Source organism: Ziziphus jujuba, chromosome 12, assembly GCF_031755915.1.
Source record: "Ziziphus jujuba cultivar Dongzao chromosome 12, ASM3175591v1".
NCBI lineage: Eukaryota > Viridiplantae > Streptophyta > Magnoliopsida > Rosales > Rhamnaceae > Ziziphus > Ziziphus jujuba.
In genome coordinates this window covers 16,120,974-16,192,817 of record NC_083390.1, presented here as the reverse complement: position 1 = coordinate 16,192,817, position 71,844 = coordinate 16,120,974, and the positions used below count along the sequence as shown (strand labels likewise).

Below are 71,844 nucleotides of genomic sequence, written 5' to 3'. Positions count from 1 at the left end.
ATTCATGGTTAAAAAGTTATTAAATTATGTTTAGGATCCCTAAATTTGGCCAATGTAAAACTTTGCGCGCACATATACTCTAACATGTGCCATCCGCAAAATCGAAACAAACATCTAAATGAAATATAATACCAAGCCTAAAAGTATAATTCAAAAAGATATTAATATGAAGCCTAACTAAGCTCCACCAAAGAGGAAAGGAGGCAACAAGAATTTAATGGGCCATAGTTAATTGAAGAGTGAAAGATTACTTAATGAACAAATTAGCTTTGATTTCTAGTAAAGAGTAAGCTCCAAGCTTAGGTGGAGATCTAAAAATTAGGCGTAACCATATATCCATAATGATCATATATGCAACATGTGCCACATAAAAGGTCAGCTAGTACTACATGTGCCGCATAGCCCATAGCCAACAACCACTTGAGAGCCAATTCCCACCAAAAAAAAAAAAACTAGAAGCCTAGAATCCAAGGAAACACAGCTATTTGCCCCCCACCATCCCCAACAAAAGCCTCTGGTTTTCACAGCATGAAGGAGGGATAGAATTAGCTTTGGGATTTCCTTTACTATACCCCACATACTCTCTTCTATTTAACTAAAGCACAAATTTACATCATGTGGGTCTCTTCTTAAAAAATAAACCCCCCCCTCAAAGACTCCTCCATCATATAATATTATAGACAGAGAAATTGATTATTATAAAGTGAATTTCCCACTACTCTCAATCATTTCAAAAACCCATTGATCTCTCTAACAATCTCAAAAACTCCTCCTTTTTTTTCTACTTCTCTATCCCCATTCCTCTCACCCCACCCCCCATAAATACCTTCACACCCTGTGACATAACTTTCAAAACAAGTGACAAAAACCCCCCAACTAGTACAGAGCATTCAAAGTCCCAAACTGTTTTATTTTTTATTTTTTTATTTTTATTTTTTTCCTTTTCAATCATGTCCATCACAGGACTTGCAGACCCAGATACTAAAATTTACAAGAAATCCTTCCACCGCAGGAATGATTCCGGTGAGCTCGATGTGTTTGAAGCTGCAAGGTACTTCTCCGGCTACAATGAAGCTGCAGGCTACAATGGTTCAACATTCACGCAGAAGATGATGATGAAAGAAGATCATAGAACTTGGAGAGGAGCAAGAATTAGCTTAGACGTGCCGGCGATGAGAAGTGTTCTTCCTCATCATCAACAATCTCATCAAATGGTTGAAAAGCAAATCAAAGACAAGAAGTACAAGCAACCAAGTTCCCCTGGAGGAAGGTTGGCAAGCTTCTTGAACTCTCTTTTCAGTCAATCAGCTTCGAAGAAGAAGAAATCGAAATCCTCGACGCAGTCCATGAAAGATCATGAAGAGGAAAGCCCTGGTGGGAGAAGAAAAAGGAGGAGCAGCATTAGCCATTTTAGAAGCTCAAGCACCACAGATTCGAAATCCATATATTCTTCTTCTAGTTCAGGTTTTAGAACACCTCCTCCTTATGCACAAACACCAACAAAGAGCTATAAAGAATTTAGAAGCTATTCAGATCATAAGCAAGCAGTTTCTTTGTCAAAGTGCAATAACAATAATATTGGACAAGTAAGATCCATAGGTTTGCAAAACCATGAGGTTTTGGATGATAAGAGAGAAAGAGAGTTGTCCTGGTTGGATGAGAAATTCAAATTCAGCAATGGGTTAGCAGAGAAGTATAAGAATCTGGGAAGTGGGATATTGTCAGAGAAAGATAGGATTTGGATGGAAAAATTTCCGCCAGAAGAGAATGGAGGATTCAGAAAGTTCAATGACATCGATGATGGAGCTGATAGTGATTCAAGCTCTGATCTGTTTGAGTTGCAGAACTATGATTTGGGTTTGTATTCAAATGGTTTACCAGTTTATGAAACTACAAACATGGATAGCATCAAAAGAGGAACACCAATTTCCAATGCCCAGATGTGATACTGTGTATATCTCTACCTAGTTGATTGTTTTTTTATTTGTTTTGTCTAAATTTTTGCATCTTATTGGATGTTTTAGAAGTTTGTGAGAAGGAAAATTCCCTAGATTTTGCTTCTTTATTTCTTCTTTTTTTCTTTATTTTTTTGTTCTTCTCATCTATTTCTCTTTTTCTATCTGCTTTTCTCTATATGTACAGTTTGGAATGTTTGTTTGTCCATATTTCATTTTTTTTTTTTTTTTTTTTGGGGAGGGGGTTGGGGGGGAGGACTTTTAGAGCTATATGTTATTGAGTACTGCTGGAAAATCCATCAAAGAGTCCACCATTTTAGTGGCCTTCACTAGATTGCGCTAGATGAGAGATTTTTCCACTAGTTTATGGACAAACAAAGCATCATCACACCCCCATGTGAGATGTAGCTCTTTAATGTTGACCTTGGCCAACGGGCAATCATATGTGCATGACACATTAGTTCAATTTAATATATGTAATTAAATATATGTTACACATTTATAAATATTCCTGCTATAAAAAGTGTTATTTTGTATGCTTTAATATTCTGCAACATGTTATAGAATATATAAAATAAATTTCAATATGTTGCAAGACGTTAGATATGTACAATTTTCTTTAACAAAATTATCTTATATATATATATATATATATATATATATATGTATAACATGTTGAGTGTTTGTCTGCATATGTTTATATATAGAGATAGGTGGGGAAAATGCTAAAATTTGAGAGGTAGTGAATAAAAAAGTCAAATTGGATTATCTATACAAAAATATCCCTATTTAGGGTGAACAGAAAAGCATAAATTAGTTTAGTTATATGATATATATATATATATATATACTGATCGAACTTCCTACTCAATTATATATTAGGAAGTTTGTACTTCATTTAAACTAAAACATTGGAGGAAAAAAAATGTCATAATCATGTGCATATTCATTTTATATAGACAGGCATCGTTTTAGTGAAGCCATTAACTAAGATGGATAAAGAGTGGGTACATATAAATTTGTATGTATAAGTACACTGTCAACGTTTTCAAAAAGTGAGTCAAGTTAACATGTATCATGGACAAGCATGGGCTCCATATTGCTTGAATGCAGGTCTCTAGATAAGATTTTATAGCATAAGGATATATATGCAAATATTTAACGAATATTGCATTGTACAATGTTAACTATTTAAATTTTTGATATTTTGGAAACGTACTTTCCATTTGGATTAATTGCAACTTAGTAACTTATATTTTGGAAAATTACACATTGAATTTTTAAATTTAAAACGTTTTATATTAGACACTCAATTTAAAATTTGTTTTATATAATCCAATTCTTAATTTCATTCCTAAGTTGGCTAACGAAAAATTTAAAATTTGAAAAAATACATTAGTTTTCTTATTAATCAATCTTTTTCCTCTTCTTGCTTGCAAATTGAAAATACTAGTCAATTTTCTTAATTTTTGAATTTTTTTATTAGTCAATTTAGAAATTCAACTAATATAAATAAATTATAAATTGAGTATCTAATATGAAATGTTTGTGCACTATGACAAAAAATATAGGATATTAAAATGCAATTAAGGCTTCCCATTTTATATTTAGGATTTATCAATATGCTTTGACATGAGATTGACTGTATATATATATATATAGCTGGGTTCAAATAAAGTCTTTAATATAAGGATTAGCATGAAATCTTTCTTTTTTAATTTTTGAATCGCATCAAAACTGCAATTTAAATTTATTAATCATTAGATTTCGACTGGTTTTTTTTTTTTTAAATAGAATTTTAGTATGCCATTAAATTCATACTTAAATATTTTTTAAATTTTAAATCCTAACATTAAATGTGATCTAATAATCATTAAAGATAGACTTTAATTTAATAAAATAAAATGTACCTTACTTCAAAATAAACATACATACATATATATATATATATATATATAATTTATGCATCCTTAAGGAAAATCTTTGCATGACTTCAGGTGTTTCATCAGCAATTTCTGCATAAGTTTAAAAATCTTGATTTTCTCAGTTTCCCTTCTGCAAACTAAGTTCTGGTCTGTTGACTCCCCGTGAAGGATATATATATATATATATATATATATGTTAGCTTGTAATGAATATTCCATGTCAATTCAAATTCAGAAGGTTAAAATTCAGGTCTTGTGTTGGTTAAAAGAAAAAAATTAGGATCTTGTAATAAAAAGTGATAGAGCTAGTTGCATTTTAATAATTTTTAGTTTTGAAAGTTGGATTTTTAGCTATCACATTTGAAACATCCTAATTTACATTTTAAATTTTAATTTATTACATTTTGATCCAATTGAATTTTTTACTAACGGTAGTTAACAATTTGGAGGCATTAAAATGATTTTTTTTCCAAAATTAAAGGGCCTAAATTGAAACAAATTAAAATTAATTGGCCAAACCACAACAAATTGTATTTTAATATTGATTAAATATTACGGACCATTAATCCTCGTTAGCAAAACAAATCTAATTAAATTAAAATGCAATAAATTGAAATTTAAAATATCTAAATTAGAACGTTTTAAGATTGAAGGTTAAAAATATAACTTGCACAAAATAAAAGGTGCTAAAGTGTAATTAATCCTAATTTATATACAGTAGCAAATAGAATTCTTTTTTATTTTTTTCTTTTTTTGGTAAATTATTAGCTAATTGAGTTTGATAAGCATGTGGAAAACCCTACCTAATTAAGCACATAAATAGAGTTTTTATGTTCCGTACAGAAACATAACCTTCCGTGTAGGCACCTTTTTTTCTGGTTAGAGAGATAAGATCCAATAATTAGGAGAGGTTCATCATTATATATAATCAAATACATTCGGGTCTAATCACAAAGACCTGCATATGTTAAAAGGCAAATCACGCATTCTCACTGTTTGATCGAGTATGTACCATATAAATCTATATTTATATTTTATTATATGTCCATACAACACATTCTATATATATATATATATATATACAGAATATACTAATACCCACCTTTATGAAGATATATTATATAGATACCGCATATTATATGATAACAGCCCGGAAAGAATACTAGCTAGTATGGGTAAAATTAGGTACAATTTAACCATATCTCTCTGTATCTAATTTTTCTTCTTATCTTTAACATGATTATGTTTTATTACATTATTGGAAACTCTAGTAGTTGATAATAAATTTTCTGATCAATTTAAAATTTTACTGAAATTATCATTGGTGTAGGGAAAAAAATATATATATTTTTGTCTCGAATTAAATTTTTTTGTAAATATTATCTGAAAAATTGTTTTATAAATACCATCTGGACCTTTGAATAGATATATTATATATAAACAATCAATAATATCGCCCACATCATTATGGATATATGGCTATAGACCATCGCATATAGTATTTGTTAGATAATGAGGGAGGCAAATAAAATCACATGGTTTGAAGACCCAACTGAATAACAGAGAATACTAAATGACAATCCATGCATGGTCCAGGTTAAATCAAACAACAGTTTTTTTCTTTTCTTTTTTTTTTTTTCCTTTTCTCTCGATGAAGTTGAATATGGTTCCTGTCGGTTTGGCGAAGGTTTAGTCTCCATCTAAACCCGTCCAGAAGTGCTGAAATTGGCCTTGAACAGTCTCAGTATTGCATCCATAAGGAACTGATTTGACCCATGAATTCCCAAATTTGGAGGAAGCAATAGAACATGCACTCTATGGATAGCCTTTAATGAAAAATATAATATATTAATAAAGTTCACATCAAATTGACTCAATTGTTTTAAAATCATAACCTAACATAACATTTTTATTAGTATTTAAATTGCTTTAAATTACTATAAGATTTAAAAATATATTAATGATTTAATATGGATCTACATATAGTAAACTTCATATAGTAAACTTCTAATAAAGTAAAACAGATTTAGAATTAGAAAACTACTGTTGCTTTTTTAATTTTTACCTTTAAAGCAATTCAAATAAAAAAGATTCTATTTCAAAACTATTATATGGCTTTGATATAGGCCTGTCACATATACATATATATATATATATATATATAGAATGTTTAATATGTTGAAAAACTATTAACAAATTTTAAGAATTAGTTCAATTAGGATTTTTGTTTTAAACCATCGATTAAAAATTATCACCTTCACTACCTAACATGCTTACCACGTTAATACGTGCTTTCATCTTATTTCGGGAATATTTTTATTGTTTATGTAATTGAGAAAATTAAATGATGCATGGAAAGGGAAAGGAAAGGAACAACGAGCATGAAGCAGAGGAATGATGGCATGGGGCACAGAAAGGGGTCCATCCAAAGCATGCAAGTAACCGAGTGGGTGGAGGGCCCTGTGAAACATGGTATGAAGCCCAAGATAGAGGATCATCACACTAACAGACGTGCTGAGCTTTTCTTCGACAATCAAATCCTCCTTTTTTTTTTCTTCTTTTTTTTTTTTTCCTGTCCTTGAAAAGAGATAAAATCTGTGCACTAAAAAGTTAAAAAAGAAAATTGAAAAATCCAATCTATCAGAATCCATATATCATATAATTTATTCATCCACAATCATTTTCTCTTCAAAATCCATTCCTTTGTTTTTTAGGCATATTACAAACAGCCACTCATCTCAATCCTGTTCTTAACTTTGTTCTTAAACAGAACATTATTATGATTATGATCAGTCAAAACCTCGGATTTTACTAACCCCAGATTCATTTCTGTATACTTTCTTATGTTTCTCCCTCCACTGTTTGTGGAAGACATAGTTTGGTGGGCATTTTGAGGATGAGATTCCAGTTTGCTTTGGTCTAAGGGTCAAATTTGAGATGATTACACTGGATTGAACTATTTTAAGGTCGATTCAATAAAAATTTTAAATAGTTAGTATCTCAAACAGTTAAATATTATATTACGATGTGGTGTATGGATAAAATTTAATGTTTTGTCATAAAAGTCAGTGTTGCACAAAAATCGACAAATATATCAAATATTTTCTATATACACCTCATGAACATACAACATACAATGTCAGTATAAATATATTCCAACAATTTTTCACTAACCCACATATCATGTACCTATGATAGCAACTAGGTTTGGGATTTGGAAAATAACCTTGGTTCAACATTCAAAATGAAAGGACGAAAAAAAAAAAACGAAAGAGAAAAGACAGCAACTATACTCAGATAGTAAAATTATTTGGGTTATATTTATATATATATATATATATATATATATATTATTACTTTTTCTTCTATTTTCAGTTTGTCATTGTTTAATAAAAAGAGACACAGTAGAAATCAGCGCAGCAAGTCATGCAATATTAGTACAAAACGTCTAAGTGGTGCATCTTTGTCGTTGGTTTTTCTTGGGAACCAAATCAAACCCCACTTAACCTTGATCTACTAGCTGAAAATAAAAAGAGGCTGGTACAAGATTCCAGTTTTCTGCTGTATTCAACTGAGTATGAAACTTGATCCTCCGCGGCATCGAATTGTGGATGAATTTGTAAAGTACAAGAAAATTTGGAAAACATGAAATCCAACAATTGAAGTTTACCAAATCAAGTTTACGAAAAAATTTAGTAACTAAACATCTGTCTTGGTTAAATCTTTGCTTAAGCCTTTGGCCAAGTCCAAAGTTCCATAGTGTCTAAACAGTAACAGTTTACTTACAGAGGAAGTATTTTTTTAGGTTCATTACCTTTTTTAATCTAATTCATAGGACTACAAGTGTGAACTAAATTACTGACTTTGTCTTTTAACTTGCTTTACTGAAACATCACAACCCTACATTTGAACTTTGTATAAATTTGCATTGAATTTATCAGAGGAAAAAAAAAACTTATTTCTCTGAGGATTGTTTTCAATATACTGGACATGTTAATCCTCTTTGCACCATATCTTTTGCTTTTTCCATTCCTCCCTTTTGCTTTTGTTCCATTATAGTAGATTTTTTAGTTATAAAAAAAAGTTAAAAAAGTCGTAGTAGTAGTAACTGAATATTTGGTATCATAAAGAAAGAAAAAATAATGGTCAAAAAATTTAGCATTGTGGGTTCATCCATCAGAAACAATTACAATAAAAAAAATAAAAAATAAAAAGAAAAGGTGGCAAATCCTATACTTGGTAAAATTACAAAAATAGGTTAGGAAGGAAAATATTGACCAAACTTTTTGTTGTCAACAGAGAGACTTCAAGCATTTGGTGACCGTAAGGACCTGTGTTTTAGCAAGTTTAACCTCCCTGCCCTGAATATGCATAAATTCTGATAATTGCTATGTAACATAACAGCAAGGAAAAGGACAATGGAATTACTTGGCATATAAAGAGTATTCTAACTTGACTTGCACTAATGATTAGAAAAGCTAAACATAGATTGGGGAAAAAAAAAAAAAAAGCATTGAATGGTTGGATAAAGAAAAGCCTTAACATAGCATTCAAATTTGGAACCCTATGAAGAATTGTGGCTAGCATTTAGCTTTGGTATTTTGAACTTTCAACTCAAGTTTGCGTTGATATTTATTGTCTTAGTCACTTTCACATCCTCTCAAATTTGATTATAATGTAGATCATATTAAGGCATAAATACTCGTAGTGTGTGAAACGGATTGGCATTAACAAGCTTAATGAGATTTAGCTCAGACTAACTAATAAAAATTTGAGAATATAGGAATATAATGCAGGGTTGTAGCTGATCTTTCTGCATTAAGCAGAGGTTGTGCACCAAGAATAGAATGCAATGAATGAGAAGCACTATAAAACATTCGGATTGGTTGAACACCAATTAATTTGGAGCCTAGTAAAAAGTCACAAACCCCAACAAAATCCCTCCACCTGAAAGGAAAAAGTAGAAATTAACGACAAAAACAGTATATACAAATAAATAAAAGTTAATGTTTCCATGGAATTTGCAGGTTTCAGCGTGATGGTAAAATTTATTAAAAAAATTAAAAAATAAATAAATAAATAAAGCACTTCTCTACAGCCGCTTCAAAGCACATACGAGGTTGTTTGTGGCTTTTATCTATAAACAATTATATAGTTTTGCGCTGCTTTTTTTTTTCTTTTAACGCAGTTGAAGTAAAATCACAATTCACAATGTAGCACTTAAAAGATAAAACAGAACAATTAAAGACAAAACAGAACAATGACTTTCAAATGAAATAAAGCCGAAAAAGTTTTGATAATTATTGTCATATATAGTTGCAAATGGCAAAGCACAAGTATATTTGGCATCTTGAAAATCCAAATTTGACGTACTTAAACTTATTTTTATATTTTTTTTTTAGTTTGTGTTTACTAGTATTTGGCACTTTAACTGTTTTAACCAACCTAAAAGAATATTGTTTTTCAACCACTAATAGATGCATAGCAACTTAAAATAACTAAAATTAAAACACAGAGTCATGGACAACATTGCTAGCTACAATTAGGGTTGTAAAAAATAAAATAAAATAAAAATAAATTAGATGTTTCGTTAAAATAATATTTTACAAAATTTTATTGTTACGAATTATAATACAGCACAGAATAAGCATTATTGTAGATTGGTAGGTACATTCAATATTAAATATCCTATAAAAATGTAAAATTAGATATTTCTTTAAACAATATTTTCTAGCGTTTAATGGCTTATAATTAGTAATTTAGTATTGGTTATATAAATGAATATTTCGCCTATTTGTATGCCTACAACAAATTAAATGACTTTGATAGATACAATTTCAATTGATCTACGGTTAAAAGACTATTGAAAACCTTCAAACCTCCCATGCGTAAAAAATTCTGTAATATTCTACGCGAATTCATATTGATGTGAATATTATGTGCTCGTAGGATGTTCATGGAGTACATTAAAATAATATTTATTTTTTAACATTGAAATAATTATAAATAATAAAATATATTAAAATGTCAAATTAAAAATCTGTTAAAGTTTCTTACTAAAAAATTCATTGGTGATAATTCTAAACATAATAATGAATTGAATATAATTTAAAATTTTAAAGAACTTAATTCAATTTTGTGTTATTGTTTCAACAAAACTATCGTTTAGTTTCCTAAAATAAAAGACTATCTTTTAATTTTACATAATAAATAAGACCTTTTGAACAAACATATATATATATATATACAAAGAATACTATAATTGAAAAAAAATATATATATTTTGCCAGGCTTCTTTTTGTAAGGCCCTGGACAAAAACCTGACATTTTTTATGGTAATGAATGATGCTAAGGTCCCTTAATCATATTCCACAACAAATGCAATCATTTAACAAAATATTTGTTTGTAGCCAAAAATAATAATAATAATAATAAAACCTCAACGTTCTTTGCTTTCTTAAGGGTTATGAAAAATATGGAAGAATCAACTGCCTACTCAGGCCCATTCATCCACTAGACTGTTGGATTGTGGACTGCAAGACCCAAAGCTTTAAACAGTTGGGTTCATTCTTTCTACCTTGGATCATTCTATTGATAGAACCAAAATGTTTTGGGTCATTTATTTGTACAATGCACCCTCAAGTACGCGCAATGACTAGTGTCGCATAATATTTTCCCCCCCAATAAATAAATAAAATAAAATAAAAACCTAAAGTCACATATTATTCTTTGAATTATGAAATTGAAGTAGGTCCTTTGAACTTTCAAAACAGTGCTTTACAAGGATAATTGTTTGACACCGTTTATTTTGTATCATTAAAATGTCATGTGGAACACAGATAGGGTAATATGAGAGGAACAATGTTAGCATTTTAAATGATACATATAAATTTTTTCATGCATTTATTTGTTGCATAGACAAATAAATAAATAAATTGTCAACATTGTCCCTCTCCCAATAAATAAATAAATTGTCGACATTGTCCCTCTCCCATTACTCCATATGCATTTAACACGACACTTGAGAATACCAGAAAAAAAAAAAAAAAAAAAAAAACTGTGTCAAACAATTGTCCTTATAGAACACCATTTTGAAAGCTATGTTAATCGTAGATATCAATTTCATTGTTCATTGAGCATTAGTGCAAAAAACTCAAATCCTTTTTCTTGCAACTAACATTTTTTTCCCCTTAATTTGATACTTTACAACTGAATATTTTAGAAATAGTCGGTAGTTTACAACCCAACATGCACACATGTTCACCATTATATAACTGAATAACTCAAAATTGTTCAAAAATATAAAAGCCCAAATAATCTGAAAAATGTTCACCCAACAAAGATGGAATATATTTCTTACCCCATGTAATGAGAAATTTCAATGGTTTAAAAAGAATTGACTCAAAGTCAATTCCACAAAAAAATAAATAAATAAAATAAAATAAAATAAATACTAGACACAAAATTTGATGAGAGTGCAATGAAGAAAGGTGGGGTGGCAACCAAAGCTGTAAATGCTGGATTTCGTGTTGGGTGGTGCCCCCATTTTAATGTGGCCTTCTTTTCCATTTTGGTTTTGAAATTTTGTGCTTAAGATAGCGACGGATGCAACTTCTTGGAAGCGTTAAAAAAATTTATGATTTATAAAAAAAAAAATAAAAAAAAATCTATGTCAATTCTATTACTTTGTTACCCCATTTAGTCACCCTACTTTTATTATCTCTCTCTTTGTCAATTTCCACCATCGGTTGCTTTCTTTATTTTCTTTTTTTAATCCTCTTTTGCCCCATCGATTCCGACAGATTTCTTTCACCATTGATAATAATCATAGTTGCAATTGATTCGCTTATATCTTATCATCTTACAATTTATTTTCATTTGGAAAATCATAACATTGATATTACGATTATCAAAAATTGCTTTGCACAATTCCATATTGGAGTAGTCTATCTTAGCCTACAAGTCATGCTAGTTGGGTATTGTTACAAAAAAAGAAAAAAAAGAAAAACGCATATTATTTGGGTTTTTAAAGTTAAAACATCCCAAGGAGAAAAAAAGATGTACTTATGTTATAATTATAAAACATCATTTTCATCTCTACTTTTTGCTTTGATATAAAACATGATTGTTGTCTTAACTATAATTGTTTTTATTTTCATTTTTATGGGTTTTATGATGAAATGAGGAACAAAATGAATGTCATAAAGAGTAAAGTAAAATAGTAATTGCTAGGTGAAAAATAGTGCCAAGGAATGTCGGTGGAAGGAAGAAGGAAGAGAATTACAATGTCGGTTTTTTCTTTTTTTGGTTGAAAAATTAAAATGTCGGTTCTGAGCTAAATAGGGAAATTAAATTAAAAAAGGAGATTAAATGATAAACACAAAACAAAAACCCTTCTTTTTGTCTTTTTTTTTTTTTTTTTTTTTTGATAAGACAACTTGAAAGATAGAGGATTGTTGGAGTGACTGGCAAAATTGCCTCACATCATGGTTAAAGATTACTTTGACCCCACTACTATCAAAACGAAAGCCCTTTATTAATAAAAATATCATAAAATTACACGTATGTATGCGGTGTGAATTAATTCTCATGGATATAAGACAATATAATTAATTCCCATGGAAGATTATATTTTTATTATTCTTGTTCATAAATTTTTAAATGATCTGATTTTGCTTCAAAAAAAGTTTAGAAAACAAAAAAAAAATGCATGACATAAATCATTGACAATCTTCATCAACTATACATATATAATTAAAAATCTTCATCCACTAGAAAACCAATGATTGTAAATCGTAAAGGAATTATTAATGGATTTATATTCTTATGCACTCGTAAACATCTACAAGAAAATTTATTTCAATTTGGTTGGATAATACTCGATCATAAAATCTTTTTCTTTTTTTAATATCGAAATCATATAATTTTTTCCACTAAATAACTATATTTTAATTATCACTCAAAATAACCACCACCTATGTAATAATTTACATGGTAATTAATGATTGACTTAAGGTCCCGTCAGATCCACCTGAGATTTTTTTGGGAAAATTAAATTTTCTAGCATTTTTGGATTATTTTTTGGGAATGATAGTGTAGGCTTATAAGGAATCTGCTTTTCAATATGGAAATTTTTTTTGTATTTATAGGTTAAAACCAAGTAAGAATTCACATTCCCCGTTCCGATTCAACCAGATTTGGATGAAATCTACCTTTTCTTTTATATTAAAATATTATTGTAATTCCTATCCATAATATATATCTATATATATCGAAAAAAATTCGATGGAAAATAGGTGGTCTCTAGAAAAAAAAATAATATTCCCAAATTCGATTATAAAAAAAAAAAAAAAACTGTTTTCCATATTAAAAAATAATAATAATAATTTATCCTTAATTTTAATACAAACCATTTTTTAATCACTTTGAATTTTGAGTTTCTCCTTACTAACCAAGCACAAAAATATAAAAATATAAATATTTTTTTAGAAATTAACTGCCTCAAAAAAAATTGATTTTTACAAAACCAATTTCCCTCTAATTTTATCCTTAACCAAACAAAGCTAAATAATTATTTGGCAGCTTATATAACATTAGAATATCATTTATATTATCAATAATGGCTTTTATCAAGGATGACAACTAACATCTTTATGTTTATTCTAAAAGCTAGCTGGTTTGTATTGGGCATGGTTTGAAAACAAAGATTAGAACTTGGTTTAAGTCAAAATCTTTGATTCAATAAAATAATCAAAATTTCTTAATAGAAAATTAGGTCCTTATGGGGCTCGAAGCAAAGCAAGATGCTTTTTTCAAAGATATATTTCTGTGTTCACTTTTTTTTTTTTTTTTTTTTTCTCTTTTACTTTTAGCTTTTGGGAGATAACAGTCGGAGTTAAGAAAATAGGAAACTTTTTTTTCCAAAGAGGGAGAGTGGCTGGCTTGCTGGCTGGCTTTTAGTTGGCACTCATGGACGAGTCAGTTGGAAAATGAAAAGCAAAAACAGAAAAGGAAAAGATGTGGTAAGTGAGTGAGGGGTTTCAGTGTCAGCAAGCAGCAGAGTCATTGGTCAGTCATTCACAGACCCAACTCAATTTGAATGGGAACACGTGTGTGATCTCTGTAGCTTACAAGTGTCTAGCAGGGGTCTTGTCATCCTCCAACATCATATCTTATCTGATCATTCACTTGCCAATAATGCCATTGAAAAGTCTCACCACCATGCCTCTGAAAACCCTAACATGACAGACAAAATGAAACTGGTGTGAGAGCCCAAATGCTATTCTACATTATTTTTTAAAACTTTTGATATTGATTTTAGATTTTTAAATCTTACCATAAATTTTTTTTAATATCAAATATTAAAAATTAATAATATTATATTTAATTAAGTTTTTTTTTTAATAGAGCAATTTTACATACTTTTACAATATTTTAACAAATGAACCCCTTGCTGTAAAATTTGAAATTGCAAATTTGGTATTAAATTTGACAACAAAATTGATATTAGTAAAATTTTTCAGCATTTCTACGTCATTGAAGAAGCCAAATTTTTATGCCATTTCTACATCAAATTTGGCTACAAAAATAATATTGATAAAATTTATCATCTATATAATATATAAAAGAAAAAAAATTTGTAGTGTACCACGTATTATCATATTATTATTTCAAATTTCTTTTAAAATTATCTAAACAATTATTTTTTTTATTATTTATCATCCTATCAAAATATTAATTAGTACTAAATGGAACAACCATATAAAAGTATATTGTTTTTTTTACTTTTATTAGTTTATTCAAAAATATATATTATTGATTAAAAAAGTATTGAGTTTTTTTACATTTTATGATTGTACCCAATATATATATAAAATGAAATTTTTTTTTTGAAATAAATTTTAAATAAATATATTCATTTTAAAATAATGATAACCATAAACTGATAATTACATCATCCGTTATAGAAGACTATACGTATATATATATATATAATTTTACTATAATGAATATTGACATGCATATTATATATAGGTCATAACCAAATTATATATAATATTGAAATAAAATATATATAATATACCATAAATTATATATAATAGATTTGATATTCATCTGTATTATAATGTACAAGTCCATACATATAGTGTGTTAACTGTATATATATATATATATATATATATATATATACCTCTATTTAAATTCAAATTATTGTTAATTAGGTTATAATAATAACAATAATAATAAATATAATTAAATTATATTATAATGATTTAATATAAATAAATTAATTATTTGCAAAGAATAAAAAAATACATTTAAATTTGAATTTAAATTCTATCGATGGAAAATATTATATAAATATATCCGAATTTGAATGCTCTAGATAGGAAAAATTAAATAGGTAAATATTTTTAATTTAAATTCCATAAATTATTTACTTTGCAATGTAAAAATGTGTTTATAGGATGAAAAATAATAATAATAATAATAAATAACTAAATTATGTTATGAGTATTTAATATATAGAAATTAATTATTTGCAACGATCAAAATATATATTTGAATTTGAATTCTCTAAATAAAAAATATTACATTAATACATTTGAATTTAAATTAAATTATATAAATACACTTAAATTTAAATTTCATAAATAGAAAAAATTAAATAGATAAATATTTTTTAATTTGAATTTCATATAAATTTACCTTATAAGGTAAAAATATGTTGGTAGGATAAACAACAAGAATAATCATAATAATAATAAATAAATAAATAAATTATGTTATGAATCTTTATTATAAGGAAATTAATTATTTGCATGGAATCAAAAAATACTTTAAATATGAATTTGAATTCTATAGATGGAAAATATTATTTAAATACATTTGAATTTGAATTAAATTATATAAATACATTTGAATTTGAATTTAAATTCCATAAATAAATAAAAATTAGGTAGATAAACTTTTTTGAATTTGAATTATTGAATAATATTATATATAGATGTCAAATTTTTAGTTTTTAACAATTTTTTATAATATAAATTGAAAAAAAGATTTAAATATGTTTATTAAAAATAAAAATTTTAAATAAATTTTCAAATGTGATTAGATAGATCAATGCTAACAAAATACAGTAGACTTTCAAAGTTGAATTTCTAAAACTTTGAAAGGTCCTAAAGCTATGATAATAAATAAAAAATTAATAGTGTTAAAATGATTTTAATGGATAAACATATTTTTTTTCTTTTAATTTTCACTGTATATTGAGGATATTATTATTATTATTTGTTTAGGGTTTAGGAATGCACGGCATATGTGTGTGTGTGTGTAATATATTATATGTTATATAATATATATTTATTTAGAATTTGGGAATGCGCAACATGTGTTTATAATATATTATATAATATATATATATATATATATATATATTTAAATTATCTATTACGGTTATATTCCCCTGTGCATTGCATGGGTTTAACACTAATTTATCATTGAAGCGATTAAAAAGGCATTTCTACGTCATATTTTGACAATGCAATAGCATTGTATATGCTATAATGGTGAATTCTTAACATTTACATTTTTGAAATAGTGGGTTCAAGTGATATCCTTATATTTTAATATATAAAATATTTATATTCTTGACCCAAAAAAAAAAAAAAAAAAAAAAACTAACATGATAAGAATCTACACATGTAAATATTTTTTATTTTGAAAAAAAAAATGTATTTTGGTTTTAAATTTAAAATATTGTAATTTAGGTTTTTAAATTTCAATTTATAATATTCTGACTAACAGTGGAAACAACTTCATTCCATTTTCCTTTCACATAACCATATTAAAATAAAATTTATTACAATTTGGATCTAGTTTTAAATATTGTCATTTAAGCCTTTCAATTTCAAATATTTTTGGTATATTTTAAGAGAAATGCTAATCGTACTACATAAATTTTTTTTTGTAGTCCCATAGTTTTTGAATTTCCAAAATGCCCATAGTTAATGTTTTTGCAATATTATGAACAACAAACAAGTTATCTTGTTAGAGAGCTTTTGAGTAAGCTTAATTGGTAACTATGTTGTAATGCATGAGTTTCAAATAGATTAGCTAACTGTGTTGCAAAAGAAAACTTATTTGAGAATTGTAATTTTTTTTTTAAGGAAACTATTTTAGATTCCATTCCTTCAATTTTTTTATAACATTGCTTCCTCTAATTTTTCAGGAATTTGTTAGCCTATGTGCATCTTTTGAAACTTTTGGTCCCTTCGATGTAACATCCTATCTTTATTAATAAACATGTCATTCTTTGTCAATATTGGTCCCAATTTAGCCACTATACTTGTTATGGAATTTTTTGAGCTTTTAGGAGGTCATCCATCCTCTATCGCTTAAGAAGCTCATCCACCATAGGATGGCTATATCCTAAGCATCCTTAGTTTTAAGTTCTTTCGAATTCTAAAGCTAATCATTCTGAAAAAGCTTTGTTATTGTGAGAGTGACTATTATTATATTTGATTATCCCTTGATCTATACAGGATAATATGGGACTGGACACCAAATAACTTGCTAGTGTCGTACACTCACTCACACTGGTTGTCACATTTAAATAGCATTCTTATTCCCAAAAAAAAAAAAAAAAGAAAAAGAAAAAAGAATACTATTTCCATACCATGATCACTTACCCTTGTGAAAAAAAGGATCTGCTTTGCCAATTTTATATAAATACTCCTCTAAATCTAATACCACGTGAAATATTTGTTAAATCAAGTATTAGAATTTAGAACAACCAAACCATATTTTTTCAAATAAAAATTCCATTCATATTTTCCCATCAAAATTTGAGTTTGCTCATTTTCTTGCTATATATAATATAACATTTCGTAACCAATATTATCCGATGGATTGCTTTTGTCTGAGCACATTTAACTTTAAAGTCATTGTAAAATTACTCTTATATGAGCATACTTAAATTTAGAATTCTTTCAAACTCCTAAGTCAACAATTCTGAAAAGGTCTTAACATTATGAGAGTGACTATTATTACATTTGAATCATCTCTTAATCTACACCTAAATGATATAGGATTAGACACTAAGTAGCTTGCCAATGCTCCGTACTTGCCCACATTAACCATCATAATCAATCCCCTTTGGGCATCGCTAACACACTTTCGATCCGATACAGCCTTTGATACTATTTGTAACATCTTGCCTCTACTAGCGGATCTATCACTTCCTGCTGATATTGTTTACAATTTAGCCACAATATTCGGTATGTGGTTTTTTCTTTAGAGCTTCCCAAGAGGTCATCCATCCCATAATTGCTCTTGTCTAAACACGCTTAATTTTAAAGTTCTTTCGAACTCTTAAACCAACTACTTTAAAAAGGCCTTGGAGTTTTGAGAGTAATTATTATTATATTTGAATATCTACACCCATACAATAAAGAATTGGATATCAAATAGTCTATCAGTGCCTCGTACTCGCCCATACTGATCATCACACATATGATTTCTGTAATAATCAAGAGGAAAAGCCCATTTTTGCTGTTACAAGGAGATAAAATGGATTAAACCAAGGTTGGAGAGAAGATTTTGACGTTTTATTTTTGGGTCCTTTTTTTGCTATTTCAAGGAGAAGGAATGGATTTATCCAAGGTTGGGAGAAGATTTTAAGCTATGTTTGGTCTTCTTCGTTCACTTCTTTTCGCCTTGAGGTAATTTACCTTCATACTTGAAATCCTCTACCGACTTTTGAAATGTCCCAACACGAGGGCAAAACAGAGACATGAATTGTTGCAGAGAAAATCCATATGGTGGAAGAAGGGTAGAAGCAAGAGAGTCTTTTTTTTTTTTTTTTTTTTTTGGGATTTTAAAAGGAACTACTTATCTTAATTGTCGACTATTATTGGCCAAAAAAAATTGATGGAAATAAAATGTAATAAAATTGGAACTTCAAGGGTTTAAGTTATGATATTATAAATTTAAAGGTTTAAAATGCAAATTTTCCAAATTATAGGTACAAAGGTGCATTTAACCTTATATTTTAAGGTTGCACAATGCTATAATGTCTTTTAGGTTAGATTATAGCAACTTTAATGTTGAATTTTAATTATTATATATGTAGTAAAAAAAAATCGACAATATTTATATTTAAGTGATATAAAAAGCATATCCAATTACCTTGCAAATTGTTATGTTTTTGTTGCCATATCAAAAAAATAAACAAAGATTAAAAAAAAAAAAAAACTCTATCTATCAAATCTATCAAGGCAAAAAAATAAAATATACATTTTGAGAATGTATTAGATATTATGGTTTACCAAAACAATCCTTATCAAAATGTTTTTAAAAGGAAAACTAGATAATAAAGCATTATCAATTGTTTTTATTTTTTCAAAGAAAAATACATATACGCATTATTATTTATTTGAGATTTAAACACAACACAACTATTGAAAAATGATTTTGGATTAAATGTTTATCAAGTAAATATTTATGTACATAAATTAAAAGCTTCTTTAACCTTTATAACATACAAATAACAATCCAAAAATCTATTGAAGATGCTCTAAATATATAGTTAAATTAAAAACTATTCACCAAAAATACTATTGAGAACTATTAATTAATTATATAATTCTATTTTCTTTCTTTTTTAAAAATAGTTGACGTAAAAAATGGTTTTTATAGAAAATAAAGAGTGTTTAATACAACCTCTGCCTTTTTTATCTGTCACATTAAATTCACATGGTGTTTACAAAAAATTTACCAAATTTTTTTATCTAGTGATTATTCATTTTTCTGATATGTAAAAAAATTTTAATAATAAACAACATTATTGAAAATGTTCTTATATTTCATATTTATTTGTACAATCTACATCTCCATTCAAAGTGTTCTTACATTTGATTGTTGATCGTTATACTAATCAAGTGACATACGTGTTATGAGTAGGCTCACTTTTCTCCTGTACTTTTTTTTTTTTTTTTCTTTTGGTAAATACACTTTTCTCCTATAGTTGATTTACTTTCCGTTTGCAAAAAAATATTCTATTTGTAAATACCAACATACTTTTATAATAAAATAGATAGGCGTACTATAAGATTATATGTTAAAAAAATTAAAATTTGATTTACATTCCATATGCTTTGTCTAGATAAAGTTATAATTTTGAGTTCCACTCTTTGGTGAACAAACCAAGCCTTGAAATGAAATTGGAGCTTATTGCTTCATTATGATTATTGTCTCTTTCGGCTGTAATGCGGTTTGATCTAATAAAAAAAAATTATCTTATCTTGATTAAATGACATTAGCATTATTATTTGTCTTATCTATTTAAAGAAAATGCAAGAGGCTTTTAACTTCATATTAGATAAATTAAAAAATAAGGTCATGTCAATTGTCAAGAGGGCCCACTCAGTGTGTTAAAAAGGAATCTCTGCTGCCAAATTAAAGTGTTCCTAAGGTACCAAACAAAATTTATTTTAAAAACTCTTATATAAGTTTTGGTAAGAAAATGATTAACAAAAACTAGACAAAAAAGATATGAAACATTTCATTTCATTTCATTTTGAAATTGAAATGAATAACTATGAAAATCACTTTTGTTTGCTACAATAACAGTACTTGGGTTTAGCTATTCCTTGATAATGCATATTCTAGTTCATTATGTTTTAATACACATTTCGACTATTTTTTATAAGACAAATATAGTTGTCAAATCCATCTTGTTTATATATACATAAAAGTTTTCAACTCTTTGATTACACAACCATAGACCAAAAATCACTCGCCAAGAAAAAAAAAAACAAAAATTATAAATTAAAACTTAAAAGTGTTTTTTTTTTTTTCCTCCTTAAGATATGAAGTTTAAAGTAGTGGACAGGTTGAAGCTAGGCATGTGGCATTTACATGGCTTTGGATTTTCATAAGCAGGCTGTTTACCTGCCAACTACCAACCTAATAATTTCACTCAACTAGAATCTACTGTATTTGACAAGTCACATTGATAAACAATTCTATAAATATATAAACATAAATTTTTGAGTATGATGGACAATGTTGTTAATTTTACACTAGGCAATATTAATATTGTTGCAGGATATTAAAAGTAGGGATAAAAGAAGCAAATGCAGAAAATTTACAGTTATTTTATTTCATAATTTTATTGGGTTCATCTATAATTGGCCAATTCTATCCTACATATGTTACCTACTATATTAACAATGTAGTCCATAAGACTCACACTGTATAAGTATGTAGACAAGTAAAATATACAAGCCAGGTTTATTATTTATTTATATCTAAAAGATTACAAAGTTGAGAAAACTATATTAGTATTTTCAACAACTTATGTCTAATCGTATAGGTGGCCCTTTAATGTGTTCGGTGATGTCCCCCAACCCAATTATGATCACAATTACATAAAATGGAAAAAAAAAGGAAAAAAAAAAAAAAGGCAAAGCATGCTTCCTAGCAGCAGAAAGTTAATGGAGCGAAAGGGCTCACAAATTCATGGATATTGAAATGGGCCACATACCCACATGCCAACATGCCATAACTTTTTATTAGGTGGAAGGTTTTGATCAAGAAATCAAAAATAAATTAATTAGTGCGAGGAAAGTTAAAGAAAAAAAGAAAAGTAATTTTGGGGGTTAATCCAAATGTGCCATTTGTTTATGGAATTGAGAACAATGTATGAGCTTGTTGGTGGTAATTCAGCACAAAAGTTGTGTACCAAAATGGGATTTCGCAGACCCTCTTAAAAGCTACAAAAGACCTCGACATGCTTTTGGACAGTGTAGTGGAAATCATGTTGACTCACAGTGTATCTGCTTCGACCACACCATAAACCTGAAAAAAAATAATAATAATAATAACCAAAAAAAAAAAAAAGACGAAAAAGAAAACCCCTCTCTCTCTGTCTCTGTCTCTCTCTCTCTCTCTCTGTCTCTCTTTCCTCTGTCTCTGTCTCTGTCTCTCACTCTCTTTCTCTATCTCTCTCTCTGCCTTTCACTTTTCACTCTTGTACGCAAAAACCATCCCTACCCATCTCTCATTCAGTCCCTGTTCTGCTATCTTTTTCCGTTGTATATTCAGTTTGGTTCCCGAGAAACAGCAGGAAACAAAAACGATTATTGACAGCCATTTTTCTTTTACCTGTAATTTTCTCAGCAGCCAAAACCCAAGTACGTTTTTTAATGAATGATTTTTTTTTTCTTTTTTGGGTTCATTTCTCAAATGGGTTTTCGTTTTTTTTTTTTATTTTTTTCTTTTTTCTTTATCATTGTTTTAAGTGGGTGATCCTTTATCTGTATTTTTTTTTTCTTTTCTTTTCTTTTCTTCGTGTTCTTCCTCTTCTTCTTTGACTTTGAACGTTCAAGAAAATGTGAAAGTCTCTGAGATGTGTGATTTTGTATTGTGGATGTTTTTCAGCTCGAGGTTTGAAGCTTGTTATGTTTGTATATTAGTATAGTGATGGTGGTTTTGAATGTTATAAAAATTTGAAAAAGCTTTGTTTGGTCGACGGGAAAACTAAGGGAAAAGCAGAACGGGGCGCGTTTTTATTTTTTTAAAGTTCCTGCATTTTGAGTCTGTGCAGTTTTTCCTTTTCCATCTCTTTGGGAATAAAAAGAAGCTGAAAAGTTAAGCCTTCAATTGTCCTTTTTCTTCTCTCTTTTCTTCTGGTTTATCTGCAGCCAAACGGAGCATAATATTTCCATCATTGTTTCCTGGAAAGTGCTAAATGTTGGTAGCTAAACATATGGAATATATATAATCAAATTCAAAACGGCATCTGTTATTTAAGATTTTGGTCGTTTACAGCTTTTGATTTTTTATTGTTAACGGTATCGCTTTCATTCTGTTTCCACTGTGGTTTCCATTTCTGTAAGCTCATGTGCAAAGTTTGTATTTTTTATTTTTTATTTTTTACCATTTTGGTATATGCAGTCATGTATATACATATGCGTTTCTTATTCATGTTTTGTTTGAAAATGAACCGTGTTTTTTCTTTTGGGTTTGAATTTTTTATTTGTTTGTTATTTGTTTTAGGCATTAATCATTCATCGCATAGTCTCTGCAACTTGAAATTCTGTTTTTCCACCAATGGAATCTTGGAATCTTGCTTCAGAAGGGAAGAGCCTTTTGTTTTCTGATGAATTAGATTGGTCGGATGCATTTCCAAGAAGTCGAAAAGCTTTAATCCAATGTGACAATGGGCTTGTTTCAAGTAGAGAATCAGTTGAGAGCATGGAATTAATGGAATTGGGTTTTTCTGATATGATAAGAAGACCTTTTCATGGTAGTCAAGGTTTGGAGATATTGTGTGGTGATCAGGTTGGTAATTGTTCTAGTAGTAGAGTTTCTTCTCCTACTTGTTTGATTACTTCAAATTCATCTTTTGGTGAAGAAGAATCTGGATCAAAGCTTTCAAGTCCGTTCATGGAATCTATCAGTCAGGATTCATCACTAATTGATTTGAAGTTGGGGAGATTTGTTGATTGCAAAAGTTCACAGAATCATGAACATTCCAAAGAAAAACCCAATTTATCTTCTGTAAGGCCTTCCTTGCTGGCTAAGAGATCCAGGACAAGGGGTTCATACCCACAGACTCCCTTTTGCCAAGTTCATGGTTGCAACATGGATCTTAGCTCCTCAAAGGACTACCACAAAAGGCATAAAGTTTGTGATGTTCACTCCAAGACTGCCAAAGTCATTGTTAATGGCATTGAGCAGAGGTTTTGCCAGCAGTGTAGCAGGTATTTTCTCCCCCCCCCCCCCCCCCCCCCCCCTTCCTTCCTTTCTTCTTTTTTGCTGTACTTTTACATTTATCGTGGCATATAATTATTTGAGTCTTGATTTCTATCCTCATATTTTTTTTCTCTAAGATGAGTCTAAGGATTCTTGTTTTATTACTTTTAAAGTTATGTTCGGAATAACTTCTACTGGAATTTTCAAGTGGTAAGAAATGGAATGATGTAGAGACGACAAAAAAGAGGCATTGTCTACAAAGGATTTAGAATAGTAGAAAAGTGATTAATCCTAATGTTTGTGTATATAAGGAGCCTTAATTTCTGTTGTTGAACACCAACCTTCAACAGAGCCAAAGAAAGTTCATCTTTACCTGAAAATCTTCTATTTGTCTTGCCTTGGCTCGCCTCATGTTAGTGTCTGCATTTACATGGTTGTATGGGTTTTCCTTTCCCATTTGGAGGCTACAATGTTGGGGAGTTCATATATTCTGTAAAAATGGAGATACATCTTTTGAAGATTCCATGCTTATATTTATTTTTTTGTGCATTAATGACACCTAAATAAGCTGTGAAATGATGGGGGACAGTAATATAGGGCTCTTTATGTTATATACAGTTTGTCTTGCTGACTAGTCATATGCACTTAATGGGCTTTTTGGTTGGTTGTAATTTACTAGTTTTGTTGCTATGATGTCTTCATGTTTGCAAGATATTTTTATACATGGCGCATAATGAACAATAAGTACGAATCCATCTGTTTTGTTTTAAGATACTCTTTCTAATAGCAGGATGTTGAATAATGGGATGACTAGTTTAACTTGTGGTTTGTTTTCCATAATTAGGTTTCATCTACTAGCTGAATTTGATGATGGTAAGCGCAGTTGTCGTAGACGCCTAGCTGGTCATAATGAACGCCGAAGGAAGCCTCAATTAGATAGCCTGTCTGACAAATCACACAAGTTGTTTCAGTCATATCAAGGTATACGTTGTTTCAGTCATATCAAGGTATACCTTATCCAATTGTGAAATGCAAATTCACCCCATCTCAAGTGAAAAAATAAGAAGGGAACCTCTCAAAATGCCATAATGCAGTGCTAAATGTTTAAATTTTTATCTGCATTTTGCATCATTTAGAAATGAATTTGCTAAGAAAATTCATTTTTCATTTGTAGTTTCATTTTTCTTCTCTAAAGTTTTTGAAAATTCGTTTTGCTTTTATTAATAATAATGCCTTTTTTTTTTATTTAGCCTTTTTTTTCCCTATAATTATTATTAGAGTAAAGCAGTCTCAGATTTGAGATTTCTTAAAAATTTTGAATTTCTTTCATTTCCATAGAAATAAATGACAAATTACACTTCAAGCTTGATTGTTTATTTCTTATCACACTGACACTGATTTTATTAAGAGATCATCTTCTCTTCATGCAAAGTTCTTTTGTGGAAGACTGTCGTGTATAAAATGTAAGATTGAGGTTTGGTTTGTCAATTGTTATTTAGGTAACATTGAGCTTGCTGCTTGTGTAAAATGTTAATTGTTATAATTAATATCCCTAAAAGTTAAAAGTTTTTGTTTCTTCTCCTTTTTGTGCCTATGGTAATTTAGAAACCTGCAAGGTGTAAGCAGTCTAAAGCAATTTTCTGTTATGAGCATGTACTAGAAACTATTCTTGTCTTACTTGATTTTGTCAACAAGTTAGGCAATGGTGCTGGTGTCGTCTTTGTCAAGTAGCATGTTAATTAGAAGTTAGCAATTGTTCTTTAATATTTCTCAAGAAATGAGAGTGATTTTTTTTTTTTTTTAAAAGAAAAAGGGAAGTGGGATGAGATTTTCTAAGATTGCAATATTCTAGAACCAATTCTATTAAATATATTTTGATTATTTATATTTCTTACACATACCTTGCAGCATGACCCTTTTCTTTGTTGGAAATTTTTTTCTCTTAAGTGCAAGATAAAGTTTATGTTCTTCTTTCAAATGCCATTGTTATTGGACCTTTTGACCATGCCAAGACCCAAATATATTAAATTTTATTTTTATTCTAGGAAGAAGACCTTTCCATCATTTAAAGCTAAAAAGAAAGTGGCCATATCAGCCACTTAGGAGAACCTTATCATGTTCCCTAGCCAATGATTTATGATAAAGATTATTTAGTAGTTTCCTAAAGAAGTCAATAAGTGTTCTAAAGTCCATTTCATCACACTTATTTGCAGGCTATATGATTTTCCAATATTTCCATATAGAAAACCATTTTTCAAAAAAATATAAATCATCTATTTACTTCTTTACAATTATGGTCCTGGTGGATTCAGTAAGCCCACAATAACCCATTACCGATCATAAAGTAGATCAACAAACGTGTTAAAGTGGATAAAATATGTTAAAACCATGATAAGTTTCTTTTTTTCCCCCTTTACAAAAGCTATTTTTTCTGGTCAATATTGTTGGCTAAAAGTGTTGTATTGCTTATGAGGCCTTGATACATTCTCAGCTGACATTGAGTGAGCATAAGCACAAAAGCAGTTTAAGGGTAGGATGGCCCTTGAGAGGACATCACTACAATGAGAACTGCTGCTCTTATGACTCTAGTTCTGGTATTAATCTGAGTCTGGTCTTATCAGTGAGCGGAAAAGTTTCGTAGATGGAATAGGATGAACTTCTTCAAGAACCATGCCTTTCACTATAGCTTTCATGCAAATATACTAGTTACAATACTTACTACTGGTATAATTCTTAATAGTAGATATCTCATTTGAAAAGGGGTCAACAACAAGCATTTATAGTACAGAGAGGCCATTTGCTTGAAACTTATTGAAAATTGAGTTATGTTTTTGTGACTTTAACATCCTTTATTATGATTAAAAAAGAAAAAAAAAAGAAAAATGCAATTCAACATCCTTTATTCTGTCTATGGGACCTATACAAAATCAGAAGATTAAACTGCATAGAATTACTTCTATCTTTCTGTAACTAGTATTTCAAAAAGGAACAATTTACCTCTCTCTAACATCATATGAGTGTTGCAGGCACCAGATATCTGGGTACTTTACCAAAGCGAACACCCTATGTTTTTCCAGATATACTTCCAGGTGCCATTCGATATCCGGGAAAATATGGACAAGCTAACCAGTATGGAAATGTCAGATTAGAAGATGAGCCACTTTACAGTCCTCAATTCGCATTGCCTACTACAAGTAGACAATTGCATTCTAAATCCTTTATCCATCTGCATGACATTGGGAAGCATCATGCTTCTGGAATTTCTACATCACGAACTGAGGACTATGATTTTGATACAGCATCAACCGTTCAGAAATCATCTGTATCTGGAACCTCAAACTCGACTTGTGCTCTCTCTCTTCTGTCAGCTCAATCACAGAATTTGTCCTGCCATTCTGCAGAAATTCCTACTGCTAGTCCCCTGATTCAAGGTGCCCATCATGGCATTTCTCAACTTACTGATAAACCTTTGAGGCTGAGATCTACGGAAAGATATGGAGCAAATGGATTCTATTCATGTGGAATGAATTCAATGGGAGTAAATCAGTTGGAGTCCATAGTGCTTCCTGAAGCCAGTCAGGCTGTTGACTTTCAAGTTCATGTGGATAGGGCTTTTCAAGAGTCGGATTGTTTGGATGCCAAGTATTGTCTGTCTCCTGAGCATGGATCGACAGTTGATTTGCTTCAACTTTCATCACATCTTCAAAGAGTGGAGAGACAGAGAAACTTTGCACAAATAAAGCAGGAAAATGAGGAATTCTGCTGTTTCCCAACCGCTTAAAGAAACATTTAAGTGACAAGAGGTTTGTAGCTATATCCACTTCGTTGCTATTTTTCTTGTGTGTGTAGTTCTCAGTGAAATATTTACAAGTTAAAAGACTTTATAATATAGTAGGCTGTTGTATGTATGGTAAGTTGGGGAATGCTGTGGTGGAGGTTAAAATTGATGCAAAAATATAACTAGAAATTATACTAGCAACAGATATGCAGCATATAAATATCATTATAGGAAAACTGAATATTATACCTATTAAAGGAACCAAGTGTAAATGCAGATTGTTTACCTTAGAAAGTTTTTTATCAACTAAACTGAATTAGTTACAATTAAAGTGTGACAAAAGAAAGAGGCACTGGCTGAATTTGTGGGGAATGGAAAAACAATGGAAACTCCTTGCTCTCTGTCACTGCATCATATGTGAACAAGTTTAGTCGTACGTAACTGTATGGATTAAATGAGGATATCAATGTTGGTGCAGGTTAAGACAAGGCAGACTGTGGATTTGCTTCATCAGGTTTCTAACTAACGTTCATTGTTGGAACTTGCAATTGATGAAGTTCTGATAGAAACTTTTAGGTACCATTTGTGGTTTAACTAGTTAAATTACTTTTTTACAATGGGTAAATTAGAAAGGGCCATTGGGAAATTGCTTATGTACACGGATGTGTTAGTTTATTAATTGAAAGAGTTGTTTGAAAGTATCTCCACTCCAATCTCCATGTAAAAGTGTTTTTAATGCTAATCCAGGATATTCCAGTTCTTTGAATCATAAAACTCACTCTTACCATTTGTGCACTTTTGTCTGTCCAAGATTCAACGTAGCTCTGCTTTCTATCGCTTCATTCATGATTAATGGGTAAGATTAAAAGCAAGGAGCATAAAGAAACGGGGGCCACCAATACCAGCTTAGCATGATAACAAAATCATAATTTTTATTTTATATCCAAAGTTATCAGTAGGGTGATCTATTTTTGTTATAAAATATATATAGCATGCCTGATCAACAACAAAGTAACTTTTCCTTGTACTTTAATTGTTAAAGATTAAGTTTTTTTAGTGGGCTTTCCTTAGTCTCGGGGGCTTGATTGCTTGTATGGATTTTTTTAATACCCACCATGTCATTTGTTTAAATTATCCCAAAGCCTGTTCAAGTTTTGTTTTTTGACCAAGGCTATGTCTCATTGGAATGTACATTACATTTGTAGGTAAAGGAAGAGTTTCCTTCTTAGGCAAACTATGAAACCCTCTATTCACTTCTCAAGTGAACCATAAGTGGAGTGGCCACCTCATCCACCCATCATTCACTCTCTTTCTCTCTCTAGTTTTGCTTAAAGCTGTATATGAATAGGAATATGGGAAGCGAAAACCATCTCAAAAAGCTACAAGAATGGATGGTCGTCAGTTGTCATGCGAATCTTGCTTTTATAGATAATATTTATTTAGTTAAGTTCACATTGAATTGATGTGATAGTTTTACCTTCTTTTTTTTTTTTTTTTTTTTTTTTTCTTCCTCTTACCACTCGTTCGTTTGCTTTTTGAATTTTGGATTTAAAAATACATTAATTATTTATACTGGTCGAGTAAGCTATCAAAAGCCTATATGAACATAAAAAATCCCATATAAACTTCTATTATGTTTTTAAATAATTATGGTCTTTGAAATATTTAGAGATTGATAAAGAAAGCCATGATAAAACTAAAACTCGTGACATGATGTGAATCTAATTTTATACGGTAAAGATATATTGCAAAGGAATGACAAGATGGTGATAAAGTATGGAAAACCATGGATCATCCAACACATCTTTTGCTGCTGCAAAATACAGTATTAGATTAAGGTGATTGAAAAAAAAAAAAAAATCTAATTTTGCTCTACATCAAAGGTGTGGCAATCATTTAATTTAAAAAAAAAAAAAAAAAAGTGCAGCAATCATGTGAAGTCACTAATGACGCATTTTAGTTAGAAACAAAGGAACTTTGTTGTATTTGTCTTAGCATGAGAGTGGGGAACATGTTTTTGAAGGTGGTTAGGCAAAATTATAATTTTTATTAGAGCAAAGCATGCTTAAGTGGATTGAATTGGATTATACCATCTCAAGAGTATTATTATTATTATTATTATTATCATTGAGTTTTTCTTTAAGTGAACACATTGCTTCATTTTTTCTTTAAAAAAAAGAAAAAAGCAGTCTTTAAAAATATGGTTATAATAAGGGCTTCTATATAGTCTCTTTTGCTTTTTTGTGTGGTTCTGGGGAAGGTGGGGACTGGTGTAGGTTCAATAGTTTTGTCATGCTTGATTTTTATACCAAAAGAAAAAGGGGTCAGATTTTTGTTAAGACTTAAAAAAAAGAATAGGAAGCAGCCAAGTTTCAGCCCAGAAAAATTCAAGTAAAAAATAGACTAAGAGGAAAATTATTATACAAAATTCATGATGGAAAATTATTATACAAAATTCATCATACTTTTTATTTGAGCACCCATGTGGAAAATGAAAAATCAAAATTTATGACAATTAGGTTTTTATATTAACAAAATTGTAATAGGATTTAATAAAATTTGTTACTTGTAATTTTATAGATGAAGTGTTCCAATGATAAATTAGAAAATTTCAAAGAAATATTTTAAAGAAATTATCATATTAATATATCAAATAATCATTTCAGATTTTAAAATTAATTTATAATTATATATTTTTTATCCATAAATACAGTCGCAAGACAAATCAAAATATCGACAATCTGCTACTAATATCTGCATTCTTTTAATTTTATAAAAATATTTACTTTATAAACAAGGGATTTAATTGTAATTTTACTATTCTACTAACCCGAGATTTAATCGAACACTTTTTTTTTTTAATATATAAATATAGTCCTTTGAGGGTGCATATATTATTAATACATTAAAAAAAAAAAAAACTATATTATTATCATCTCTTGTTTTTTGGACTGGACAAAAGAGAGAATCCCTACCGGCTCATGGTTTTAGAAGCCCAAATTCCATAAACCTTTAATATAGGCCCAAATTCTTTAGAGACATCTCAAATTTGCTTTTCTTTTATTTATTTTTTAAATCGAATATTTCCATGAGAAATAATAACAATACTTAAATTCAATAACATATGTTCCAATTTTAAAAGTTTCACCTCATTTTATATTTTTCTCATATTACATATATATATATATATGTATATATCATAAAATTAAGTCGTAAAACACTTATTTAAAAAATAGAAAATTAAATAAGTTTTCTTTTTCAAAAACAAGAATAAAAGTTGGTAGCAAACAGTCTTTTTTCAGTATATACGTATAAAGTAAAGCCTAGTATCAAAAGCGATATCTGAAGATTATTTCAAAAGGTATTTGAAAACTAATTTTAATTGCGAGGCCACTAATTTGAAACATTTATAATGAATGTATTATGTATGTGTATATTAATTTGAAGTGATTGCTTAAGTTGGTGAAAAAAATTTAAAAATAACAACTTAATTAATAAAAGATATTACTCAGAGCAACCCAAATTAGGTACAAAATTAGCAAATACTGAAACTTACATATAAATACCAAATCTTAGTTTTGCATGCCTAAGTGAGGAATATATATATATATATATATATATAGAAGAGAGAGATAAGAGATAAGAGAAAGTTTCATAATTAGCGTAGGTAGACCTAATTTACTTGCCCATTTGCTCATCATGTATCTGATTTATCGTCAAACCACATAACATTTTATTCTTTGATTACTTCATTCCTGCAAAATCTGATCAAGCACACTTGAAAAGTATCAGTTTTGGAGCCAAAACCAAACTCCAATTATGCATAAATGATCTCCTACATAACATTACCAAGTTTATTTTGGACGCAATCGATGTATCACCAGATTATTTTCTTGTTTATATACATGTATATATATATATATATATATATATGTGTGTGTGTATTTTCAACCATTGCTCATGAAAATTGAATTTTATATATAGCAATGTGAAAAAGAAGAAGAAGAAGAAGAAGAAGAAAGTAATAAGGTGCGCATTAGTGTCTGCTAGTGTAAACAAGATATGCAATGGAATAAAATAAAAGGAAAAGAGAGGAGAGATGTGTTCCATACATTGTTGTTGCTCCCGGAAACAGACCCAGCTGATGAATTTGGAATGTACCTAGCCCACTATTACTAGCTAGTTAGATTTTTTTACTACTATATCAACAAGAGATCATTTGCATACATACATATGATATATATTACATATACCATGGCATTCAGGATCGATTATTCAAGATATATATATATATATATATATCTAATTATATATAAACAAAAATTATTTATTTGGCTTTATCAGACAATTTATATATATCAAGTGTTTATTGTCCTATGTTCTATTACCGTTAATAGAAGTAATATGCTCATAACCTACTCGATATAATTTCTTTTCTACATATTTATATATAGGTATGCATATAAACCCTATGGAGAAGATTAAAGCAAACTTACATTTTTTGCTGCAGCGCTAAATGCATCTCTGTGGGGAATCTCAGGATTGGCTGCTTTGATGCGCTGTATCTCCTCTCTGAAATGATATATTAATTATATTATATATATATATATAACAGTTAATGGAACAGCAACAGCAACAACAAAAATATATAATATATCTAGGTACTAATCTGATAATTAATAGAAAGAATATATATATATATATATATATAATATAAAGAGAAGAGGAAATTAATTTAGCAATTCTTCATCTTACTTCATGAATCGATTATATGCAGAAGGTAGTCTGTGTTTCTTCTCAGGTGCTGCAAAGCCAATTGGAAACAAAAAAAAAAAAAAAAAAGGAATGAAAAAAACAAGATTATTATTACTCTTTTTCTTTTTTGTACTCTTAAGGAAAAGTTTAAACAGGTGCATATTTTGTTACAAAAAAATATAGAAAGGCACAGAGAGGGAGAGATCCAGCCAGCTTAGCTTACGTTTTACAACAAAGGGTGCTTTTGGGGACAAAGGCTCGCTAGATGTTGAGGAGGATGATGAAGAAGATTGACCACCTTTCCTAAAATCATTGCAATTATATCCCTGCGTACATGTTTCTCATAATATTATATCATTACAAAAACCTTTTATTACCCATTAAACACCCAGATTTCCTTGATATTAATTTTGACTCTTCACCTACATATATATGTATATATATATTAATTAAATATAATATTTGTATATATCGCCCTATATTGTCCATCATAAAAAGAGCCTTGTGTGTGTATATATATATATATATATATATGAAACAACTAAAAGTAGTCAAAGAATAGAATAAAAAATAAAAATAAAAAAGAATCCATGGATTTGGTTAATTAGTAATAAATTTAATAACCTGAAGACTCAAAGGATGATCAAGGCATTGGCCTTGGACAGGAGGTCTGGTGCTAAGAAAGGAGAGGTTGCTGCAATGACCGCACTTCACAGTCACTGTGTCCAACAAACGCTTGCATGGAAGCCCTACCTGCACCCACCAATAAACACAAACAAACGCATTAAAATACAGCAATAGATAACCATGTCATTGTCTTTAACATCGTGTTCGTGTGTGTGTGTGTGTGTGTGTGTGTGTGTGTGTGTAGGTTGTTTTGTTTACCACATTTACTTCACACCATATATTTCTATAACCATGCATGTCAGAAACAATAACAAGATGATTTGGCTTATTCTTCACCAATATAAGAAAATAAAAAATTTTGGGTTCTCTTCTGACTATGGAAACTGTTTTTGTAATATATACCTATACATATATATATATATATATATATATATATAATATATATACTTATAAATAAATCTAATATGCAGCTATATATTCTTTATACATAGTACTGAAATCTTAAATATTGTTTGATGGAGATAGGAATGTGTTTCGTTTTATCATACGTAACATGATGATAAACATGGTAGGAGAGAAAGATAGATAGAGAGAGGGAGAGCTAGCTAGGTTAATTTTGAAAATTGTAGATCATATGATACATGTAACAACTTTTGTATGTGATTTTTTACCGCAAGAACAGTGTTGCAGAAGTTGCACCGGACATAGCAAAGATGCTCAGAGGGTTGAACCAAGTCCATGGAGGTGACTTTGTCGTCAATGTTCATAGTGATTATTAACAGAAGGAAAAACAAAGATGATGAAGAAGAAGAAAGATGAGTCTTTAGGGTTTGTGATAAGGATGGTGAGTACAGAGGGGTTGGGATTTGGGAAGGTTATAGAGGTCTCGGACAAGTAGAGTCAAAAAGGAAAAAGAAAAAAAATATCATAGTGTGGGGTTTCTATAATGGGCTTTATAGCTATATCTATATAGTATAGCTGCATTTTGCAGACCCCACAGTTACAAGGTGCGGAATTCAGACACTGCTTTTATTAATTCAGACAGACCAAAATCTCTCATGGACCATTTTCCCATATAATCATTTAATTACAATTAATTAATCAAATATAATTATGTTACATATATGGTAGAATTTTTGTGGACAAATCTGTGTAGAATAATTTGAAGCTATAAGAATCTTAGAAGAGGAACCCGTTTCTTTTTTTCTTTTTTTTTTTCCGGTAATACAAAAAGGAACTTTTTTCGTGTTTTATATATATATATATATATATATATATATGTATGTTCAAATTTATAATATATGTGTGTGTGTATATATATATATATATATATGTGCATGTTGAGTATAAATTGAACAAATGCACTACTTGACTTGGTTTGAAGATTCTGAAAGAACTCTGAGCACTTGGTTATAACCAATCACCACTTTAGATGATTATTGTAGATTTATCTTCACTGATGGTTTGGTTAGTTTGATGCTTACCAACTTAATTGGGATTTTTTTCTTTTCTTTTCTTTTTTTGAGATTGGACTTAAATTGAATCTCACCTTTTTGTTTTTTGTTTTTTTTTTAATATTATATGCTTATAAAAATTTTCATCTACCTCTCCAAATATTACATAATTCACGGCTTTTGATTAACTTACTATTAGTCTTTATCATCAAAACCTCCTATATGAGTATAATTAACGCTGTTTTTCAAAACTATATGGGATCTTGTTGTAATGACATAATTAGATGGACATAATAAATCTACTAGCTTCCTAACCGTTTAAATTTTTAAGATTACCATTAATTTAACAAATTAAAGGAAAATCGCTGGGTCATAGAAAATTATCCCCTCTTTTATATATACATGGATTAGCTAGTTTAGTATTTTATTTAAGAAAAAAAGAATTATGAATCACCATTTTAAGAGTTTGGCATTTCTTTTATATAGAAATAAGAAGGCAAAATTGTTTATTGTCATTGACGCCCACAAAATAATAAATATGGAGTGATTCGAGAATAATATTAATTAGTTTCTATGAAAACCTTTTTTTGTACTGATCAATCAAATTAATACCATTAAATTATAGATGTTTCATGAACAGATTAATGTCAAAGTCAGTATTGTTCTTATAAGATAATTTCAAATTCAAATACCCTCATCTTTAGTTTATGTGTGTGTAACCCTCTAAATCATATGTGTTTCATTGCCAATAATATGAAAAATAGTATTTATAAATGATATTGATATACTAATAGATTAAGAGTATCTCTAATAAAAATGTGGATTGGTCTCTATATATATAGTACATAAGTTTGACGAACTTGCTATTTATTTGTTATACATGTCTATTTAGACAATCAACTCAAAAATCAATTTCCAATGGTTCTTTTAATATTGATGTTTCCATGTATTTTTTTATTTGAAAAAAATGTTATACTCAAGGATTATTTTTAGATTTTTGCTAAATCACATTTTCTAACAGACCTATAATATGGACACACTCATATTATCTTTTTTTTAGAAAAAAAATTGACACATTAGTTTGATAGAGACTTTGGATAGTTGCATTAGAGAGTAATTTTTTATAATTAATTTTTTTACATAACAAAAAAAAAAAATAGTAATCCACATATTCATTAGAAATATTCAATTTCTAGAATTCTATTGGTTGGTATGCATCAAGTTGCAGAAATATCTATAATCATTTGCTAACTAACTAAAAGACTAGTCATTTTTATAACTAAAGTCTCAACAATTCATCTATAATTAATCAGACAAGTACTGTGAATTAAGTTAGTACCTAATGTTGTTAAGAAATTAGCAAAATATTGGAAATTATCACATGGACCTTATACGTACCCACAATTTAAATCGAGATCCTTTAATCAAATATGATATATATTCCTTTACAAATTTAAAGGCACCAAACAAATTCTATATATCTACTTCTAGAGGGAACATTCATATATCCAAGGATGTGCGAAGAAATCTATAGAATAGTAAAATTATGCTTTTCAAGTATATCTAGATCAGATAAAACGATTAGGGTCTTATAGATCAAAAAGTGTAGCCATATCGGATTAATATTTGTATTTAATAAATTAAATTTCCTTGACATACAAAGAACAATCCAAGTACTCGGATTCCATCAAGTTAATCTTATAATTTTATAGTTAAAACTTACTTAATTTATCATTCCAAATTGAAATTTAAAAAAACATTAATGACTGATATATATGGGTTAAATGAACTGCTCAACCTCTATATAAAATAAAGTGAAAAATCCAACAGAATATTAGTGTAATTTTAAATTTTAATTTTTTAAACAATTTAAGTTGTATTTGTTATAAATTATAGATGTCATTTCCTCGGTGGATGCAGCTATCTAGAGACTCCTTTTAACAGGTGAGATTTCCTTATAGCTGGTAATGAACCGACACAACACGACATGCAATTGGGAGACTTTTTTTTAATTTTATTGACCAAACCAAACCAAAACCAATTTTCATTGCACATGCACAGCTTGTGTAGCAGCTAGCTAGTGGGATATGAATGGGAAACAAAGAAACTCATCAGTCATCGAGCCCTCACATATTGAATTAATTTTTAATATGGAAAAAACCAAGAAAACGTGAACAACAATAACAATAACAATAATGAATAGTGAAAGAAGGTGATGAGAAAGCAAAGCAATTGAATGAATTTGAGAGAGAGAGAGAGAGAGACAGAGAGAGAGAGTTAAAAAAGATAGAGAAGAAAAAGGGTACTGGTAATGGAATCCTTGTTTTGTGGGTGCAATGCCAAACAAGGAAATGTGAAAGCAGACCAGTGCTTCAATCAGAAGTCACTTTCAGCCAATTCAAGTACTACAACATCATGGGGTTTTTCTTGTCTTTTTCTGATGGGACTATTCCTCACCTTCCAAATATAGAAATAAAGCTATTCCTTCACTTGAATTCTCCACCTTTCTCTGCTGGTATAACACTCTTTTTCTCTGCTCTCTATACTATGCGTCTATGCCCTACTTCTTTCTTATATGTTCATGATCATCAACTTTGCTTTTGCGTTGCCCTCCACTCCAGGCAACCTAGCTATAATAATGGATTCCTTAGCTTCTTCTTTTTCTTCTTCTTCTTCTTCTTTTTTTTCTTTTTTTTTTTTCAAAAAAAGAAATTTTCTTTTGGGTTTTAGTGAAATATATTTGAGATTCTGATGCATCTTTCTTGAAGCTTACCAAACAACTTTTCATAGATCACAAGCACACACCCATTAAGACCTTGTATAGCTAGCTCTTGTGGTTCTGTTTATTAACCAATTTGGCCACAATCATTTTATCCTTTCTCAACCTCCATTTTGCTTCATATCGGGTAATTCAGATTTGACACATCCCTCCCTATCCATTACTCCATCTCATTTACTTTTTGGGACTTGTCTTTCCAGTCATGTAGTTTTTATTTTTATTACAAATAGACATTTTTTTTCTTTTTTCTTTTTTTTTTTTTTCTTTTTTGGTTACAATTGCATAGATGTTGCATATAGATATTACTGTTATAGCTAGATGGAATTATAAGTTTTTTTCTTAAAAAAAAAGGTAGAAAAATTCAACAAAATAATTAATTGAAACTATGGGTTGGGTATTGAGTGGTCATGATTCGAAATATATGAGTGACTGAAAATGATTTTTTGTTCGAAATGCGAGGCATTAAATATTTTCTTTATGATATATATGGCCAACTTAATTTCTTGTTTCATATCTTACATAACATGACAAAATAATATTGGAGTTAGACATCATGTAAAGCTTTGTTTGTTTGAATTAAATTGAAGACTTATTTTTATGTCGTTTTGGAGGTCTTGCTATACATATGTACGATATTAAAGATAAAGCTAGCACTCTAAAGTCGTTATACAATATGCTCGACAAAATAATATTGGAGTTAGACATCATGTAAAGCTTTGTTTGTTTGAATTAAATTGAAGACTTATTTTTATGTCGTTTTGGAGGTCTTGCTATACATATGTACGATATTAAAGATAAAGCTAGCACTCTAAAGTCGTTATACAATATGCTCTTAAAAGAGATATAGAAAACAATCATCAATATGCTCTTAAAAAGAGATATAGAAAACAATCATTGATTATATGTACTGTTAGTAAAACTAGCATGTATATTACAATTACAGTTTAAGCTATTGGGGAAAATTGTTAAATGTGTAGAGCTAATCTATGTTTATGTGGCATATGTTTGTCTTGTTGGATAGATTGATAATGGTTATTTGAATTTAAATTAAAAATCTAAATAAGATATGCTTGTTGGATAGATTGATAATGATTATTTGAATTTAAATTAAAAATCTAAATGAGATATGATAACTCGTAATTAGCACTTATTATATAAGTAACTCTTATATTATATGCTAAATATTATTATAGAACCTTCTAATTTGTTATCTTTTCAATATTATACGGAAAATATCAATACAACCTTTTCATATTTTATTTTTGTTTTAAGATAATATCATTTTTTAAAACTCTTACTAATAGAGTTAGAGTTTTTCCAATTTACCCCTCCTTTTTTTTTCTCTTTTTTTTTTGATTCCTAAAAACTTTTAAAAAAATTTATATAAAAAAAACACATATACATATATACACTTCTTATCAAATTACTAGATCTTCTAAATACTATGCTAAAATCTTCCCCTCCAGTTTATCAAAAAAAAAAAAAAAAAAAAAAAAGAAGCCATATATAATAATTATAATTGTCTCAACTACAACTTTAAGAGTTAAGCTTATCTACATTGAATATATTTAAAATTATTTTTTATTCTTAAAAGAAAAAAAAAAGTTAATTATTAGTTTAATCATATTTTTTTATTTATTAATTTTCATTCTCTTTTATTTTCAAGAATAAGTAAAAGAATTTTATTAAATAAAAGGTAAATAAGCCAAATTCCTGCTTCATTATTAAGAGTTTTAAAAAATTGTACCATATTGAAACAAAAGTAAGATGCAAAGGGATATTACTAATATTTTTCATAATAAGAATACTAATATTTTTCATTAATAAGAATGCAGTATTGAAAAAATAGCAAAATAAAGGAAACTATAGTAAAGTTTGCCCAATATCATAAGGTTAATATAATTCACTTACTTGACAATTATTATACATATATATATATATATATATACACACACTAACAATTACATCTAAGCTTATAAAGTATTATGCTATCATGTTTATGATATCTTTTATCAAAAAAAAAAAAAAAGTTTATGATATTTATGAATGTTCTACTTTATCCATTTTTATCATGGTAGAAAAAGAGAAAAATAGTACTCAATATCGATGCTTTTTTTTTTCTTTGATAAGTTGATTAATTGAAATAATTGTTATAACTCATAAAAACTAAGATATTTAATCGTAATCATTTTATTTAAGTGAAATTGGTCCTGAATTTTTACAATGTCAATAATATTCCTATAGAGATGCATACCATACTTAATACTGATGTTAAACTTGAAAGAGTATTTCACCAAAAAAAAAAAAAAATTTAGTCTAACAATATGAAAGGTAAATAATATTTTTAAAACTAAAAAAGGTCTAATTAAATGTTAACCTTGATATGTTAATCATATTAATTTATCACGGAAAATTATTATTCATTTAAACTAATCTAATTATATATGTGTGTGTGTATATATATATGTATAATTTTTTTTTCCCCCAATTTAATGTAATTTTTCTAGACTTCTAGTGGTTGTTGTTGATGACTTTTAAATGCAACCAATACAACAGCTACAGCAGCGTTCCAACCTGTCAATCGAACGATCCGCGTTCCATCCGCACCCGTTTCGCTTTTTATTATTATGATTATGAAACATATATATTTTTTTGTTTATTCAATCATAGTAAAATTAAGTAAATGACTTGTAAAACAAATCACTTTTGGCTAAAATCCACGGAGATTTTAAGGCAATCCACCAAGGTTTTAAATTTATTATTTTTGTGAAGCAATTCTAATTAGATTGTTCTTGGCTTTTAATTTATATTTTTCATATATTTTTAATTTATTCAATCATGGTAAAATTAAGTAAATGACTTGTAAAACAAATGATATTGTTTTTCTTTTTTTTATGAAAAATAATGATTAAAGTATAATTGGGTCGCTGCCTAAACAAACATATGTTTTACATAATTATTCTTTTTTCCTTTTACATTTTTTATTTTTATTTTCTGTAAAGTTATCCGTTGAGATTATTACTATTATTAATTTTTTGTTGCCAAAATCCATAAAGATTTTAATGTAATCCACCATTCATGTCTAATCGAGTGCAAATACCACCTAACCTTTCAAATATTGAAATATACGAGAGTGGAAAATGTTTAGACCTTTGGTTGTATATTCATTATTTTTGTGAAGCAGTACTTTTTAGGTTATTGTTGGCTTTTAATTTATATTTTTTGTATATTTTTTAATTGATCAAATATAGTAAAATTAAGTAAATGAGTTGTAAAACAAATCACATGAACCAATGACATAAACATTGTTTTTCTTTTTATGACAAATAATTATTAAAGTATAATTGGGTCTCTACCTAAAAAAATAAAAAAGTATGATAAATTAAAATGAATACTTATTGTTAGCTTTTAATTTATATTTTTCAAATATTTTTTAATTTATTCAATTATAGTAAAATTAAGTAAATGAATTGTAAAACAAATCATATGAATCAATGACATGAACATTGTTTTTCCTTCTATGAAAAACAATTATTAAAGTATAATTGGATCCCTGCCTAAAAAAACATAAAACTATGATAAATTAACATGAGTAAGTCTACCAACAATAGACAGTAATTCTAAAATTATGACATAAACATTGTTTTTTTGTTTATTTATTTATTTTTATCTTGTAATTCTTCTATAAATTTTTTTCTCTATTTTTTTTATTTATAATATTCTCTAATTCTTTTATATATTTATATAAGTCAATCAACAGTAGAGAGCAATTGTATTTTTACTATTTTGAATTTTTTATTGACTATAGAAATGAAAAGGAAGCTAGTTTATAATTTTTAAAAAATATGATACCTAAATATGATCATGCAAAAGAGGAAAGGTTTAAATTTAAACTTTAAAATAAACAATTCTGCTTCTTCTTTTTTGATTATTTTTTTCCCAAAAAGAACCACAGTGCCGTTCTTTCTAAACTTGATCTTTCTATAAAATTGGCTCTAGATTCTCTCTCTTCATCTAGGTGTTAATTTTAAGGTCTCTCTTTCTATAAACTGGTATCACAGCATTCCTACCCAAATGGCCTATTTTTCTCGCTCTAAGATTCCTCTCTATGTATCTCTCTGAATTCTCTCTCTTTCTACAAATTGGAACCCGCAACTTTATCTGCTATGCAACACAATGCAAAGATGGGATGGAATGGGAGTAGTTGCGGAACCCTAATAAACGCTGCAAGAATTCAAAGTCGGAGTTTTTCCTCAGTGCACACATGTGGCGGCAAGGGCACATGCGCATAAGAACAAGTCTGTAGCACCAACATGACATAGATAGGTTAGGAATATGAAAGAAGTACTAGCATATGTGTAGAGAATTTTTTTTTTTTTGGGTTTTATTTGAGTTTTTCTAATTTTTAAAGGAAATGATTTTTCTATTAACAAGGATTTTTTTGTCTTCTTATTTTTGAATTTTGAGTTCTTACAGCCTATTTTGAGGTTAAAAAAAAAAAAAGATAAATTGCAAGCAAAACAAAAAGTAAGTTTGTGCAAAAAAATAAAAATGAAAATTATGATCCTGCAAAAGTTTTAAACTAGAAGATATTCCATTGTAATTATCTTTTTTCAATATATAAATATATGTACATTAAACTTATTAGAATTAGGATTAAAAAATTATCATCGAGAATGAAATTTGAACTATAAATTTAAAAATGATGTATTCTCAATAATTATATCACTAGACCTTCAAAAATTAAAGAAATTCTACATGGTTCAAACTTGTTGGCAATAGCAAATAACTTCAATGATGGGTCCTGATTCTCAAGAAGAACCAAGTGCATGTTTGGTAATGTTTTTTTAGGAGGTAAAGACACTTTAATCATTCAAAAAATAAGCATTTGAAAATGCGTTTGAAAAAAAAAAAATGTTGAGTGTTTTTATGAGAATAGCCTAGTAGATATTTCCCCAAACAAAATGTATTTTATATTTTAATTAAATTTTTAATTGTCTAACTTTATTCCATTTCACCTTCAAAAGCATTTTTTATAATTTTTAATCAAACACCTAAGTTTTTCTTTATGAAATGCTAAAAATAAAAAGCGCTACTAAATAAAAGTACTTATGAAAAAGCACTTATAAATACATTATCAAAGAAATAAATATTATTGGAATCAATGATAGGTGCCTATCGAATTTGAAATCACCAGTGACATAACATCTCATGCCTTAGAAACGTAACAGTGGTAAATGTCTTATAAAAAAGAAGACAATATAATAATATAGCATAGAGAAAAGAACTATACAAACAAAAATGCCTTGGAAATATCCAATTGACATAACAATCTCATGCACCAATACCACCGAGTTTAAAGTCACCATCACAATTTTGTAGGTAGAGACCTAATTATACTTTAATCATTACTTTTGAAAATAATAATAATAATAATAATGTTTACGTCTTTGGTTCATGTGATTTGTTTTACAACTCATTTAATTAATTTTACAATAACTGAATAGATGAAAAAAATATGAAAAATGTAAATTAAAAGCCAACAACTTAATAAGTATTCATTTTAATTGTACATGTCATTGGTTTATGTGATTTGTTTTACAACTCATTTACTTAATTTTACTATAATTGAATATATTAAAAAATAATATGAAAATTATTAATTAAAAGCCAACAACAACCTAATAAGCATTGCTTCACAAAAATAATGCATATAAAACCAATGGTCTAAACATTTTCTAGTCTTGTATATTTAAATTTCAATTTTTGAAAAGTCAGGTGGTATTTGTATTTGGTTTTACGAAATGAATGCTGGATTGCATTAAAATCTCCATGGATTTTGGCCCAAAAAAAAAAAAATCAATTGCCTAATTTTAAGAAAATAATAGTAATAAAAAATAAAGAATAAAATAGAATAATTATATAAAAAAAGTGAAACTGGTCGGGCTGGAACATCAAATAGGCTGACTTGTCCGGCCCAAATTTGCATCCAAACGTATAATAACTATTATTTATTTTTAGGGACTAGATACATCTTCGCCAACAAGAACCGCTAGAAGTTATGAAAAATTACGTTAAATGCCATCAGCCATAAAAATGATAATATAAAATTAGATGGTTCAAATGAATACTAATTTTCCATCATAAATTAATATGATTAATATATATCAAGGTTAACATTTAATTAGGCCTCTTTAGTTTCAAATTTTTTATCTACTTTATTAATATTTACAAAATATTTTCATCAACCTCTCATATATATCATTACAGTCACACACTAGGGGCTTTTTTTTTTTTTTTTTTTTTGGTGAAACACTCTTTAAGTTTAACATCAATATTACAAGTTTGCATCTCTATAGGAGTATAATCAATATTTTAAAAACTAAGGAACAACCTTCTTCAAATAAAATGATTATGATTAAAGATCTTATTCTATTGTTTTTACTTTATAGGGTTAGATGTTGTCGTTGGTAGAGATATATATATATATTAACAATAATTCTCAAATAAGTGAATTAGATAGAGCTTATAATATGAGAAATATTATGTAGTAAATGCTAGTTAAAAGTTGCCATATTTCCTTTAGATTTTTAATTTAAATTCAATTCATAACTATCAATCTATTCAACGAAATAAATATGTGCCATATAAATATATATTGACTCTACATATTAAACAATTATGAAAAATGCATTCACATCCCCTCGGACGGCCTAAATGCACTTAACTATTTATATTATGGAAATGATAAATTTAGAGTGATCAAATTTTTTTATCAAAATTTTGATATTTATGATTTGACAACTTTTAAATGGTTTATCTATCCATGTATATAATACAATATCAATTTAATATCATTAAAAAACTATCACATAATTGATTATCAAACTATTGTTAAATTATTGATGAGGTAAATGAAACTTTTAAAACCAGGTAAAATTGAATTTGTGCAAAATAATATGAACCCTGATATAAAATAATATGAGAAAAATTATTATTCATTTGAATTATCCAATTTCATGTATATATGTGTGTGTGTGTATATATATATATATATTGGCGTTACCGTGTAGTTGTCCTAGACACCTAAAGGTTTTATCAAAGACGAAAAAGAAAAAGGAAAAATAAAATAAAATTCTAACGATCATTTTGGGTGTTTGTATTTAGTTCCAAAATTCGTTTAGTTTATAATAACTTAATGAAAGAGGACAAGCAAACAGGTCGTTGTAGTATAGTGGTGAGTATTCCCGCCTGTCACGCGGGTGACCCGGGTTCGATCCCCGGCAACGGCGTGTTGTTTTTTAAGAGTCGATTTTAATGCAACATGAGGGCCGGCCCCTTCATTCTATGCTCACTCCGTCCCGGGGCTGGCATTTTGGGAAGCCCGTTCCCACCGCCCTCACGGCCTGGCTGGCCTGCCTACGGTAATTTTTTATGCTTTATTTTTGTGAAGCAATACATTTTGTAATCCATTAAGATGTTTTTTTGGGTCAAAATCCAGGGAGATTTTAATGTCATCCACCACTCATGTTGTAAATTCGAATACAAAATACAATCTAACCTCAAATTTGCGCCCGATAAGTCAGCCTATGTGATATCCAGTCCCGATCCATTTCGTTTTCTATATAATTTTTTTTTTTTTTTCCATATACTCTTATATAATTATTCTTTTTGCCTTTATTATTTTTAATTCGTATTATTTTTTGAAAAGTAATCCATTGAGATTTTGTTTTTGCCAAAATCCATGGAAATTTTAATTCCATCCACCATTCATGTTTTAAAATCGAATACAAAATACCATCTAACCTCTGAAAAATTGAAATCTAGGAAGAAGGGAAAATGGTTAGCCCTTGAATTTTTTATGCATTATTTTTGTGAAGCAATACATACATAAGTCAGCTTATGTGATGTCCAACCCGACCCATTTTGCTTTTTATATAATTTTTTTCCATATACTTTTATATAATTATTCTTTTTTACTTTGTTATTTTTAATTAGTATTATTTTCTGAAAAGTAATCCATAAAGATTTTTTTGGCCAAAATCGATGGAGATTTTAATGCCATCCACCATTTATATGGTAGAATCGAATACAAAATAGCATCTAACCTTTGAAAATTTGAAATATAAGAAGAGAAGAAAATGGTTAGACCTTGAATTTTTTATGCATTATTTTTGGGTAGCAATGTGTATTGTTGTTGGCTTTTAATTTATATTATTCATATATAATATATATATATATATATATATTTTTTTTTTAAATTCATCCAATTGCAATAAAATTAAATAAACTAGTCATAAAAAAAATCACATCAAAACCAATCAAATAAACCTTGTTTTCCTTTTTATGATAAAATAATGATTAAAGTATAATTGGGTCTCGCTTTTAAAAAAAAAAACATAGAATTATGATAAATTAAAATGAATATCAATTTTGATGGTGACTTTAAATTTGGAGGTATTGTTGCATGAGGTTGTTATGCCAATTTGATATTTCTAAGGCATTGATACTCGTATAGTTCTTTGGTTAATATATTTGAATGTTTTCTTATACTATCTGATCTTCTATTATTACCTTTTTTTTTAAATGTATTCAATAGTGCTTTTTCAAAAGTAGTGATTTTTATTTTTAGCATTTTTGTAAAATAACATTTTATAAAGAAACAATTAGGTGTTTGGTTAAAAATCGTTAAAAAAATGCTCTTACAAGTGAAATGAACAATGTTAAACAATTAAAAATTTAATTAAAATATAAAACACATTTTGTTTAGAAAAACATCTACTAGGTTATTGTCATAAAAACATTAAACACTTTCTTTTTTTTTTGCTTTATTTTTTTTCACGTTGCCAAATGCTTATTTTGTGAAACAATTAAGTGTCTTTAGCTCTTAAAAATACATTACCAAACATGCACTTGGTTTTCCTTTAGAATCAGTACCTATCATTAATGATATCTACCATTGCCAACAAGTTTGAAGTTTATAGAATTTCTTTTATTCTCCTCCATTATATGTGAAAGTTTAGTCTAATAATATATATATAACTACTGCAAATACATTTTTATGTTGAGAGTTTAAACTTTAATTTGTATAAAATTTTCTCTTCCTATTTGTACTGAATTTAAAATTAACTAAAAAAAATAGAGTGGTAAATCGGATTTGCCAAAAAAGTATGAAATAGAAAGACCAAAAAAAAAAAAAAAAATAGTCTACTCTCACCTTTTCGGGAGCTTTATTATATTCCTTTAGTTCTTAATAATCTTCAACCAGATTATGTAATTCCAAGGGAAAAAAAAAGAAGAATATTAATTTTCACGTTTGATTTTTCATGATCAATTTCTAATTAATTTAGAAAATGTCATGGAATTTTTAAGCATATCAAGTCGTTGTAGTATAGTGGTGAGTATTCCCGCCTGTCACGCGGGTGACCCGGGTTCGATCCCCGGCAACGGCGTTTTTGTCATTTTTTACGAACAATTTTAAATTTTAATTTTTGTTAAACGTTGGGCCGGGTATATGGTAGTATATGTTATTGATTAGAATAAATATCCAACCCAGGCCCATATTTTGACACGATACAGTCGTTCTTCCTTCCATGCCACATTTTCTGCGACATTTGGAGGGAAACAGAAAACGCAAAATAAAAACATTTCTGATTTTCGTTCCCGCCACTGAATCTCTCTCTCTCTCTCTCTCTTTCTGCGATTCTGAAATCTTTGCAAGTTTGACGACAACTGGTTCCCTTTCGTTTTTTTTTTTCTTTTTTTTGATTCGAAATCCTGACGAAAATGCGCGAAGCCGAAGAAGAAAAGCCAGACGGTCTAGAAATCACCTCCATAGGTTCCCTCTACAGCGGTACTTGGGATAAGAAGTACTGGAGCTCCTCTAGGGTTCGATTTTCCCTTTTTTTAATCGAAAATGAATATTGACTGAATTTTCCTAACAATTGATTTTACACTGGAAATTGACTGAATTTTCGGTGGTTTTTGTAGGGGAAAGATCGGTATCCATATCCAGTAGGGTATCAAGCTGTTCGAGCCCATAATGGTGGTACATATAAGATGGAAATTCAGGAAGGTCTTAAAGGACCTTTGTTTTTGGTCTGTATTGTTCTCCCAGTTCCTGTTGATTTTGTATTTAATATGACAAATCGATTTGTAATTGCAACATGATTTAAGCAAACATGATTTAAGCAGATGAGTATGGCGGATTTCGGTTTTGCAGGTTTCCTCCGCTGATGGACATTCATGTTCTGGACAAACTCCTGATATTGCGTGGGATAAATTTCAGAAGAAATTTGGTCCCGGGGTGAAGATTTGGCATGGGAAGAGATTTTCCTGCAGAATAGATGGTGTGGAGGTAATTTCTATGTAGTGCTGTGAGACATGGTCAGGTCTCCCCAAATCACCATTAATAATTGATGTTGCTAGTTGCACAAAACAGCTACGAGTACATTTTCGTATTAATAGTTTATAACAAATGATTTACACATATGAACATGCCTTTTCATTGAACTTTTTACTTTTATTTTGTTTAGTAGTTGTTTTGATTGCTTTTTCGCCCTGATGTCCTACTAAACAAGTAATGTTGGGTGCGTTATGGGTTGGCTTGTGATCTTTGAACTCGGTTAAATTGGTAAATTGTAAGCGTGGGAAGGGGTTTGGAGTTGGGACTAGGGGTTTCTTGTTTCCAATGTTTCTAAAAATTTGACCAGCTACAATTGGAACAGTTTAAGCAATTGAATAATGTTTTTCTTTGTGTGTTGCTATTGGCAATTTCAATGGTTCTATGCTTCTGCTCTGTCGTTATATATATGTATTACTTGTTCTCGTTACAAGTATTCAGCATGGTTTGAAATATTTTTTCTGCTAAACCATGCTATTTTGTCCTTTCCCTAACCATTATTTCTGATTATTTCAATTCTCTCCTTTTGTCTTTCATATGCAGTTTTTCGGGTTCAAAAATCCATTTGTCCAGAGATTACTTAGAGAATTGGTGGCAAATGTTAATGGAACTGCAGAGCGGAATTTATGTAGCTTGAGCAATTTGGATTCTAAAGCAGATAATGATAGCCGTTGCCCTGATACATGTACATATCCTGACTTACTGCCATACTTGGTAAGACCACATACTACTGGTAAGAGAAGTAGGAGACGGGAAATCATAAATGAAAAGTCAGTCAGTGGGGAAAATATAAAAAAGCCCAGACCTCAAGATCTCACATGTGTTGCTAAGGCTTCAAATTCAATAAGGAATCTGAGAAATCATACCGTTGCAAATTCTTCTCTTACCGTTCTGAACAAAGACAGTGGTATTGGTATGCATCCAGCATCATTGCCGCTGTCAGTGGATTTAATTCCTGTTCAAGAAGAAAAGAGTCATGTTTCAGAAGATGGCTTGCAATTGAAATCTGTTGATATGTCCAATCATCTCAGAGAGCTTACAGCCCCTCCACAGGAAGCAAGGATGCATATGGGTTTGGAAAATTGTAAATCCACTGGAGTAGCCAGCAGCTCACCTATGGAGGAAAAAACTGTGAGCACATCTCCCCTGCTTCCTTTTTACTGCCAAAAGTGGACTTTTCTATGCTTGTTCAAAAAAATTGATTTGTTGTAATTGGCTAGTTAATTTGTGTCACTGTTCTGTAGTCAACTTGTATAGCATGAGAAACATTCTTGATGTTCCACAGCCACATAGTTTTCAAGATACTGAAGCGGGAGAGTTAGCTTTTCCAATGGCACGGGAAATAAAAAATGGAGACACTACAAGATCAAAAGATTGTCAAGGTATAAATGATATTGATCTTTATTCGTTTGATACCTTAAATCTTATGCAAGGGATTTTGGTAATACTCTCTACTTCCCTTGTAACTTCCCACCAAGCTCTTGCCATCCACTTCTAGTAATGTATCACCTGCCTCTTCATCTTTCAGTAACTGATACTAAGTAAATGCAGATAATGGTTCTAATTCTTCTCCAACCAGCTGGGACAAAGAAACTTGTGTGAAAGAAGAGTTAATTGCAGTAGACATGGTCATTTCTGAAGGTTTGATAGCTGACTCCCACCTGGAAGAAGTTGGCACATCGAATTCAAGTGGAAGTCAGGAAAAGAATGACTTTGATTCAGTTGGTCAAGAAATGATGACATTTCTACTTCCACAAGCAATTCCACTACTCAAGAAGGCGTCGAGGAAGAAGAAGCCTTCTGTTAGCCCTTCTGAAGATTTTCCATGTAGGATGTTTCCTCAGAAGGACAACAATGGAACTGATGTTCCATCTAAGGGTGCTGTTTCCCTAAAAGCTGTTCTTTCTGATTTTCTATTCTTTAATTTCTTTTATTTTTATTTTTATTTTTTCCCCCCTTGATAATGCATTTGAGTGTGTGGATTTTCTTAAGCATAGTTTGAATCTTTTCTTCTACATGGATAATGATTTTCTTTATCATAATTGCAGCTTTCTTGCCTGAGAATGAAAATGTGGAACAAAAGGAGAGGATTGATATTCAGAGCCTTGATCTTGGTTCAGTTGCTCCGAACAATTGTGCTGTTCATAACAATGTAGTGAACCATCATTATGCTGAAGATACATTCAACCATACATTTCCCTCTGATAATGCTGAAGAGAGTGCTTGTTTAAATAAGGAAACATGTTCTCACAACACTCATGGAGTGTCTGGCAGTGTTGATGAGCATAATGAGTCAATAGATTGTCGTCTTGAGACCAGTGGAAGCAAAAATGTGTTCTGCTGTGATGAAGTATGCATGGATTCAAATGGAGTTCATCAGGAGGGTGATGTATATATATCCAAGTCTCCTCCAACATGCGCTTCTTCCCAAAAAAGAGATTTTGTTGAAGAAGTCAGGGATGCTTGTGTGAATATGCATGAAAATTCAGATGTTGTAAGAATGCCTCATGAGATAAACCTCAAGACTGCACCTGATAAAACCGAAGGTAATGCATCAACCCAACTCAATCATGTAAGTTGTGTGTTAATTTTTTCACTACTGTGAAAATGTGGGAAGTTGATCTGCTCAATTTCAGTTAAATCCATGAGGTTAGTTACCAGTGTATGCAAAACTTTAGGAGCTACTTAATATATAATGAGCAAAATCTATTTCTCATTTTCAGTATATCTACCATTTAGGCGTCTTAAATGCATACGATTTGTTTTTTTCCCTTCAAAACCCAAATATCGTAATTCTATATGACATTTTAAGTAACCAAATATTAGTTGTATTTTTACAGCTGTGGCAGATGATTGTGGTCGAAGAGGAATGTTGAGCTCAAATATATCAAGAAAAGAAACTTTTGAGAAAGTGGATGCAGAAACTGGAAATATGTCCTTGACTCCAGTCCCAAAGTTGGTATATTCTAGAAGAAAAGATCAACATCAATCGATATCTCGAATGAAAGAAAAATACAATGGTCCACTCTCAGAGAGTATTATATGCAGAAGTTTTGGAGATAGCAGTGTCAATGAAAACAATCCTGCCACAGGAGCTTTGCTTGCCTCGGGGAATCTGCAAATGGGCCCATCTGGTGACAAATCATATAAGAAAGATCTATTAAATGGTGAACCACTCTCAGAAAATATTATATGCAGAAGTTTTGGGGAGAGCACTGTCAATGAAAACTATCCTGCCATAGAAACTTTGCTTGCCTCTGGGACTCTGAAAATGGGCCCATCTGTTGACAAATCACATAAGAATGATCTATTAAATGATGAACCCCAGCTTAGTGGGCCATTGGTGGGTTTGCATAGAGATAATCCTGCTACGGATTCTGATATTCAACTAAACTGTATGGTTTCTGCTCAGGCACAAGATCAGTTTGTTTCACATTTTAAAAGATCTCAAGCCCATTTTGACAAGAAGGTGGTTGGACATAGGAACCTTGTAATGTCATACAGTTCTATATCAGCTCAGAAACAGGGGACACATTTTAAGGGTTCTCAATCTCTTGCCAAGGATGTTCCATATAGTTTAGGCTTAAAGGCTAAGAAAATGGAGATTAAAAACGAGCTATCGAGCATCTTTGAGCTTGTGGGATGCTATCTCCACCCATTTCCTGTTTTGTCAATATTGTTGGGTTCAAGGGACAGTGAAATCCACATTTGTGTTTTATGTGGACTTCTAGTTGACAAGGAAAGGAACCTGTTTATCTACAAGATAGAAACTAAAGAACAGATGGTTGGTTTTCCATCTTTTGTTGGGCACACAATACTAACATTACCAGTTTTGAAAGATTACTTTGGTAGAGAAGTAAGTTTTCATGCAGGTAAAGGTTATAAGCTTCTTTTTCGTATTCTCAAATAGCTAACAATATTTGTGATACACTTTGGCAGATTGCTCTGGATAGATCAGGTTTGCAATTCACTCCAGATGGGCAGTGCCTTGTTTTGCTTGACTGCATCAAAACGCCTTTTTGCAGGTTGATTATTTCTGCAGATTCTGATTATACAAAATAAATACATTAAACAATTAGTAATAACTGTCTCTACAACTTCTCAGGCAAGGAAGAACTACTTGCTTGTGCTCAGAATGTGCATTAAACTTCTCTGAAGAGAATGCAGTAAAGATTGTAAATGTAAAAGTTGGATATGTTTCAATAGTCACAAAATTGAGAACGGTTGACCGGTTAAATTGCCTATTGGTTTGTGAACCTGACCATCTTGTTGCTGTTGGAGACAGTGGGAGATTACATCTTTGGGTTATGAATTCAGCATGGAGGTGAGTTATTGATAAATTGCCTATTGAGTTCCGCCTTCTAATTTTATAACCATATGATTACCTTTTTGTGGCAATGTCTTACTGCATTAGGCTTCTTCTCGTGGCAGTAAACTTCTTGTTCTGTTAAACCAATGACTGCTATCTATCTTGTTGTTCTAATAAAGTTGTACCACTTGGCCCTTGACCATTTTGTCTAAAATAACTGTTAACCCATTAGGCCATCAGCGACATATCATGCTTCACAGTTCTACTGTTTTCTGCAGCAGACTCTGTAAGAAATTGCTATCAATGTGAACGAACCGTTGTTCAGGGAAATTATGAACCTTTCCTATTAATTTATGAGTGTGTGCTGACTAGAATTTCATTTTTTTTTCTTTTTCTCTTTCTTTTTGGTAACACACTCTTATTATGTCATCTGGTGTCTCCAGAGATTCTTTACACCATTTCATTCACATTTGTTAACTTTGATATTCATATGGATTTACTGTTTGCAGTGCAGAGACGGACAAAACTATTCTACCAGCTAACAATTGCATATCCCCTGGCATAGTGGAGTTGAAGAGAATTCCAAAGTGTGATCATCTTGTTGTTGGCCATAATGGTTTTGGTGAATTTAGTTTATGGTATGTGTTTTTCCACTATCACTGAGGTCAATGTGTTATAACTGATCTATTCCATCAAATGAAATAAGCAATGGTTGTAAATTATGTATCTAGATATTTATCAGCATTGTGGAAACATAATAAACAGATGTACCATAAATCTATAGGCATACAATGTGTGTACTCATGGGTTTGATAATTACTGTATTGTGTGGTCTGAAGGTCTTCTTTAATAATGATCTATGAAATATAACAATTTATGTTTACTAGATCAGAAAAAAGAGCATAACCAACATATATTTAACAGAACTTTCACAGCATAAGTTGTCTTCCAATAGTCTCAAAGATATCTTGATTTTGTCATTAGTCTTCTATGATGGAGACTGGAGAAGAACCCACATCTGATATACTTGCAGAAAAATCCATAAATTTAAAAAAGGGTTCTTCCTGATATACTTGCCTAAAAGTCCGTAAATTTAAAAAAGGTTTGGATAGAAGAATATGAGGTGTTGTTCGTTATATGGATTGAAGAATATCAAGTGTTGTTTCTTGTATAGTTTGATAAGTATCTGACAAGCATCAAATTTTACTTCCTTCAGGGACATTTCAAAACGAATTCTTGTTTCAAGGTTCTCTGCATCAAGCACTTCTATTTGTGAATTCTTTCCGGTTGGTTTGTTTAGTTGGCAAATGAAAGGCCATTTCAGTGAGTCTAGTGTAGAAGAAAATGTCAGTAGAATGATGGCTGCAACAAATATGTGGTTCTCAGAGCAGAACAAGAATCCTTCCTTACTCCCAATAGAAGGGGAGGATATTGCTGTCTGGCTTCTTGTCTCAGTCATATCTGATTTTGATACTCAACATGGTTATATATCAGAAGATAGTCAAACGAATTCCGTAGGATGCTGGAGGCTTGCCCTACTGGTGAATAATGTGGTGATATTAGGAACTACATTGGATCCAAGGTGCTATGAATTGTTATTTACAAACCTTGGCATTGAATTATTTAATACATTGTTGAGTTAAAGTGTTAAGTGGAATAATTCCATTTTCAGTCTACTAGGGTTGTGATCAACTTACTATAAATAGAAGTGTTGCAATTAACTCCGTTGCTGTAGCAGACTAGAAATGAGATTATTACGTGAAACATGCAACATAAGTATTAATTTGTGTTTTAGGAATGGCATCTCTCCATTTTGATTTGTAATGTTTACATGATGATACTTTGTGAAATAAGGCTTATGGCATGTGCTAGAAATAATTATAATTTCCTTGAGCATTCAACTGGCCTTGATTTTATAGCTTATCGTCTATCAGTCTGGAGCTCAATATACTAACAGAAAATCAATATAAAAATTCAAGACTGATATACTAATCAGTCTGGAATTTTTGTTTTTCTGGAATCTAATTTGGAGTATTGCCTCTGGTAGAGATGAAAATATAATATCTTGTATTGTAACTGACATTAAGAACATAGATTTCCCTTTTCCATTGTCTCAGATACTAAGATTTAGCTGTAGTTGTTGTAGAAGTGACTTTTTGCAGCTTTGCTTTTCTGTGCAGGGCTGCTGCCGTTGGGGCATCTGCTGGTCACGGTATTATTGGTACATATGAGGGACTTGTGTATATGTGGGACATGTCTACGGGAGCTAAACTTGCCACTATGCATCATTTCAAAGGTAAGCATCGACTATTGCCACTAAGGTTTCCATTGATATAAATTTTCTTGCTGTCTATTGCATAGTATACGAAAAATTAGTCTCATAGTGTATATATATATATATATATATCTTCTTAACTGTTTTCTGCTCATAACCAGCCTGAAATATTAGAACTGCACTCTTTAACCTCTGAATCTGCATATTTCACGTGCCACAATTTCTATAGATGTATTTGAGATGGAAAAGCACCCTCAAGGTCCCTGGTAGATATCATTTTGCAATTTTCTGATACAGTAGTGTTAGCACCAAGTTGTTTACAAACTTGTTCATCAAGTGATGTGGCAATGGTGACATGTTAGAACTTTATTGGTTGAAAAATTATATATGGCATAAACATGGATAAGTGAACTCTTAAAAAATGAAACTAAATATAAGACAATGACATTTCATTCGGCCACATCAGTTGGTAAACAAATCGGTTCGCCTAGCGTTATTGTTTTGATATCATATCCACTGTGAAATGATTCATCGAGACAATTTAGTCACAACTTGGCAGAAGAAAATCTCTGGAAGTTTATATCAAATAGTAGCTTGACAAACTTGAGTATACTTTACTGGAACTTAGAAGAGTGCAAGGGCTCATGGTTTTTGAACATGCACTTTTGGCAAACTCAATTTACTCAAAATCACTTTTATCGTTATTATGACATGCTGCAATTTGCAGAACAATTATGAAGTGATGCTAGAAGCACTTGTTGTGTTTTTTGAAACTATGTTCATGTCTTTCATTTTGGCTTATTCAGCATCGAATTCCACGTTGTCATGTTCAAGTTATGGCCAAAATTTTGCTGCTGATTTTTGTACTCTTTTTCCTGTTTTTTGTTTTTGGCTCTTTTTTTTTTTTTTTTTTTTCTTCTTTTTTGTGTGGTCAGGTGGCAGTGTGTCATGTATTGCTACTGATGATTTAAGATCAGGTGCTGTGGCTGTAGCTGGTGGTGATTGTCAGTTGCTGGTTTATCAACACTCGCAAAAAAAGTAATGCGAAATAAAAGGAAACAAGTAACCCTTCTTTCATGCCTTCAGTCTTTGATTGCCATATAAGATACTGACATGATCGATACGCATTATACTAATGTATAGGTTACAAAATTTGACATTCAGCTTGGTAAAAGGTGTATAATTCTTCATAAGTTCTTTTTTTCCCAACTTGTGTATAACAATAAATTTAATGTTTTAATTGATTAAGCATGGATTAAATTCTTTCCATGGTTAAAGTGAAATCATTTATTTCAATTCTTTTGTTTACGATTTTTTAAAATTTCTAATCAATATTGTGTTTATGTGTAAATAATTAATAAATATATATATATATACATTTTTTCTGGGTGAAACATCCATATATACACATACATCATATAGCATTTTAACAAAGAAAATGCATTTACTACACCGTTTATTTTGGAGAATAGGAGACTGAAAACGTGGTCGTAGTGCGACCATCTCATGGATTGGATGTTCTTGGGAAGGAGAAAAAAAGAAATATATATATATATATATATATATATATAGAGGACGAAATCATAGGCAAATTATGCGTTACCAGAAGAGAAAATCGAGTCTAAGTGGTTTAATTTTGTGTTTTATTTTATTTTACTTTTTTCTTTTATTTTTATTTTTATTTTTTTAATTTGGGGAGGGGATTTTGGTATCAGATTGGTAAATTGCGATCTGGATTGTTCAAGAGAACGAGCCAAGTGGTATATGATCTGTCCCGTACAAGAGAAAAATAGATAAATAGATTTCAGAAATTGCCTTTTATTATAAAATAGATGGTATGGTAAATGAGAATTTCTCCCACTTCTCTTGAGTTCCACCTATTAAGTCCCTCGAGAATTCAATTTTATTCCAATAACGAAGCAAAAAGTTAAAATCAATTCAAATTCAACTGAAAATTTATTTGAATCATTCCACAATAAATTCCCATTACCAAGCATAAAGTCAAAATCAATTCAAATTCAACTGAAATTATTCATTTGAATCATTCCACAATAAAGTGGCTTGTGACCCAATTCAAACTTGACCATAACAACCCAAAAAACCTCATTTACCATAAAACCAAAAAAACGAAAAACTCTTGCGTGTCCCCGTAACCTTTGCCTATCAGACAAAATAATTATAAAAAATTTTAAATACGCTACAATTCAAATTTCAAATTTCAAATTTCAAAGTTTGGTCACCATATTCAAATTTAGATTGTAAAAGAACTCCAACTGACCATAAAGTAACAGATAAGGTGTACTTCAACTACAATTGTCTCCATTGTTTTGTCCATAAATCTCCGTCATTTTGTCCATAAATCTCCATAACTCCCTAATTCAAATCCCATATCCCTCTTATTAAATCTAAAACTCAACAATAATATCTCATAAATAAACTAAATCCATCAAACTACATATTAAAACGCTATAAAGCTCCTCCACTCCAAGGCCAAAAAATATTATTAATCAAAATAATAATAATCAAACTTTCAGGTAAATAATAATAATAATAATAATAATATTGATAGTAATACTACTAATAATAATGATATTAATAGTTTAACAATAATTTAAAAAAACTAGTAATTGAGAGCTAGGAAGCTTAATATTTGTTGACAGAGTCTACTTCGTAATAGGGCCATTGGGTATCTTTTCAGAGTTGCTTCCAGTTGGGTTAAGGTCATCCCAAGCCTCAATCCAAGTAACCATGGCGTCTCCTAACTTGTTGAAATAGGGATCAACTTTTCCAAGCTTTTCCTTGACTTGCTTGGAAAGTTCAATGTAGCATTTCTGGACAGTAGTGCATTCTTTTGGAAGGACAACAGACTGGAAGAATGGGATTGCTTCTTCTTGCCAGAAGATACCATTGTACTCTTTCTTAAGATTCACAAATGGGTTGCTGGCTTTGCTGTGCCATATGTAGGGTAGACCTGTCTTTACTCCATATCCCAGATGGTCACATATAACCTACAAGATCATAAAAACAAGATTATAAAGACGATTATGTGAGATCTCGATGGCAGTAGAGATTCAACAAATATTGCTTTAGCAGCATTAAAACAATTTCAAATTAGGAACAATGCAATGTGCACTACAATCTTTTTCGATGACAATTTTAAGAATTTGATATGACTACTCTATGGTAGTATCATTTCAGCCTATCATAAATGTGGAGATTAGATAGCATGGTACATATAATGTGACACCATGCGGCATTATCAATCTTCAGTCTCACAAAACTTGTAGTCGTTATTACAAAAGTTAAAAAAAAAAAAAAAGAAAAAAAAAATACAAAACTTGCAGATACGGACTCCAGATCAAGGTCTTAAAATATTATCTGCAGGTCATGGTCCTTAAAACATTATCAGAACATTAGCAGATTAGCCAATGCTCACCAACAATGGCTACTCACCCAAGTTGTTTTGGAAACATTTTAAAGATGATTTAGATGTCAGAACAAATATGATATTTTCTCAAGGTAGTTCTCTCACATTTTTCTTTTTAATATATGGATACATATACATATATATATATATATATAATGTGAGATAGGAAAAGACAAGAAGATTGGAATAGTCACCATAAGATAATAGCAATACAATATGCCTATTAGTGAGTTGCTCGTAACATCCACAAATGATTAGTTTAGTTTTAAATGTGTACAGATAAAGGGATAGCCAATAAACAAAGTTACCTTCACACACCAGCCAGCCCACATATCATCGTATCGCCCAATTGGCTGACCATCACCCATGAGTCCAAAGTACATTGCCGGTCCAATAAGTTCACGGTTGAATGCTAGATTCATACCACACATGGGGAATAGAGTTCCCTTGGGTATTGTCAAAACTGCATCAACATACCTGTAAAAACAGAGATAAATACAATCTAAGAATTAGTAAACACCAAAATTTTCAAGTTCAAAACAAACATATACTCATAATTGGCTTTGATAAACATACCTGGTATTTCTCTCCAAAGGCTTGACAAGTTGGGTGGGAGCATCATAGTCAGGGATATTGAGCCAGAGGCCATGAGAAACAGCAGTAGGTGCACCCTCACGGAGACTGAAAGGATATCCGCGGACAAAATCTGCACCTTCTGTGTATGGATCATAAAGGGTATTGAAAAAGAATGGTGTGGATGGAGATAGGAGATTCTTTATATGCTGCTGAAGAGCATTGATCTCTTTCCCAGATGGATCTTTAGCAACCTACACAACAAAAATCATAAACAAGAAAAAAAAAAAATGTAAATTTTTTTCAAAGCTCCTAGCTACAATATTCTGTTTGGGTATCTCCTTTGAAAAGATAGCAAACTATAGCCAACACAGTTCCAAAAAACCATCATAGCTTGTAAACTTCCAAAAGAGTCAATGAGAACAATACCACCACTAAATAGAGGAAACGAATTGCTCATCAAACAGATCCAAAGAAAATTGGAAATTTTTGGCGCCAAATCTAAAAAAAAAATCTTCAGAATCCAAGCAGATCGAGATCCAGATCCACCGAATAGCAAATAAAGACTCCAACTTTATTTCACAGCATAAAACCCTTTTAGCAAAAGAATCAAAACCCATCTTGTAAAACACAATTTTCAAAATCCCCAAAACACTTTTTTCCATATAAAAGTAAAAACACGAAAAGAAAATAACATCCATTTTTCCACCTTAAATTTTCTCAGCCATGAAACAAGAGTCTAACTTAGAACTAAGAAAAAAAAAGAAAAAGCAGAAAAAAGGGAAAATTGAAGCAGTGAACTTACAAAGCAATCGTCATCAATTGTGTAGATATACTTCTTCTTGGAAACCATGTAGCCAAAGCAGCGACAAGCAGAGTCCTTGAACGAAATGCAAGAAGACTTGGGACCCAAAATCCGATTGATGTCATTCCTGTTGTAGAGCTCGTAGTCAAAGCCTTCAGGGACCTTGATGGTCTTCGATGGGTCACCATCCTGAACAATGATTAAGTGATACTGCTCGAAGAACGGCCTCCACATCTCCAAGAAATCCAGGTTACGGATCGTGGGGATCACGATGTCGAGCTCATCTTTCAGAATTGGAATGGGTTTCACCGAAGCCATTGATGAAACCACGAAGAAACAAAGAGAATTTGCAGAGAAGATGTACTCGGAAGAGAAGAAGAGTTTTTCAAAGAGTTAAATGGACACGACGAGGAAAGTGGGCTTTTGTCGTGTATATATACTGGTGTGCGTATGCTAAAATATCAGAAATGTCCCTGAGGTTTCGGAAAATATCCTTTCTCCTTTTTTTTTTTTTTTTTTTTTTAATATATATATATATATATATTATGATTATTTTTTAAAAAAAAATGGCCTTTTCCTTTTCTTAGTTTTCTCTCCGTTTTAAATTTTTTATTTATATATTTTTAATTTTGTTATAATTTCATTTATAATTTTTCACAATAAAAATTAATTAAAAATGATTAGTTAAATATTTTTGATTTGTGGAATAAATATAGAAATATTTAGTAGATTTAATTTTTTTATATTTGATAAATTTTTAAATTTGATAATAATAATTTCTCATAAGAATAGATTTTCGTTTGAAAGAATAATAATTTATTTTTAAAATTTCAAAATTTATTTTATTATGTTTTAATCTGAATAAATTTTAAAATATTTTTATTATATTTACATTTATTATTACATACTAAAAATATATAAATAAATATAAAATTTAATTTTTAATTAACTTTTATCAAATTTGACCATTTTAGGAAAAAATATTTATAAAAGTTAAACTTTGATTTTAAATCAATATTTTTATCAAACATAAAATATAAATAGGAATTATCATTCCTTTTTCTATTTTCTATTTCCATAAATAATTATTCATAAATTTTAAAAAAATAATTATTCTATATACCAAATATAATCTTAATTTTAAATATGATTTTTTAGTAATATGAATATAAATAATAAGTATGATAAACCTTAAAAAGTTTCTCTCTATTTTGGTAGATCTTGGAAAATTTTGTTATTGTTATTTTTTTTTCTTAAACAGTGTTTTTAACTCTTGATTTAGGAATAGGGACCAAGAAGGGTAGCTAATAATTTTGGCTTTTACTATTAAGCATTCAATTAATAGCATTTAGTGGGCCTTTAAGCTCTTTGGCACAAAGAGATGGAAAGTTGGGTATGCTTTTCCTTTTTTTCTTTTTTTTCTTTTTTTTAATTTCAAACAAAAATTGTTATACGTAGTGATTGTTCAAGTAAGAAGTCTTGCACCAATAAATATAAAAAAATTACATGAATATAATAGAAAAATATATATCTTATTGTTAACATTAACTATTATTGGTGATGAATAATAATATTTGTCTATCTTATATGTTGGTAAAAAAATTGTAGGGAATATTGAAAACCGCAAGCATTTCTAAGTTTAAGCAACTCAGTTTCAAACTTGGTACACTATTTTTGTGGTCTTGAATGTTGTGAGCAAAACCTAATTATCAAAACACATAAAACAAAACTTGCACCATGTTGCTAAAGTGTCATTTTTGTTTCCATTTGGAGGTGAGGATCAATTGCTACCACAAGTTGTTCTTTTGGGATCTTTAGAGTTTTGAATGATGTATATAGAAAAAACAACTATAGGGTATTTTTATTAAAATATATTCAGTACTGGCATATTTTGAATTTTTTTTTATCAAATTATTATTATTTTTTCCCTTACATTAAGATGGAGGAATTTGAATTTTGAACTTTGTAAGAAGAAATAGTGTGGACTTTGCAACTAAATTGTGCTCCTGGGCGTGAGCTCTGTTTATTCTAAAATAAAAATTTTCAATTAGTTCTATGTTATGTGTCATGAAATGAAAGATTGTGTTACCAGGCCAAATATCTACCAAAGTTGGTTATTTCATAGCTTTCCAATGTGTCTGTCCCTGTTACTTTCTTCAGTGAATCATTTTTTCACAAAAAGAGCTTGTACTTGCTGGATATTAGGAAAGTTCAGTGACTTCCTGCATACATAAGGACATTTGAGTATTTAACCAGTCTTATTGAGTTAGAATCCATGTGGCTTATGAAGTAAAAAGATGAAAAAAAAAAAAAAAAAAGGAACAGTAAAAAAAGGGGATACCATACTAAACCTAATCTCCGATGCCAAAAATGGTTGGTCTGCGTGTGCCTAAAAATTCTGCTGCATATTTAACATGTTCGTTTAAAACAAAGATTTAGGCTAACATACTTCTCTTCTCTGCAACTGTACGGAGTATTGGGGGCCATTTATAAGTTACACAGAAACAAAGGACAAAATTATACAGAGACAAAGTAAAAAACAAAATAAAAAATTAAAAAAAAAAAAATCATTTGTCATCATCTTATTAGTTTGGTTGGATTACAGAATTCTATTTTACCAATGCACAATTCTTTGCTTTTTTTTTTTTTCTTTTTTCTCCACTGTAATTAGTTAGACAAAATATTTGTTGGTTTTTTTTGTTTTTGTTTTTGAATATAAACTACTGGGAAAGAAACGTTTTCTTAAAACAAGAGGAAAAAGAAAAAAAAAAAAACTACTAGAAACGTTTATTCACCATAACATACTTATTAATTTATTTTTTAAATATAAAAGAATAATTAAGTGCATTATTTGATGATCTTTTTGCATAATTTGGTTAATTTAAGAAGGTAGAAGTTTGAGTGTGTCAGGGAACAATGTGGGAGCGGAGGGAATAGAAGAAGAGAATCTAAGGTTTAGTTGGTTAGAACGTGTTTTGACAGCAAAAATGTAGCTCATATTCATTGACATGTATGTATGTGATTGCCATTGCAAACACCTCTCACGTTCACAGCCTCTCACACTCACAACTCACACCTCTATTATCGATATATATAATTATATATATATGCTATATATGTCATGTTTTCTATAAGCCTCACCACCTCCCACCTCTCTTGCTTTGATTATATATAATATAATGGCTATCACATGTCACATGCTCTTTCTCACCTTCTCCATCATTTTCCTTCTTGGTTATGCCCTCCCACTCCCATGAATAATATTCATTTCTAATTCCCTTTTCTTTTTCTTTTCGGTTGAATAATTACTCTCTATCTCTCTTTTGGATCAAAAAGTTCAAAGTTTAATTGTATTTTCCCATCCTAACCCATATATGATACCTTTTTGCACTTTACCTTTCCTAGTAGACTCTAAAATTTTTTACTTTACCCTCTTAAGCTATTGTTTTATTTTATTATTATTTTATATATATATATATATATATATAATTTTTTTAATATTTTCATTACAATTAATTATATTTTAAATATATTTTTATATTTTAAAATTATTAAGTTTAAGATACTAATAATAATAAATTCAAATTATTAAAAATATTTTTATTTTTAAAAATTATTAAAAATTTTAAAAATTATAAAAATAATTTAAAAATAATAAACTAACAAACCGTATTAATAATGATCACTTTGGTTTCATTTCAGTTTTACTATTGATTCGTTTGGGGAAAAAAAAATGCAAAAAATCCATGGAGTCGAATTAACACTTACATCTAATTTATTTATGTGAAGATGAATCACACAATAAAGACGAAAATTATACTACTTCATGCTTAGACTATATTCTATATATATATATATATGTATTTCTTTTAATAAACATAGACTATATTGTGTATGATTTATACGGTTTGACCTCATTTGATATTCTGGGGGCTAGCATTGGATGCCACTACACTGTTTCGGAAGGTTGGCTGGACTCACCAACTTCTAGGTTTGAGTGTGGTCCGCCCATTTATTGGCTATCAGGGTCTTAATGAAACTGGCTGCTGTGTGGGGAATAGGAATAAAGCCATATACATTACTTTAAATAGGGAGAGAGAATATTTGAAATATAATATGTAATTAATTTCAAATGGAGACATTTAAATTTTTTTTCAACAGTCTATATAAGTTTTGGGGTTGAATAGTGAAGAAATTTTAATGTAAATATTTCATTTTTTCAACTTAGCAGTCTATAAAAGTTAAAATTTTAAAAAGTCTCTAAAAATTATTATCATTTTAAATACATTTGACTTTTATAAACTTTTAAAAGTTCTTTAACTTAATACATTTAAAAGTTTATATACCTCAAAAATTTTGATAGAGTCTAAAAAGTTTATAAAGTCTATAACTTTTCAAATTTATAAAAACTTAAAAAAATCTTTTAAAATCTTAATTCAATACACTTCAAACGTATTAAAGTATACTGCAATTTATTAAATATATTATAAATTTTCAAATATATTTAACTAAATGTATTTGTCAAATACATAACTTATTTAAAAAAGCTTATATAATTAAAATTATCATATTGTTTAAATAAAATTTATTTGAAAGTAAAAAAAATTTGAGGCTTCAAATTAATTATTACAAAAAAAAAAAGGAAACAAAAGGACTTTTAAAAAAAATTTAACTTTATTAATAGTATAAGCATAAATTGCAAATTTAAATGATTCCTGTATATGATTTATTTAAAACCTAAAAGATATTTTTGTATTTATCTCAAATCTCGAATGGTGTAAATGTAATACTCTGTAAAATTCTTTTATATCTAATTCCTTCATGAATGATGTAGTTTAATGATCCAATTTATAATTAAAAATACAATAATATTACCATTTGGAGTCCATATGTTGCATGAAATTATAAATTATAATGTTTATATTATATATGATTATTGACTATTATACAGATAATGTGATATAACTGTTATTTATAATATTTATTATTACTTTTTTAAAGTAAGAAGAACGAATAGCTTGTGCTAGCTAGTCTTTTTTTTTTTTTTTCTTTTTGGTTAAATAAAAGATGCCTCCTGATAGTAATAGGACCATATGAGGAGTATCTTCTACAGTGCTTGTGAATGCGATAGGCCTAGGGCTAAAAATAATTTTCTTTTTCTTTTTAAGAGCATTAGGATATAATTTTTAGATAAAATTTGTTAAGTTTCAAATTCAATTATTTATTTTTTTTTTTTTCTGCTGCTAGTGATAACACTCCAGGTGTTCTGTTCAAAGCTTGATTATGAATTTTCTTCCCTAATTTACCAAAAAATAACAAAAACAAAAACAAATAGTTTTTGCAATTGATCTCTCATTTTAACAACGATTTCTATTAAATTTTTACCTTGTTAAATAAATAAATAAATATATATATATATATATTTATTTACCAAAATTGTTCTAAACTTCTACTAACTGATTTTTTTTTATCATTAATATTAGTTTGTTTGTCTTTTTTTGGTGATCTATCATTTTGTTTGGTAATTTTTTTGGTCATCTATCATTGATATAAGTAGAGGAACTCCAATCTTATAAAAATAACCTAACAAATCTGCCTAACTTTTACTCTCCAATTTAATTAACTATATACTACTTCATGCTTAGACTATATTCTATATCTATATAAATACAAATATATTTGATCATGTATTCTATATCATATATTTTTGCAATGGACCATATATATATATATATGTATGTATTTTTTGATGAACATGGACTAAAATGTACATAGTTTATGTAGTTTGACTTCATTTGAAATTTTGTGGGCTAGCATTTGATGCACTGCACCATTTAGGAAGGTGGGCTGGACTCACCAACTTCTAGGTTCGAGTGTGGTCCGCCCATTTATTGGCTACTTTGTGGATGGGTTTCTATTTTCTAGGGTTATAATGAAATTGGCTACTTTGTGGGGAATAGGAATGAATCACTCACATCCTTTTTGTTTTGAAACATTATTTATTTAGGAATAAAATTTTGAAAAATATTTTATTTATATGAGAGGTTTGGGGATAAATATAAAAATATGTAAATTCACAATCATTCATGGCTATTTAAATTACTCTTATACTCTTATTAAAATTAAACTTCCTTTTAAAACCCAGTTTCTTTTTTTTTTTTTGGGATAAATTAATTTTTTTGACGATTTTACAAAAATTAATTTGAAATTTAAAATTTTTATTAATTTATACTTTTAATTAATTTTATTTAAACCATATCATAGTTTTTCAATTTTTTTTAAATTATGTGCAAATAAGTTTTTTTAACCAAGTGATAATTTGTCAAATATGTTTGGCTGTATTTAATTTGAATTATAATAGAATTTTATAAACTTTTTAAATGATTTGACTTTTACAGAATTTTATAAATTTTTTTGGGTTTTTATGCCGTTTACAAGATTTTAAAAGAACTTTTATATATTTTATATTTATATACTTTATTGAACTTTTATAGAGTTAACAAAATTAGAAAAGATTTTTATGAACTTTTATAGATTTTCATTTTTTAAATATTTGGAGAGTTTTTTTCTCATATCAATAAATATTTTCTTAAAAAGAAACTATATTAAGAAGGAAAATTTATTCACAAACACTAGTAGTTATGAAAATTCATAACAATTTTATAACAATTTTATGATATAACTGAAGTACCTTTATTTTAATATATATTTTTAATAGGTATCATAAGTGAAATAGTGTCGCAACAATAAAAGACCAAGACAAAAAAAAAAAAAAGGGGAATAGGAAAAATTTTCCACTTTTATATAATTTTCTTTCACTTGAGATAGAGAAGACACCAAAAAAAAAAAAAAAAAAAAAAAGGAAAAAAAAGAAAAAAAGAAAAAAAAAAAAAACAGGAGGTTGAGTAAAATCATCATAGCCTTATACGGTATTTAAGGATAAAAGGGAAACAGAGGATTTGAAAAATAGTATGCAATTAATTTCAATTGTAGTCATTTAAAAAATTTATTTCAAAAGCTACAAAAGTTTTAGTGGCTAAGGATGGAGAAATTTAAAAGTAAATATTTTATTTTTTAACTTAAAAGTCTATAAAAATCAATTTTTTAAAAAAAATTAGAAAATTATTATCATTTTAAATTACATCAGATTTTTTTATAAATTTTTAAAAAAATTTAATTGAATGTTTTAAAATTTTTATAGATTTTTTTAAAATTTTAAAAAATTTACATTGAATACCTCAAAACTTTTATAAAGTTTAAAAATTTATATTAAATACATTCAAACTTTTAAATTCAAAAAAATTTTAAAATGTTTTTAAAATCTTAATTGAACATATTCTAAATGTGTTAAAATGTACTACAATTTATGAAATATATTTGACTAAATATATTATAATTTTTCAAATATATTTAACTTAATGTATTTACCACATATATATAACTTATTTAGAAAAAACTTATATAATTAAAATTATCATATAGTTTTTTAAAAAATAAAAAAATTACGCACTGCTTAAATAAAATTTAATTAAAAGTTAAAAAAAAATTTAATTATTGCAAAAAAAAAAAAAAAAGGAAAGGAATTCAAAAATAATTCAACTTTAGTAATAGTATTAGGGTAAATTTGTAAATTTAGATCAATCATAAGGATGTATATGATTTATTGAAAACCTAAAGAATATATTTATATTTATCTCCAATTTTAAAAGTGTAAATGAAATATTCTTTAAATTTTTTTTATACCTAATCCTTTCATGAATGATATAGTTTAAAAATCCAATTAATAATCAAACATTCAATAATATTACTATCTAGAATTCATATATTTTATTTAAATGTTGCACAAAATTATAAATTCTCAAATTTATATTATATATAATTATTGACCACTACATGGATGATATAGTATAACTCTTAAATATAATATTTATTATTATTATTTTTTAAAGTAACAAGAATGAATTATCTTGCGTGAGCTAGTCTTTTATTCCTTGGACAACCATTAAGGAGTATCTTATACAGTACCTGTGAATCTGATAGGCACAGGGCTACAAATAATTTTGTTTTTCTTTTTAAGAGCATTAGGCTATAATTTTTTAGATAAAATTTGTTAGATTTCAATGTAATTAACAAATATTGTCAAAAAGGGAATTGTTAAGTGTATATATATATACACACACACCATATTACCTTTTAAGACCAGGAGGTATACAAAATCCAATTATTTTATTTATTTATTTATTTTTTGCTGCAACTAGCGATTATGAATTCTCTTCCCTAATTTATTAAAAAGAAAAAAAAAATCCAAATTGGTTTTGCATTTCATTTCTCATTTTAACAACGATTTCTATTCAACTTCTACCTTGTTAAATCAATTTTTTTTTAACCAAATTTGTTCTGAACTTCTACTAACTGATTTTGTTTTTTTAATCATTAATATTAGTTATATATAGTATTTTCTTCATCTATCATTTTGTTTGGTAATTTTTTGGTCATCTATCATTGATATCAGTAGTGGAATTTCAATCTTATAAAAGAAACCTGACAAATCTGCCTAACTTTTAGGCTCCAATTGAATACATGTCCAAGTGTGCCTTTGAGCGCCCATCAATCATGACAATGGGCTATAAAGTCCAATCCATATGGAAGATATTTTGTTCATTTTCTTTTTTAGGTAATTATTTTGGTCATTTTCTTTTTCCTTTATTGTTTCTATTTTTTAATTGTAAATGTTACTATGAGAATTCAAACTTAAAACTATTATATAAAGAAACATAAACTATTTTGACAAATCATTCATAACTTTCATAATTTGTTAATATATATATATATATATATATATAAAACTTTCACATTTTTTTTTTTTCATACAATGATGAATTGATTATACTTCATTAAATAGTTGTTAAATTTAGTTACAGTCTATATTTAACAGGCATCCTACATTCTAAACTTTCTTTTAAGCACTACCTATCTAATTTATATTTTAATTAATAAAAGATACCAAATATTTATTTCACTTTTCCCTACCTACAATATTCTATCCAACTTCTATCTCATAACATTAATACTTAGATACTTTTATATACAATCCATTTCGTGCTTCAACTCTTGGGAACTTCAAAATCTCATTTTTTCCAACTTCCTCCCATCTGCAAACCATTGAATAATTATTCATTTAGAGGGCACCATTTCTTCTAAATTGCTTGGATAGACTTACTTTAAGAGGCAATTATGGAAAAACAAGAAAAAAATAGAGGGACAATTCTGCAAACCTGTATCTTGTAACAAAGTAGTGAAGAAATATTGAAATCTGAACAATGCCCAATTCCTTTCCGGGACACAGCCTGCTTCCTCCTCCAAATATGAAACAATACTTATGATTTTCCAAGCTCTTGTCCTGCATATTTTTATTATATTCATTTTCAATTTTAACTATAAGGCTTATTTGAGTTGCTAGACTATATCGAATTAGGTCAGATTATTAACTTTAGCCAGATATAAATTCAAAATAGTCCAGTCAAGTCCAATACAATTTAATATCTTAAATAAGAAGTAGGTTTGTTAAAGGAAATAATAACTGGAGAAACTTACCAGCCATCTCCAAGGATCAAATGAAAAAGGTTGTGGATAAAGAAATGGGTCATAGTTGATCTCCCTTGTATACACATATATTTTCCATCCTTTTGGAAAAACAAATCCTGTTAAATTAATCAAATCAGATCCCATGTCAAGTTACTACTCGATATCGATCATCAAGTTTTTATATGTAAAATAACTCAAATTTAAATGATGATTTTGCAGAACAATACCATTCATTTCCAAATTTGCAGTTGTTTTTCTTAGCACCCCATTAACAACAGAAGCTAACCTTGATGTTTCCAAAATCACCTGCATCAAAACAAAAAAAATCAGAAAAAAAAAACATATTAAAAAAAAAAAAAAAAAGATACATATTCACACCCAACCCCCCCCCCCCCCCCCCCCCCCCCAAAAGAAAGCACAAGCTTAAACTGCTTACACAATGAGTAAAACTCATGGACTTCAAATCATCCCAATCAATATGATCCTCTGCTCCTTTCCTTCTTCTAATGGCCAAGTGCTCTTCCTAATTTGGGTCCAGAACGAACCGAGTTATTAAACAAGTCCTAAAAACATAACTTAATGATCGGCAATATATATAAAAAAAAAAAATGAAAAAAAAGGAAAAGAAAAACCTGACTCACTCTAAGTTCTTGAAGAGCTTTTGGATTGTCATGAAGATACTTAATTGCCATCATTGAAGTAGTTGACACAGTTTCATAACCAGCAAACAGAATTGTGATCATCTGGTCAATTATTTCTTCATCAGTAAGACTGAATTTGGACTTTTCATCCTTTAGAATCTGATCAAGCATGTCCTTATTATGGGTTATTGAACCTCTTCTCTCCTCCATAATCTGTCTCAAAATTTTCTCTATCTCTTTCCTTCCCTATAAAAGTTTTCCCATTACAAACCGCTTAAGAAAATTCCAAAATCAGAATGCCAATGAATATGAATTTTATTTATCTATATAAATATATACCTGTAATCCCTGATAGTAATTTGTGCCAGGAATGTTTATAGGCAATGAAAAAGTTCCTAGTAAAAGCTTATCAAACTCTGGTTTTAAAGCCTCATAGATTCTATCTGATTCACTTTCCACAATCTGCTTGAAGGATGTCAAGAATGTCATCTGAAATAAACCAATGGAAAAAAGATTTACACTCTTGGTATTATGATATGAATATAATATTTTATTTCAATTTATTATTTTGAAGATGCTCATGGATTTTTTTTTTTTGGGTTATATATATATATATATATATGTAGACCTTATTAGTTTTTTCTTGAATGTCAATGGTTTCGCCATCCCAGTCAAGGAGAAAAGAACTCATAAACTTGTTGATTTTAGATAAAAGCTGGTCTTTAATGGCAGGAGGACCAACAAGGGATAACAATGAGCCTCTAATATGTTTGTGAGCAGAACCATGCAAAGCACCAATGTTGAATTTGCCTAACATTTCAAGCATAGACTGTGGATAACCAGGAACAAGTCCTTTTCCTTCATTCAGAAGTATAAATCTGTTTAGCTCTGGATCCATTGAAACTATTGTAGGACACCCCAGTATATGTGATTTGAACACATTCCCATATCTGCCAACAAAAACAATTTAAACATCTAGGCCATGAGTAAAAGTTGCAAATCACAGTATTAGAATACAGAGTGATACACAGGGAAACTATTTTGAACCTTTTTTTTAAATTTTTTATTTTATTTTATTTATTTTTATTTTTCTCATTTTATTTTGAATAATATGTGCGTCTACAAACATAAATAATAGTAAACAGTTTCTATAATCTTTAGGTGAAAGAGACAGTATTGTTTGGCAATGCAATATCTAAGAAGACAGACTTTGTTGCAGTATTTGAAGCAAGCTAGGGGACCCCATCTGAATTCAGCCACAAAAACGCTGCTTATAAGAACGTGCTTGAATAGGGCTGACTAAAAATAATGGACAAATTTTTCATCGTTAAAATGTTCACCACAGTTTTAACTGAAAAAGTTAAATGTCTACAGAGTACAAACTATGGTAAAAAGAAAAAATGAGAAAGAAAAAAAGGACTTAAACTTGAGTAAAAAAGGGCTTGAACTATGGAAATGCTTGTATATATTGACATAAACCCAGTAAAGTGAAAATCATTCTAACCATCGAATTTTCCTCTCTAAATGCATAGACATAAACTCAGCAACTTCTGTATAAAGATTAGAACAAAAGCATTAAAAAAAAAAAAAAAAAAAAAAAAAGGAGGAAAAGATAAGGTTAAAAAAATTAAAAATGACAAAGAAATGGTCACCTTGCTTTCTGGTTCTTCATGAAATCTGGTCCAAATTTAAGAAACTCTGTTGTCTCACCAAAAACTGGCCATCCCATTGTCCCTGGAGGCAAGCCTTTTCTATGGAATCTTATCTCATTCCATTTCAACAAAGCAAAACAGACAAACATTAGCAAAGAAAACCCAAAAACCAGAACCAAGACTGCCATTGATATCTCTTCAGAGCTCTGATCAGGTGGCGCTTTTTTTTGTTGGTCAGAGTCTCAGTGGTGTCTCTCTGTATGGGTCTGAGAAGGGCTGGTACAAAGTAGACAGAGTGGGGAAAAGAAGCCTGCTAAATAGGCCAAAACCATGTACCCACCTTGGGACCCTAAAGTCCATACATACATATATATATATATATATATATATATATATATGTATAGAAGGAAGATTAAATTAATCATGCAAAAGAACCTGCTTTTTAATTTATGAAGAATGTGAAAGAAACAGTAATTGCTAGCAAAATCTAGTCTCTAAGATTTTGATGTCAGAATCAATTTCTTAAGGCTTCTTTGAGAATTTGCATGATTGTTTTGTATATTAATGCAATACATATACATCAAATTGTATCATAAGTTTTAAAGAAATGACGCATGATAATGACATGTGGTGAGATTCATGGGATGTAGACATATTTTACAGATGTAATTATAAATTCTAAAGATATATGTATACATATTTTTTACGAAAACTTGTAGCAGGTAGTAAACTAGGTTTTATTTTTTAAAAATAATAATTAAAAAAAAAATGTTTTCATCGATAAATATATATATATATACAGTCCGTCTATGGTGCGGACGATCCTTATGCAGACCACAGTATTGATGACGATTTTTCATAGTATTGGTGACGATTTTCTAAGAAACCGTCGTTAATACTATGAAAAATCGTCACTAATATTGCGATCCTCATACAGACCGTCCTCACCATAGAATTTCCGTATATATATATATATATATATATATACTTGTGGAATATTAGAAATATTTTTCATGTCATGGATATACATACTTTATTACTAACTTTACCTCTTCTTTATTATTTCTCTTTCATACCATGTGTTTTGGACATCATACACTAAAGAAAAGAAAAGGGAAAGGAAATTGAACTCTTGAAATAA

At 29.2% G+C, this 71,844-nt stretch overlaps 6 protein-coding genes and 2 non-coding genes across 17 annotated transcripts; 5 read left to right on the top strand and 3 right to left on the bottom strand.

Annotated features, from left to right (window-relative positions):
• Positions 1-468: 468 nt before the first annotated feature.
• LOC107429077 (protein BIG GRAIN 1-like E) lies at positions 469-2,063 on the top strand. The gene has a single exon (XM_016039726.4). The coding sequence runs from the start codon at positions 951-953 to the stop codon at positions 1,944-1,946; it is 996 nt and encodes a 331-aa protein (XP_015895212.3). The 5' UTR covers positions 469-950; the 3' UTR covers positions 1,947-2,063.
• A 19,732-nt stretch (positions 2,064-21,795) lies between these two features.
• LOC107429070 (squamosa promoter-binding-like protein 6) lies at positions 21,796-28,871 on the top strand. 4 transcript variants are annotated; one of them, XM_048463307.2, is made up of 6 exons: positions 21,796-22,077; positions 22,325-22,533; positions 22,943-23,649; positions 24,486-24,622; positions 26,668-27,444; positions 27,898-28,206. In XM_048463307.2, the coding sequence occupies exons 3-5, from the start codon at positions 22,997-22,999 to the stop codon at positions 27,420-27,422; spliced, it is 1,545 nt and encodes a 514-aa protein (XP_048319264.2). In that variant the 5' UTR covers positions 21,796-22,077; positions 22,325-22,533; positions 22,943-22,996; the 3' UTR covers positions 27,423-27,444; positions 27,898-28,206. The 4 variants fall into 4 exon arrangements, with proteins under 4 accessions (XP_048319264.2, XP_048319263.2, XP_060669058.1 ...); XM_048463306.2 differs by having other exon boundaries at positions 22,325-22,636; XM_060813075.1 differs by lacking the exons at positions 22,325-22,533; positions 27,898-28,206 and adding an exon at positions 28,625-28,871.
• Positions 28,872-30,910: 2,039 nt separating this feature from the next.
• Positions 30,911-33,765, bottom strand: LOC107429072 (protein CRABS CLAW). Of its 3 annotated transcripts, none has more exons than XM_048462987.2 (7): positions 33,473-33,765; positions 32,799-32,927; positions 32,398-32,500; positions 32,175-32,223; positions 31,916-31,991; positions 31,532-31,588; positions 30,911-31,196 (listed from the first exon to the last, which is right to left on the bottom strand). In XM_048462987.2, exons 1-7 carry the CDS (start codon positions 33,566-33,568, stop codon positions 31,188-31,190), a joined length of 519 nt encoding a protein of 172 aa, XP_048318944.1. In that variant the 5' UTR covers positions 33,569-33,765; the 3' UTR covers positions 30,911-31,187. The 3 variants fall into 3 exon arrangements, with proteins under 3 accessions (XP_048318944.1, XP_048318942.2, XP_048318945.2); XM_048462985.2 differs by having other exon boundaries at positions 30,911-31,183; positions 33,473-33,746; XM_048462988.2 differs by lacking the exon at positions 31,532-31,588 and having other exon boundaries at positions 30,911-31,183; positions 33,473-33,763.
• Positions 33,766-44,254: 10,489 nt separating this feature from the next.
• On the top strand, positions 44,255-44,326 carry TRNAD-GUC (transfer RNA aspartic acid (anticodon GUC)). The gene has a single exon. It is a non-coding gene; the product is annotated as a tRNA-Asp (tRNA).
• Positions 44,327-46,414: 2,088 nt separating this feature from the next.
• TRNAD-GUC (transfer RNA aspartic acid (anticodon GUC)) lies at positions 46,415-46,486 on the top strand. Its single transcript has one exon. It is a non-coding gene; the product is annotated as a tRNA-Asp (tRNA).
• A 149-nt stretch (positions 46,487-46,635) lies between these two features.
• Positions 46,636-55,303, top strand: LOC107429040 (uncharacterized). 5 transcript variants are annotated; one of them, XM_048463081.2, is made up of 14 exons: positions 46,637-46,903; positions 47,025-47,132; positions 47,257-47,391; positions 47,980-48,567; positions 48,722-48,818; positions 48,988-49,314; positions 49,485-49,982; positions 50,277-51,292; positions 51,376-51,461; positions 51,542-51,760; positions 52,255-52,383; positions 52,962-53,327; positions 53,926-54,041; positions 54,956-55,303. In XM_048463081.2, exons 2-14 carry the CDS (start codon positions 47,094-47,096, stop codon positions 55,060-55,062), a joined length of 3,723 nt encoding a protein of 1,240 aa, XP_048319038.1. In that variant the 5' UTR covers positions 46,637-46,903; positions 47,025-47,093; the 3' UTR covers positions 55,063-55,303. The 5 variants fall into 5 exon arrangements, with proteins under 5 accessions (XP_060669720.1, XP_048319038.1, XP_048319036.1 ...); XM_048463079.2 differs by having other exon boundaries at positions 46,637-46,922; positions 48,988-49,263; XM_048463080.2 differs by having other exon boundaries at positions 46,637-46,922; positions 50,277-51,220.
• A 1,192-nt stretch (positions 55,304-56,495) lies between these two features.
• On the bottom strand, positions 56,496-59,242 carry LOC107429083 (probable UDP-arabinopyranose mutase 1). Its single transcript, XM_016039734.4, has 4 exons — positions 58,826-59,242; positions 58,024-58,274; positions 57,756-57,924; positions 56,496-57,028 (listed from the first exon to the last, which is right to left on the bottom strand). Exons 1-4 carry the CDS (start codon positions 59,141-59,143, stop codon positions 56,684-56,686), a joined length of 1,083 nt encoding a protein of 360 aa, XP_015895220.1. The 5' UTR covers positions 59,144-59,242; the 3' UTR covers positions 56,496-56,683.
• Positions 59,243-67,728: 8,486 nt separating this feature from the next.
• Positions 67,729-71,034, bottom strand: LOC107429039 (cytochrome P450 85A). The gene is made up of 9 exons (XM_048463000.2): positions 70,704-71,034; positions 69,680-70,001; positions 69,391-69,540; positions 69,052-69,297; positions 68,847-68,933; positions 68,638-68,716; positions 68,420-68,526; positions 68,101-68,225; positions 67,729-67,977 (listed from the first exon to the last, which is right to left on the bottom strand). Exons 1-9 carry the CDS (start codon positions 70,889-70,891, stop codon positions 67,890-67,892), a joined length of 1,392 nt encoding a protein of 463 aa, XP_048318957.2. The 5' UTR covers positions 70,892-71,034; the 3' UTR covers positions 67,729-67,889.
• Between the last annotated feature and the right edge of the window lie 810 nt (positions 71,035-71,844).

Bases quoted from the DNA above. Each gene is read 5' to 3' on its own strand.
- LOC107429040 (XM_048463078.2), top strand. From the start codon at position 46,821: ATGCGCGAAGCCGAAGAAGAAAAGCCAGACGGTCTAGAAATCACCTCC. The intron at 48,819-48,987 runs GTATAAATGATA...AAGTAAATGCAG, and splicing joins AAGATCAAAAGATTGTCAAG to ATAATGGTTCTAATTCTTCT. The intron at 54,042-54,955 runs GTAAGCATCGAC...TTGTGTGGTCAG, and splicing joins CACTATGCATCATTTCAAAG to GTGGCAGTGTGTCATGTATT.
- LOC107429072 (XM_048462985.2), bottom strand. From the start codon at position 33,568: ATGAACATTGACGACAAAGTCACCTCCATGGACTTGGTTCAACCCTCT. The intron at 32,928-33,472 runs GTAAAAAATCAC...TGGTGGGTGCAG, and splicing joins TCTGCAACACTGTTCTTGCG to GTAGGGCTTCCATGCAAGCG. The intron at 31,992-32,174 runs GTAAGATGAAGA...ATATCATTTCAG, and splicing joins GCATATAATCGATTCATGAA to AGAGGAGATACAGCGCATCA.
- LOC107429077 (XM_016039726.4), top strand. From the start codon at position 951: ATGTCCATCACAGGACTTGCAGACCCAGATACTAAAATTTACAAGAAA.
- LOC107429083 (XM_016039734.4), bottom strand. From the start codon at position 59,143: ATGGCTTCGGTGAAACCCATTCCAATTCTGAAAGATGAGCTCGACATC. The intron at 58,275-58,825 runs GTAAGTTCACTG...TTTGTTGTGTAG, and splicing joins CAATTGATGACGATTGCTTT to GTTGCTAAAGATCCATCTGG. The intron at 57,925-58,023 runs GTATGTTTATCA...CTGTTTTTACAG, and splicing joins CCTTTGGAGAGAAATACCAG to GTATGTTGATGCAGTTTTGA.
- LOC107429039 (XM_048463000.2), bottom strand. From the start codon at position 70,891: ATGGCAGTCTTGGTTCTGGTTTTTGGGTTTTCTTTGCTAATGTTTGTC. The intron at 69,541-69,679 runs GTCTACATATAT...GGTTTATTTCAG, and splicing joins TTCAAGAAAAAACTAATAAG to ATGACATTCTTGACATCCTT. The intron at 68,717-68,846 runs GTAAGCAGTTTA...GTTTTGATGCAG, and splicing joins CCATGAGTTTTACTCATTGT to GTGATTTTGGAAACATCAAG.
- LOC107429070 (XM_060813075.1), top strand. From the start codon at position 22,997: ATGGAATCTTGGAATCTTGCTTCAGAAGGGAAGAGCCTTTTGTTTTCT. The intron at 23,650-24,485 runs GTATTTTCTCCC...TTCCATAATTAG, and splicing joins TTTTGCCAGCAGTGTAGCAG to GTTTCATCTACTAGCTGAAT. The intron at 24,623-26,667 runs GTATACGTTGTT...TGAGTGTTGCAG, and splicing joins GTTGTTTCAGTCATATCAAG to GCACCAGATATCTGGGTACT.